This window comes from Phascolarctos cinereus, unplaced genomic scaffold, assembly GCF_003287225.1.
Source record: "Phascolarctos cinereus isolate Bilbo 61053 unplaced genomic scaffold, phaCin_HiC Scaffold_9;HRSCAF=440, whole genome shotgun sequence".
In the NCBI taxonomy this organism is placed as follows: Eukaryota; Metazoa; Chordata; class Mammalia; order Diprotodontia; family Phascolarctidae; genus Phascolarctos; species Phascolarctos cinereus.
The window spans coordinates 11,297,226-11,369,314 of record NW_027556402.1 but is presented as its reverse complement, the minus strand read 5'-3'; the positions used below and the strand labels follow the sequence as shown (position 1 = coordinate 11,369,314).

Genomic DNA, 72,089 nt, shown 5'->3' with positions numbered 1-72,089 from the left:
ATAAGTGACTCTGGCTGTGATTTTTCTCACAGTAAAAATATTGTAAATAATAATCCATGTCTTTTGATTCTATTGATAGTAACATGAATAATTAGTAACTTCAATATTTGTTTAGTATTAGGAAATTAGGGGCTTTGACACACACAGAGAGATGAGCAACTACTTATTGAGAAAGATACATCTCCAGCTTATTAAATGAGCAATTTTTAAAAAACTGAGATGAGGGATCTGAGCTTGATTGGATAATTAATGAGAAAAATGTTTTCATTCAGTAATTAATGATGAAATATCCAAATATCCCCCCAGATTATCCCGGATTTTGAGATAATAAGAATGAATACGGTGATAAGTCAAGTAGCAAAGTGAGTTTGGTAGATCCCTAAACTCAGTTTCATACCATAGAAATCTTTCTTGTCATCTAACTAATATATTCATTATGCCCTGATAATAGTATTTGTTTTAAAGTAATCAAGCTTTGACCACTGTATAAAAAAATGGAAAAAAGGCTCCTGCCGTAATTATGGTTTACAGATCACCCTTCTGAAATTGAAACAAATTTGTCATGAAAAAGCCTTCACCTAAGCCAGAGCATCTTTCAACTCAACTCAGTTCAGTACCATTCAGTAAACATTTAAAATGCTTAACTGTGTGTTGGGCATTACACTGATTGATAGATATTGCCCCAGGCAATGACTCGCCCCCCATCCTGACATTGTCTTTTCTAAACTGCCGTTCATCTATCTTCCTGGGGGAATTCATAGACTCAGAAGAGTAAAGGAGTTAGAGCTATGAGTCCTCAAAGGCTACCTAGTCTAACTGACTCGATGAACAGATGGGGAAACTGAGAATTTAAGTGATTCCCCCAGGCACTATAAAATAATACGAGGCAACATGCGACAATGTACAAGGTAATACGCAATAACATAAGTAACCAAGCCAGAAATTGAAACCATACCTTTTACCTCTAGATCTAGGGTCCTTTCCATAATATAATGATGTAAACTATCATACTGTGACTCAATGCAACCTGTGAACACATATTGAGAGTGTTGGTGTCCCAGATTACCAACAGATCCCCAAGGTAGTCTGATGGTGGTTCTAATCAACACTGAAGTCTTCTATACAAGTATAGGCAATGCAACAGTGTGAGCAGCACCATTAGAATGTGCCCATATTTGTTATTCTTATTCAGGAACATGATTCCATTTTTCCTGCTAACTTTCTCATGACCTGACTCTGGCTATCAGCAGGCACTGGTCATGGGAATCTAAAAGTCTGATTTATCCTACTCACCCTTCCCTCCGCTCTACTATATCTTTACAAAACATCTGGTTTTAGACATGCTGCAGAAAGAATGACTGATCAACATCCTGATTAAAGGTGTTATGATCACACAGCTCCTTGTTCAGAGACACTAAATCTCACAACCTCAGAGCTAAAAAGGAACCACAGAGGATTAGATGCATGATCTAGATCAGTAGTTCTCAAAGTTTGGTCCCAGTGATTCCTTATTGTCATTGTTGTCATTTCAATCATGTTTGACTCTTTGTGATACCATTTGGGGTCTTCTTGGCAAAGATACTGGAGTAGTCTGCCATCTCTTCATTTTACACATGAGGAAACTGAGGCAAACATGGTTAAGTGGCTTGCCCAGAGTCTCACAGCTAGGAGGTGTCTGAAGTCATATTTTAACTTAGGAAGAGAATTTTCCTGACTTTAGGCCTGGCCCTCTATCCACTGCACCATGCTGCCCCAGTGATCCTTAGAAAGCCTGAAGACCCTTTCAGAAGGTCCTAGAAGTCAAAATTATTTTCATAACAATACCCAGATGTTTTCATTTCTAATATGTTCACATGTATAAACAACATAAACTGAAGTCCTTTGGGAGAGGTCTTCAGTAATTTTAAAAGGAGTTCTGAGACCAAAAGGTTGAGAATCAGAGATCTAATTCTGCCACACCTGACTAAGAATCCCCTCAAAACTGTTCCCTAAACTTGATTGTTCAGTACTGTTTGAAGACCTTCAATGAGGGGCACACTCCCCCCCCAAGACGGTCTATATTTAATGCTTTTCCTGACATAAAACCTCAATCTTCCTCTCTGAAACTTCTGCATCATCTAGAAGCATTTATTAAGTGCCTATTATGTAGCAGGCACTGCGCTAAGCATTGTGGGAACAAAGAAAAACCAAAAAGAGTCTGTGCTCTCAAGCTCACAACCTTAATGGGAGGACAGTATGCAAACAAATGTGTGCAGATAAGATATAGACATAACAAATTGGAGGTAATCAATATGGTTGCTTCGAGTTGTATCTTCTAGGGCATAGCAGAACTCTCATCCCTTTTCCATGTGAGGACCCTTACTGATTCACAGATTTTCAGGCTTAACAATATCCCTAATGTAAACAATCCAAGCTCACATTGCCTCCTTTTAATCTCCCTTACCATTCTGGTTACCCTCTTTTGTACATGCTTCGGCTTGTCAATGCTCTCCTGAAATGTGACACTCATGACTGGATGCAATTCAGTTGTTGTTTTTCACCCTTCATTTTTGAAGAAGACCAATGACATCACGGGGTGATGTCTTGACTCATACATGAAGTAGATTTATGTGAGACAGAGTTGCAGTCAAAGCCTTACATTCTCTTGCAGAGTCATCAAAGTCCAGTGGTGAGACAAAAGTCAAGATGACTGATGATGGCCCAGGATGCAATGGATAACCATGGTGTCTTTGACGTCTGACCAAGCTCTAAGTGTCCCACAGTGTCAACTACCTTCATGGCCATTGGAATAAATTGTTCTTATCTATGCATTCCACCAGGGAAAATCTTTGCATGCTTGGAGTAGACATCGCCTAATTCACCAATGTAGACTGACCAAGGTAAAACACAGTCAAAATATCATCTCTGGGGTCTTGGTGGAATCTGAGATTCCTATTTTTAAATGTTATTATTTCTATGCCACATTGTTAACCAATACTTGGCTCACAGTGTACTAAGAATCCTTGATCTTTTTTTCCCTCTCCCCTCCCATGTACATGCAAAGTTGACTTTTTGAACTCAAGTGCAGAACTGCATTTTATAGCTAGTTTATTACATTTCCTCCAACTTCCTTGAGGCTATCACTTGAGCCTATTGATATCTCCTTGAGATCCTGACTGCCTTACAATATGCTTACTCTTCTTAGCTGTGACAATCACAGTATCTTTGGTCAATTTGTTCCCCAAAGTGTTAAATAACACAGAGCTAAGGAGAAATCACTGGGGCATTCCATGAGAGATGTCACTCCAAACTGACAGAAAAGCACTAAAAAGAAAGCTAAATGACTCATTGCATAAAGAAATGGACCTGGAGCCAGGAGGATCTAAATTCAAATCTTCTCTCAGATACTTCCTAATTGTGTGACTCTGGTCAAATCACTTAACCTCTGTCTGCCTCAATTTTCTCCTCTTTAAAATGGGAAAAATAATAACATCTAACCCCCAGGATTTTTGTGAGGATAAAATGAGATAATATTTATAAAGAGCTTTGTAAACCTTAAAGCATTACACAATTATTATTATTATTATTATTATTATTATTATTATTATTATTATTATTATTATTATTAATTCAGTCTGTGAGTCTAGTCATTCAGACCATTTTAAGTCCATCTCACTTGGTATCTACGTATGAATTAAATGAGTAGTTTTTCTTCCCACTGATATTTTACATGGATCACATTATCATCTAGGGATGACAAGTGACCATAAATTATACCTTATTTACTTGTTTAGTTTCTTCTAATTATTACTTACTCTTTCTGCAACCTTAGACAAATCATTTCACTCCTCAGATCCCTCATCTGTAAAATAAAAGGGTCAGAACTAGATGACTTTTAAGTTTCTTCTAATTCTAGCATTTTATGCTCATTATGACCCTATTATTTTCCCCCTCCCTAAAAGTGTGTTTGTGTTTGTGCCTGTGTTTACACATGAGGGAGGAGGAATGCATATGAAATCTCACTGATACAAAAACATCCTTAAATGATACAGATTGGAGATCATCCATATGACCTTGTTGGAGCACATCCCATATGACCCTTGCCCATGTCTTTCCACTTTCTCTTGATAAACCAAGGAGACCAGTGATATACACAAGTTTTCCAAAACTTATCCTTAGATCTTACCATATGACCATCCCATTTACTTGTTCTGTTATTCTTTTCTTTGATTACATTCTTTATTTTAGTAACGGATAGGACTTCTCATTTTCCAAGAATTATACTTTTAAGGTAGAATCTTTATGTCAGATACTTTTCAATCACAAGAAATCACAGTTGTCTCTGAATCATTAATAATAGAACAGGGAATGAAAGGAGTTTTCAATAACAGCAAAGATTGGGATCCTTCTCTGAAAGATACCTTTGTGGTGAGTAGGTACATTTAAATCTAAGGCTAGGACAACTAATGGAAAATATTCAAATAAAAAAAATCAATGAATCTCTCTTTTTTTTGTAAAGTCTTTGAAACATGATTGATTTTTATTCTTGGGAGATATTAGAGACATTCAGGGTATCTTGATATATTAAGTGATCTATTACATAGGACTTCAGGTTCACAGTATATAGAGCTAGAAAGGATCATAGATATCATCTAGTCCAGGAGCACACATGGAGGCAACATCAGCGGTAGGCCTGGGAAGTGAATACAACAGCAGCAACATTAGCTTCAGGAGTTTTCAAACCAGAGACGGAAAAAGGATCTTAAAACTAGTTATAAAGAGATTACATGGGACCCTAGGCTGGCACTGGGGATAGGACTGACTGCTATTTGACAACTTCCACACCCATTAGTAGTTCTGAATTGAAGTTCTAGGGCAGAGTAGAGCACTAGCACTAGTAGCTGCAGGGAACCAGAGACCTTTCCTGGGTAAAGACAGAGCACAGACCAGAAGAGTGATCCCACCTCTCCCACTGGAAGCACCAAAAACATACAGACCTCCAGAACTAACTCTGAAAACAATGGGGTAAAAAAGCCTGAAGCTTGGGATAGTGGCTCCACACCCAGACTGGGAAAAATGAGCAAACAAGCAAAGGAAGAAATTGACCATAAAAAGCTGTTATGGAGACAGAGAATATGAAGACACAAACTCAGGAGAAGACAATAACATGAAAATAGCTACAAGCAAAGCCTCAAAGAAAACTACAAATGGGACACAAGTCAAACAAAAATTCCTGGAAGAGCAAAAGAATGATAAGAATGGTAGAGGAAAAATTGGGAAAAGAAATGAGTGATGCAAGAAGATTATGAAAAGAGAATTGACACCTTGGTTAAAAAGGCACCAAAAATACTGAAGAAAATAATACCTTAAAAGAAAAAAAAATGGCCAAATGGTTAAAAAAAAAAGTACAAAATTTCACTGAAGAAAACAATTCCTTAAAAATTAAAATTGGTCAAGTGGAAGCTAATGACTCCATGAGACACAACAGAACAATAAAACAAAATCAAAGTTGTTTTTTTTTAATAGAAGAAAATGTGAACTATTTCATAAAAAAAAAGAATTGAACTGGAAAATAGAGTGAAGAGAGATAATTTAAGAATTATAGGACTACCATGATAGTTCATTATAAAACTATGGTAAAATTATGATAAAAACCATTATAAAAAATGTCTAGACATCATATTTCAAGAAATTATCACATAAAACTTTCTGATATCTGCAAATAGAGGGTAAAATAAAAATTGAAAAATCCGCTTGTCAACTTCTGAAAGAGATCCCAAAATGAAAACTCCCAGGAATATTATAGCCAAATTCCAGAGCTCCCAGGTCAAGTAGAAAATATTGCAAGCAGCCAGAAGGAAACCAAGTATAATTCTTCATGGGCAAAAACGGATATTTAATGAAATAGAGGTCATACAAGCATTCCTGATGACAAAACGAAAGCAGAACAGAAATTCTGATATTCAAATACAAGATCCAAGAGAAACATAAAAAGGTGAACATGAAATAAAAATCACAAGGGGCTTAACGAGGCTAAATCATTTACATTCCTAAATAGAAACATGGTACATGTAATCTCAAAGAACTTTATCATTATTAAGGCAGTGAGAAATAGTCTCCATAGATACAGGGCATGGATGTAAATCGATTGTCTTGAGAAGATCTAAAAAAAAATGGAGGGCTAAGAAAGAGGGATTCACCAGGAGAAAGGGCAAGAATGAAGGAAATCCCACATAAAAGGGGCACACAAGGAAGAGCTTTTACGGTGGAGGGGAAAATGAGGGGCCAGTGGCAGGCAATGTTTTAACCTCATTCTCATCTGAACTTGTTCAAAGAGGAAAGAATATGTGTGTGTGTGTGTGTTGTGTGTGTGTGTGTGTGTGTGTGCATATATACATATACACATACACAGATACAGGTAAACAAATCTATCTTACCCAACAGAAGAAGGAGTAAGAGAAAAGAGGGGGTGGTAACAAAAGATAGAAAAGAATAAGAGAATTTTGTGAATGAATGAATGAATCTTGGCCAAGACATTTAAGACTGTTTGCCTCAGTTTCCTCATCTGTAAAAATGAGCTGGAGAAGGAAATGGCAAATCACTTCAGTATCTCTACCAGGAAAATCTCAAAAAGAAGTTATGAAGAGTTAGACATGCCTGAAACAACTAAATAACAGCAGCAACAACAACACTGGGGCACAAAAACCTCACAATCAAAGGCATTAAAGCACAAATATTAAATGCACCTTTTTTGAACCACAATGCAGCAAAAATTATATTCATCTATTTAGATTAATTGAAAACTAAATAATTTAATCCTAGGCAATGAGTGAGACAAAAGAAAAAGCATTTAAAAAGTCAATCATTTCATTAAAAAGAATGACAATAATGAAACAACATACCAAAATTTGTAGGCTAGAGCAAAGCAGTAGTTAGGAAATTTCTCTTAATGCTTACATTAAGAAAAAAGAGAAACAGCAAATCAATGAATTGGAAATGCAATCAAAAAAACTAGAAAAAGAACAAATTAAAAATCCCTAATTAAACACCAAAATAGATATCCTGAAAATCAAATGAGAGGCTAATAAAATTGAAAATAAAAAAAAAAACATTGAACTAATAAATAAACTGGGAGCTGATTCTATGGGGAAAAAAATGAAATAGATAAACCATCAGTTAGTTTGATTTGAAGAAAGAAAAGAAAGAATATAACCAAATTACCAGAATCAAAAATAAAAAGTAAATTCACCACCAAGGATGATGAAATTAAAGCAATTATTAGAAGCTGTTTTGCCCAATTATATGCCAATAAATCTAATGGCCTAAGCAAAATGGATGAATATTTACAAAAATATAAATTTCCCTGGTTAACAGAAGAAGAAATAGAATACTTAAATAACTCCATCTAACAAAAAGAAATTGAACAAGGCATAAATGTACTCCCTAAGAAGAAAATCCCCAGAACCACATGGATTTACAAGCGAATTCCCCCAAACATTTAAAGAACATTTAATTCTAATACTATACAAACTATAAAAAAAATAGGCAAAGGAGTGTTACCAAATTCCTTCTATGACACAAATGTGGTGCTCATACCTACACCAGGAAGAACAAAAACAGAGAGAAACTAAACACCAATTTCCTAATGAATGTTGATGAAAATTTTTAAAATAAAATGCTAGCCATGAGATGACAGCAATCTATCACAAGGATCATCCATTATGACTAGATTGAATTGACACCAGGAACGCAGGGCTGGTTGGGGAAAATATCCACATAATTGACCAAATCCATGACAAAGCCAACACAAATCATGTGATTATCTCAATAGATACATAAAAAGCTTTTGACAAAATACACCACCTATTCTTATTAAAAACATTAGAAAGCATAGGAATAAATGGAGCTTTTCTTAAAATGATTAGTAGTAAAAATGGGATAAAGTAGAAGCCTTACCAGTAAGATCAGAGGTGAGACAAGGATACCTCCTATCACCATTATTATTCAATATCGTACTAGAAATGTTAGTTATAGCAATAACACAGGGAAAAGAAATTGAAGGAATAACAACGGCAACGAGGAAATAAAGCTATCATTCTTTATAGATGATGAGGTGGTATACTTAGAGAACCATAGAGAACCAACTAAAATATTACCTGAAACAACAAATTCAGCAAAGTTGCCAGATATAAAATAAACCCACATAAATCATTAGGATTTATATATACTTACATTTAATCTATATATCTATTATAAATAACTGCAAACCTTTTAAAAACTAGGGTGTCTACCTGACAAGACAAACCCAGAAACTATACGAACACAACTACAAAAAAATTGTTCACACAAATAAAGTTGGATCTAAATAATTGGAAAAATATCAGTTGCTCATGGGTAGGTTGAGCCAATATAATAAAAAAAAATGATTATTCTGCCTAAACTAGTTTACTTATTCAGTGCCATACCAATCAAGCTGCCAATGAATTATTTTATAGAGCCAAAAAAAATTTAATCTGGAAGAACAAAAGGTCAAGAATATCAAGGGAATCAACAACAGCAAAAACAAAAAATATGAAGGAAGGTGGCTTAGTAGTACCAGATTTTAAACTATATTACAAAGCAATCTGAAACTGGCTAAGAAATAGAGTGGTATATTAGGGGAATAGATTTAAGTACAAATATATAGTAGCAAATTACCACAGTGATTTGGTTTTTGATAAAAACCAAAGTTCCAAGTTTGATAGGCAAGAACTCAGCGTTTGACAAAAATTATTGAAAACGCTGAAAAGCAGTTTGGCAGATGCTAAACATAGACCAACATCTCACACCACAGACCAAGATAAGGTCAAAACTGGTAGATGATTTAGACATAAAGGGTGATATCATAAGCAATTTAGTGGAGTATGGAAAATTTTACCTATCAGATCTATGGATAAGGGAAGAGTTTATGACCAAACAAGAGATAGAGAGAATTGTGGTAAATAAAATGGATAATTTTGATTACATTAAATTAAAAGGGTTTTGCATAAACAAAACTAATGCGGCCAAAATTAGAAGGATATCAGGAAACTGGGGGGAATTTTTTATAGCAAAGTTTCTCTAATAAAGGCCTCATTTTTCAAATAGATCATAAACTGAACCAAATTTATAAAAAAAAAAGAGCCATTCCTCAATTGATAATTGGTCAAAGGATATTTGTAGCAGCTCTTTTTAATGTTGTCAAAGAATTAAAAATTGAGGGGGTGCTTATCAATGAACAAACAAGGGGAACAAATGAACAAACTGTGGCATGTGACTATAAAGGAATACTGTTGTGCTATGAGAAACAACAAAGTAGTTCAGAAAAATCTGGGAATAAATATACATATACATACACATACACATATACATATACATATACATATACATATACATATACATATACATATACATATACATATACATATACATATACATATACATATACATATACATACACATACACATACACATACACATACACATGCACATGCACATGCACACGCATACGCATATGCATACGCATGTGCATGTGCATGTACATGTGCATGTACATGTACACGTACACGTACATATACATATACATGTGCAGAGTGTCGTAGGCAAAACCAGGAGATTATTGTACATAGTAACAGCAATATTGTAATGATGATAAATTGTGAAAGACATAGCTACTGTAATCAAGATGATGATCCAAGACAATTCCAAAGGACACACAATGACAACTGGTAGACACCTCCAGAGAGTGTGTGTGTGCATATACAATGTATGTATATGTATACATACACATACATATATACACACATATACATATATACATACATATATAATCTTTATTTTTTCTTGCTTTTTTGCAGCATGGCTAATATAGAAATGTATTTGGCATCATTTCACATGCATAATTAATATCATTCCATTCTCAATGCAAGGAGAAGGGGCTACAGGAAGGGAGCAAATTTAGAACTCAAATTTTTCCTTTAAAATGCTAAAAAATAAATATCCTTTTAAAAAGTTTTTATTTTAAAAAGTAAGAAATCATCTAGTCCAATCTTCATTTTAGAGCTGAGGAAATTGAGCCTACAAGAAATTAAATGTCTTGATAAATGCCAAATGAAGAATAAGTAACAGAACCAGTTTTCAACCCCAGTCCGTCTGACTCCATATCAACTGTTCTTTCTACCATGCAACACTACCTCCCAGGGGATGTTGAAATGCTTTAACAAAGAAGGGTTCTTTGTTTCCATCCCTCAGCCAGGCATGACCACTATTTCTATCAGGAATAAAAGCTAATTCTGCTGATATGGTCGCTATTATATTAGAAGAATAGATGTCACTGCTAGGCAGTTAGGTTGCATATTGATAAGGCATTGGATTGGAGTCAGGAAGACATGAGTTTGAATGCTGCTTCAGACATATAACTAGCTATGTGACCCTGGTGTAATAATCCAAGACTGACCAGGTCAGACTGAGTTTGAGACTGGAATGAAATGAGACACTCTTTTGTCTCTCTGACAGTTAGCAAAAGGAAGGTTACATAGTCATAGCAGGGAATGAACCTTCAGAGGAGGGAAACGATTTTCAGCTGAGGATGCAATGTTAATTCAATTGATTTAATTCTCTGCATCAAATTTAAATCTTCATCCCTATAGCTTCTGTGTTTCATAGTTTTGTACTTTTGAGACCAAGCAGAGCAAACCTCTGCCCTTTCAGGGCAGTTAGGTAGCACAGTAGATAGTTCGCCAAGCTGGAATCAAGAAGACTTATTTTCCTGGGCTCAAATCTGGTCTCAGATGCTTACTAGCTGTGTGACCCTGGGAAAGTCACTTAACCCTCTTTGCCTTGGTTTCCACATCTGTAAAATGAGCTAGAAGAGGAAATGGCAAACCATTCCAGTATCTTTGCCAAGAAAACCCAAAACAGTCACAAAGAGTCAGACATGATAGAAATGACTGAACAACAAAGAGCTAATCTCTCTCCCTCAGGACAGCTCTCTATATCCTTGAAAACAGCTTCTCTGCCTCTGTGGTAACTATAATGGACCTTCGGTCAAGCTTTAGGTCCCAATTGGAACTCTTCAGGGATTTTTGTACTTAGGCTGCCAGGAAACCACATCAGTCATCCGACCTTTGGTCTTCTTTGTCAATTAGTTTTTTTTTAATTTTATTTTAAAATTTTAGAAATGTAGAAAAGAGTTGCTATAAATGTGCTTGTGTGTATGGATTTTTTCCTTTATTTTCTTTGATCCCTTTGGATCACGATGCGGTGGTGGTATGGCTGGATCAAGGGTATGCACAGCTTAATGACTTTAGGGACATGATTCCAGAAAGGCTGGAACCAGCGAGGACTCAAGGACAATTTCAATGCAGTTTAAGGAGAAGAGCTAGCCAATCCTTGATGGAGACCATTCCTACTACCACACCTAGGCAAGTCATCTAATCTCTCAGCCTTGGTTTCTTCACGTGTAAAACCGTGATAATGATGGTGTCTCTGCTAGGAAGATCAAATGAGATAATATGTAAAGTGTACTGCAGCCTTAAAGCATTCTAGCTTTAAGCATTCTATGCGCATGTATAGATGTTCTATACATACACAGCCCAACTAGTTTGATGATGATGACAATAATAATTATTATTATTAATCACTTTCTATCTATTTGATGTTGGGCAAATCAAGTCACTTCCTCTTTTTGAACCACTGTAAAAGTGGAAAGGAGGGTTTAAATGATCTCTATTGGGCAGTTCAAATGAGAAAAAGGAAAGAACAAGTCACACCCAATCTTTATCTTTGTGACACAGAAAGTGGATTTCTATGGTGTCCTGTGTGCATGCATATGTGTGCAACGGGTGCGTGTGTGCACATATATGTGGTGTGTACATGAATGTGAACATGTGTGTCCACATATGTGCCACACATGTGGTATGTGTACGTGCATGAGGTATGTGCGCTGTGCATGTATGTGCACTCACAATGCATGTGTGTGTGCGTGTGCATGTGCGCATGAGTGTATGTGTGTGTTTCCCCCACCGAACACCATGAACAACAATCTCTTCCCACCATGGAGCAGAGATACAGTTGAACACCCAAATAATCACCAAACACAAAATCAGTGATTTTAGATTCTTTCCAGCCTGCTTGAACTAAGTGTGTCTCCTTCCATTGAGTAATTCATTCCTCATCAATGATTATCAGCCCTCATATATGGAAGGCTTTATAGTTTACGGTGAATGTTTTGCTCAGGGCGTTTCCTTCCATAGCTCAGAAGTCCTAGCATCAAGCCAAGCCAGTCTGACAGGCTCTGCAGGCTGCAGGTAGCCCTGCTTCTCCCTGTGGCCATAGACAATAAACACTCCTAACAAACCCATGGGCGCTCCTTCCTTCAATGACCGCTTTCTGAGAAATGCTGTCAACAAAGCAGTGGCTGGTCTCCAAAGTATTCCAAGCAAGTAACTAAATAATACTGAAATAATACTTAGCAAAGCTTGCTTCTTACCGCTGCTGATCTTGGATTAACTTACTCCAGAGAATTTTGCTTATCTTACTTTGAGGAAGAAAACCCCCATCTAACATAGTCCAAATAAGAAGGAAAGTATTATGAAGAGGTCGTGTTTTGGTTTCGGAAATGGTAGATCTTGGCAAAAACAGGAGAGAAGTTCCTACCAGCAAGTTAAATAAAATATATTGATAGTCTGAGAGGCCGTACAAAGAGCATTATTTTAATGCATATTCAAGAATAGAATTTACTTCTAAAGGAAATATGAGCATGTCCATTCTAGTTAGTTTCTCACAAGCTTATAGAAATCTAAACAGTTGCCACTTTAAGGAAAGCTAATAATAACTGACACATGGCATTTAATGTACAATGAGATATGGCAGAGTGGGATAGAGAGCAGGGCTTAGAGCCAGGAAGATTTGGATTGAGTCCCACTCCTACACATAGCAGTTGGATGACCCTTGGCAGTTCTACACACAACTCCAAAATTGCAGAGAAGATGCTGAACTGAATGGGTAGAGGGAATTTCTTCATCCAGAAGTTCTCTCTACCAATTAAATCACAGATCCTGTCATTATGGAAAATTTGTAAAGAACCTTATGGGCATTATTGCCTCATTTGAGCCTCACAACATTCTTCTGTGGTAGATAGCATGTAGGTATGATTATACCAACTTTACAGATGGGAGCACCAGAGCTCAGAAATGGTCACACAGACAGTAAGTGTCAGAGGAAAGATTTCATCAAGGTCTTCTGACTCCAAGTGCCATGTTCAATCTACTTCCCTCTCAGTGAAGAAAAATGTCTACTTCCATACCAAAAAGTATGAGTTTTAAGAGGCTGGTGTGAACAGTAGAAATAGTGCTGGACTTAGAAACAAGCTATATCTGGGTTTAGATCCCAGCATCCATTTCCCCTGTGTGATCCTGAGCAAGACAATTGACCCATCTGAGGATCAGTTTCCCTCTCTGTAAAATAGTAATAATCCTCACACACCTTACAAGATTGCTGTGAAGAATGTGTTTTGTAAGTCACAGGCATGAGTACTATTTTGTTCTTTATGTTTGAGAACATCTTAGGTATATCCTCCCAGGCTCTTTCTGATAGCATGAAAGAAGCCCATGAGCATTGCAAGAGAGAAACACTCATTCCATTTTCTGGACTTAGAAGTATGAGAGGAATCCCAACATGAAGTAACAAAATGAGAAGTAGGATAGCTTCTGAATAAGGAGAGATGCCTGCCATGCCACAGGGAGCCATGAGCACTGGTTGGCATGTGAGTCTTTTAACAAGCTTAGAAAACTAAGCAGATATGTCACGCAAGGCTGGAGAAGCAGGGGAGACACTGTTTAAGGTGAATGTGCTTTGGTCAGCCAATGCAAATGAGAGATTTGCCTGATTGTCTCTGCAGGGATGCTTTACCATAATAGTCAACACAAGAATCTGGTGTTTATTCAAGACTATTATAGACACAATTGAAAATCTTGAATCAAATCTTGCACATAGTTGAGAACATGTGAGCTTTTCCAGTTACCACATATCCTGGTGATCATTTGTTTTTTTTGGCTAGGCAATGGGGTTGAGTGACTTGCCCAGGGTCACACAGCTAGTAAGTGTTATGTGTCTGAGGTCGGATTTGAACTCAGGTCCTCATGAATTCAGGGCTGGTGCTCTATCCACTGTGCCACCTAGCTGCCCCTGTGATGGTCACTTTTAGAACAATCACATGTAGGCATGATTGGGTAAGAAATGTATGTGGAATGCAATGTGATAGCTAGAGGGCTCAAGCTTCCAGGTTCTAATCAATTACCACTTAGGTGTAGTTGGTGGGAATTAGGATAAGGCTCTTGTCCTTAGCCTGATGAAAGAGGCTATAATCACAGATAAGTTGACAAGATGCTTTCTCAACCATTCAGCTGCCCATGGTTTAGCATCAGATTATGTCACAGAATAAATGGATGTATAGCCCATAGAAATCTTAGATGCCCTGTAACCCAATACTCTTTCTGTGGATGAGAAAATTGAGGTCCAAGGGGTTATGGCTCGACCAAGGCCACACCAAGGTAAAGAGGAAGAGTAAAGTAAAGAGGTTATAAGCGAAGGGGCTGAGGCTTTTGGCTCGCAGGCTAGTGTTCTTTCTTTAGCTATTTTGACAACGCTGAGACCATAGCAGTGTAGGTGCTAAGGACCCCCCACTGCATAGTGTTCATATAATATAGTGGGGTGGGGCAGGATCCCATCATTAATGTTAGGCATTGTTATTCTAGTCATTATTCTAGTCCAGTTACTCTATCACCATCATCAAGTGTCAAAATTGCTCCCTACCAGAAAAACAAGAAGAAAAATGAAGTTCAATGACATACCAGAAGGAAAAGTTGAAAGAGTTTGAAGAATGAGTGAAGCCATTTATAAAGTTCTACTAACACTCCATGAAATCAAATTATTGGGAGCAGCATGGTACAGGGTGAGTGGAGGGTATGGAGTCAGAAAATCTGGGTTCTAATCCTGCCTTTGACTCTTATTACTTGGGGAACCTCTGGCAAGTCTTTTAACTTCCTTAGGTCTCAGTTCCCTCACTTTTAAAATGCAGGGGTGGGGGTGAACTATATGGTCTTGTGGTCCCTTCCACTATGGATGGATCCACTGCTTAATGATCCAATGAACTTTCAGTGTTAAAAAACAATCCGCTTTGAATTTGATCAGAATTATAAGCAGGGCATATCTATATGTGAACCCTGTCTTTTCCCTTCCTCCCTTCCTGATGCTCCAAATAACAGCTCCTAGGGGCACAGAGTGAACTTGCCACTCCAGTACTTAACCCTCACTTAACTAAATGCCTTACATCCCTTTCAAAAACAATGCTGATTCCTTTCTGTATCAATAGACAAAGGGGAGTATTATTCAGGGAAGGAGTCTGAGCTGTTGAATGGCAGAAACTGTCCAGTTCCCTGGTGTTTTTGTGAAACTGAAGCAGACTAGCACTATAGATAACATTTCTGGGTGCCAAGGTGACTGTTGAAATAGACTGTGTTTTTCTCTTTTTCTGTAGAAATGAAAATTGCTTGCCAAAATACTACTGAAAGCTCTACATAGTGTAACGATGGGTTATTCTCAGCTGAACAGTAGTGGAAGCTATATGAAAGACAGACTGGGAGAGACAATGGAAAGACAGAGAGTACAGAAGGAAGGGTTTGGATGTCTGTTAGAGGAAGTCAGAGGGTTAAGAGCCCGAATATACCTGAGAGGTCATAAAACCAAACTTCTTCATCTTATAGATGAGAAAACAGGTGAAGAGAATGAAGTGGCTTCCTTAGGGCCACACAGCAAAGTAACTGAGAACCTCACTGAACTGGAGGTTGGAAAGGAACTAACTGGCCTGTAAAGTAACTTCAGAAACTGTCTACTCCAACTGAAGCTGACTCCAAATCTTGTCCCAACATGGGGTCATCTGAATCTCTTCTTGACTGCCTTGAGTGAGAAGCAACTCAGTGCTTCCTTTCATTTTAAATAGCTCTAATGATTATGAGGCTTTTCCCTGCCTCAAGATCTTCCTCTCATGCCATACTGACAAATCTTCACTATTTTCAGAATAAACTCTGTACATAGTCATGCATCAGATTGTAAGCTGCCTAAGGACAGGGACCATTTTTGCCTCTTATTTGTATCCCAGCACTCAGAATAATGCCTGGCATGTAGTAGGTGTTTAATAAATGCTAGATGTCTTGACCTGACTAGGGCACGAAAAAGTAGGGGCACTCACTGCCATGGAAAGCTGCCTATGAATTCCTATGTTTGTCAGGAAAGGCCTCTCCAAACGAATGATTATATGGCAACTCAGCATCTCCACTAGAGACGGAGAAAAAGAAGACATTCATATGCAAAATCCCTATGTCCTAAAGAAATCGCTGAAAGGACATTCTGTACAACTGAGAAAGGCCACAGGGGGACTGGAGATGGAAAGGCTGTGGGTCTCCAAATCGGGATCCACATTGGAGTGGTGGTATGGCCAAAGACGGCTTCTCAGTTTTCCTTTTTTGTATAGAAGAAGTCCCATCTACTATGTGTTACAGTTGATCCCTTCTTTCGGGGTTCTAGGATGGTAACTTGTGGGGAGTGAGGTGCTATCTTTTGTCTTCACCTTAATATCTAGGCTGTGAGATCTTCAAGAGCAGTAGCTAGCTGAGAAGAGGTGTGACTATGGGATCGGAATGCTGCCCACTTACTTCCTGCCAGCGAACAAGGGTCAAGTTGAGGATCTTTTCTATGTTGGTATATGAGCTATTTGGGAAGTGTAATCATTTTGATGTGGTTTCATTTTGTGACAGCGGTGGTCATGTGTATGAGTAATACTGGGCCAACTCACAACACCCAGCCTTGGCTAGAACTGATTCACCCTTCTTTAGTTAGATCTATGGCAGGTTGGGCAGCTAGGTGGCACAGTGGATAGAGCATTGGCCCTGGATTCAGGAGGACCTGAGTTCAAATGTGGCCTCAGACATACAACACTTACTAGCTGTGTGACCTTGGCCAAGTCACTTAACCTCATTGCCTAGGGCCCCCCCCCAAAAAAAAAAGAATAGATCTATGCCAGGTGCATGTTAGGTTTTGTGCCATGCACACATTTCAGTTCTCTCTCTTTTGCTGCAGTTTTAATTTTGCATATTTTTATGAAAGAATGAATATTACTCCAAGAAAATATGTAAGAATTGTAGCTTTTAAACAGCACATTTAAAGATATTGCAGCAGCTGTTGGTGTGAGGAAATCTAGTGTTTCAAGGATCATCTAAGCCCGCAATGAAGCAAGATCAGTCACAGCCAAATACAAAGTACAATTGAAAACAAACAGAAAAATAAAAAAATGACAAACTATTATGATGAAACAGCCTAATGAAGCTTGAGAAAGAAAGGAAAGACTTCAGAGAGACTGGGGAGCTGGAAGAGCCTTTGATTCCTCCACAGTGGTATTCCATGGGCTTCTTAAAGTTAGAAGAGCAGGAAGAAACCCAGTAAAAATCAAAACAGTTTCCAGTCAATGCTGTTGTAATCCCTGGCTCAGAGGGCCAATTGCAGAGGGCTCTCTCCTCATTGGTGGGGACTGACTACTCCATATCTTGAACCTGCATAAGGAGTGGACAGAGTTGGAGCGAGTAGGAGAGAAAAGCAAAGAGGACCCTTTGTGCTCTTCTGGCTTCTAACATGGAGACAGAAGATAGCAAGCCTTTTCAGGTCACCGAAGGGAGAAAATGACTCGGGGAAGAAGCCAACATGAGAAAGTTAGCAGTCTCTATTATGTCCCTATTCCTAACTTGCTATACTAGAGACCAAGGAATTTCCCCTGGGAAAACTTATCAGTTGAGCTGAGTTATCAAGCTCCCAAAGGGAGATCTCATTCAGTCTGTGTCATCTAATATCTCTGTGTACACACACACACACACACACACACATACACACACACATACACGCACACGTGTATATATACATACATGCACACCTGTGTATATTACTGTATATACACATATACATATTTGTTTCAGATTTATGTTTTGCCATTAACTTGGATAAATGGGTTTATTTGCTATTTGCTATGTGTTTTTATTGTGGAACTATCTTTTGGTGAGAAGGGGTCAAACCTTGGATACAGGGCTTGGGGAAGCTTCTCTGTTAAGAAATAGCAATCAGGATTAGCTCAAGCCTAAAAACTACATCTCCTATACAAATAATATTTAAGGGAACAGATAGATATAATTCTAGCCCAGTACCTCTGCTTTCTGAGGAGAATAGAAATTCTGGACTCTGGCCTCTGGCCTCAATCTCCTCCTTCCCCTCCTGGCGGAAATCAGTCTCCCTTGGACAAGGGTCTAAAGAGAAGAGGCTAGAAATGGCTGTTCTTGCCTCCCTGGGAGTCCCATTTAGACAACACCATATGGACATACATAATCAATATGGCCAAACACTAGTAATATGCAAAACAATACAAAGACTATCTTACCAAAGGTTAGAAAATGTAATTTTTATTGATAAAACTTCCTTTTTTCATATATGACCAATGATAGTCAGAAGTTCATGCAAATGTGTAAGATTTTTTTTTAAATCAGATTATAAAACCCTCAAAAAAGAAGTCTTACATTTGTTGAAGGGATAATGAACTTTCACCAATGTTGATATACTGAAAAACATGTTTTTCCTAGAACTATAGAATTTCCCAAATGTAGATTGAATACTGTAATAGTCATTTTCAGTTATGTCTGACTCTTACTGACCCCATTTCAGTTTTTCTTGGCAGAAATAATGGAGGAGTTTGTCATTTCCCCTTCTGGCTCATTTTACAGATGAGGAAACTGAGGCAAACAAGGTTAGGTGACTTTCCCAGGGTTACAGAACTAGTGTCTGAAGCTGTATTTGAACTCAGGAAGATGAGTCTACCTGCTCTAAGTCAGGTATTCAATCTGCTTTGCCATCTAGCTGCCCCACAATATGACCTTACACTATGCCAAATATGATGAAAGATTAAGAAATTTATCCAAGAGATGTAAATAAGCATGTTCCAATGGTCTAGGAACTCACTTGAATGAAAACCCATTGAAAAATCTACGTATGGGTTTAGGTTGTTAATGTTTTTGAATGTTAATGTCTTCAAAAGTAAGCTTATCATCTCTAAATTCAGTACAAGTACTCTGAGGACTCCTCTATTAGAAGACCGGATGATGGATAGGAAGCACAGCTCAGCCTGTCACCATGTGCTATTTATTTCCTCTGCTCACTCTCTCTATTTTGAAAGTTTATTTTTTTTCCAGGTAGCTTAGAAATTATGAGTATTTGGGATGGTGACATCTCCAAAAAACACTGTTAAGTTTTTATGCATTAATGTTGTGTCCAAGAGGTTGTAGGCAACAATTTTGTCTGAGAGAACGGCCTAGTTCCAGTAGTTGCTGAATACTCAAGGAAATTTTGGAGTATATATTTATAGAATAGGATTTGTCCTGTCCATGAAAGAAAAGAGGCTTCTGGTATATGAATTTACTGCAATTATTATATTGGGATTATCATTATTACTGAAATTACTATTATTTTATTGTTATTATCATTAAAACTGAACAAGACAACCAAATTTTAAAAAAAAAACTATAGTCTATAATCAATACTAAACTTAGAAAAAATGGACTATTTGTCAAGGATATGCTTAATGTGTATAATATGATGTATAGTTTTATAATAAAGAATTTAAATTCCTAAATTAAAATTCTTTAAAAGTCATATGTCAAAATCTTGTGAAGTTGGTGCCAAATTGTGTAAAGTAAGGGACTTCAACCAAAGAAGAGCATGTTCCATGTTGTAAAGATGTAAAAACTTTAAAAGTTTATTGTGTAAATCAATACATTTAGTTTCTTCTGTCCCAGTTGATTCATACACCTCTCTATGTTTCCAGATGCTTTGAGAAACCTTGAGCCCAGGTGGACACTTATCCATTAAATCATAATTGGAAAACAGGGGAATCAGGACTTTTAGGCTGGTTTTAGAGAAGGGGAAATAAAAGCAAGTCAATGAAAGCCAGGTAGGCATATCATATATGGATGGTTAATTTGGCATGAGCCTTCCCAGGAAGTTCATCTTCTCAATTGCCTGCCCAGTGCCAGGAAGGGGACCTCAGAGTAAGAATCAAAGGCTCTGTTTTGCATGTACTTAAAGCTTTTCCCCTCGGACTTCTCCATGCGATGGTTAATTCAGATTCTATAGGAGAAGAGAATTTAACTTCCAAGGCCCAAAAACCCTAAGAAGGGAAGAAAGGCCTTAATAATTGATACAGCCATGTGTATTTGTGTATATTTTTTTTTAACAAGTAAAGCCTTTGCATTCCCCAGAAGGAAGATATTCGAAGTTATACAACTGTAAGCAGCAAACCTATCATTACACAAATTGTAACAAAGGTCAGAGAAACCACAAACCAAACACTCTGCAGTGAATCAGAGCATTCATAATTTAGCAGCCCCTACAACACATGATCCATAGAGGCTGGGTCCAGAGCAGTATCAGCCGAAAGGTATAATTAAATCAAATTTCCTTCAGTTACTTGATACTATTATTTACAAAAAAACAAAACAAAACAAAACTATAGGATGCACACTCTCTACTTCATAATATTTTTATACTTTAACATATTCGTGGAGACGGTTGTCTCTCCCTTCCTCCCCTCAAAAAGAAAGCATCACAAGGTCATAACTTGGACTTATAAAGGATCTTAGAGGCCATGAGATCCAAAACTCATTTCACAGACAAGAAAAATGGGGGCTGGAAAGGTTAAATGATTAGCCTGAAGTCACCCAAGTAGTAAGTGGCAAAGCCAAGATCTGAACTCAGTTCCCCGATATCAAACCTAGTGCCCTTAGTTAAAAGAAAAGAAATCTTTCTCTGTGAACAAGAAATCCTAGTGTTCACCCTGCAGCTAACTGCCATTTCCATTTAACCAGCCAATGCAGATTAGCTTTTGTAAAAGCTGTTTACTTCGAAGTTATAGCGAGAGGAGAAAATATAAATATCCCCTCTCCAGATGGGGGCACACTATCTCCTCTAGCACCTCAGCCTCTGGGATGAGTAGGGTCAGTTGCCGCACAGCATTGGACCCCAAAGTTCACATCCAAATGCTCCATCATTGATGACTACTCTAGGGCTGGGCTGGGTCCTAAAGATCGTGCCTCTTCTTGGGATTTAAAATTGGACTTTCTCTCATGGACCTCCTGGTGGCTCACTTGCCTGACCTTTCAAAGCTTACAGGGTCTTAACTTTCAATATCCTTCACCTAAAATGAAAAGAAAAAAAAAACTAAAACAGCAAAACCAAAACCTTTATAAATGGACCACAGACAGGAAATACATGAGGTCTCTCCTCTCATAGCTTTGTCTCTTTTCTCTCCTTAAAGCACCACCGCGCAGCAAAAAGTCAAAACAGAGAAGAGCCAGGCTCTGGACGATTAATGCCTTTTGAATGTCCCACCCAGTTCCAGCTATATCAGCAATCAAAGAGGCTCCTATTCACCACATGCTTAGCAGACAAGAAGCAGCTCCAGAATTTCTACTGTGCTTCAAAATCCACAGGATAATCGCTTCAGCCAAGCTCTCTGTACGTGCTCTTAAATATGGGCCTCATTGGCCAATCCCCCTTTATACTCACCATGTATTCTTGGCTTCCTGTCAGCTCAGGGTGACTGGAGACCAGTGTCTAGTTACAAACATATGTACAGATTAAGAAGGGAAGGGAATAAAGTATATAGAGAAAATAAACAAGTACTATACCTTTAAAAATTCCCACAGTTATGGGCCAAGAGAAGGGAGAGGAGTCAATAAAGAAAGCAAAGAAGACTTTGACAGTGTAGAAGAATTAGGAAAGAGTTGTACCATGAAAGTAAGGGAAGAACTAGTTTCAGGAAGGATGGAGTGGTCATCGTATGTTTCTGACTCATTTTTCAGTCATATCCAACTTGTCATAATCCCATTTGGGCTTTTCTCAGCAAAAAAAAAAAAAAAACAAAACAAAACCTAGAGTGGTTTGCTATTTCCTTCTCCAATTCATTTTGCAGATGAAGAAACTGAGACAAACAGGGTTAAGTGACTTGCCCAGGGTCACACAGCTAGTAAGTATCTGAGGCCAGATTTGAACTCACAAAGATAAGTCTTCCTGACCCTAGGCCCCTGCTGTATGCACTGTGATACCTAGGTGTCCTCTGTGCCACCTAGCTGCCATATGGGTTAATCAGTTGAGTCAAATACAAGAGAGAGGAAAGAGAATGATAAGTGAGGAAAAGGCTATGGACTTTGGAAGTAAAAAAAAACCACTGATGACCTTCAAGAGAAAAAATTCAGTAACAATGTGGTAGAAGTCAAACCACAAAAGCAAATTAAGAATAGGATAGAAAGGTAGTAGACAAAAGAAAAGAGAGAAGAGGACAGTAGCTGGAGGAGGTGATCCAGTCAGGTAATAATTTATTTGCTTTTTTTTTTTTGCAACAAGTCTTTATTAAATGCTTTATTACAGGGTGCAGAGCACTATGCTAAGGGCAAGACAAAATACAAAGTTTAGACACCCAATCTTGGCCCTGCCCACATGGAGCTCATAATTTAGTAGGAAGATCGGACATCCATACAGATGACTAAAATGTACACAATTACATGATAAGTACATTAAAAAGTTCAAACCAAGTGATGTATGACATTGAAGAAGACAGGTTTCCCTAACTAGCAGAATGAGAGAAAGGTTTATGCCTTTGAGTTACCCTTTCTGTGTTCCAGCTAACTATTTACCATCTTGTGGAGAAGAAAGTTGAAACAAAAATAATCTAAGTGTTTTACTGAAGACATTAGGTTTGGTTGATACTAGAGAATGGGATTTACTGGACTATTTCTTGGAAGTGATAGAGAAAGGAGGTGTTTAGCCACAGAGTGACCAGAAGGATCTCATAACTCTGAGATTCTTAGAGACAGACTTCTGTTGAGGTTAAAAAAAATGCTCAATGTGAAAGAAATTAAACTGAGGACCTCTAAAATGTCTTTAATGACCAGGTGACGCAAGGCTTTTGCTCACTTAATTACAGGTTGAAATGTTTATGGGGTGTCTGTGGGAAAGCAGAAATGCACATCAGCATTCAGAAAGTATGCAGATTCTGCAGGTAAATTCCATACTGAGGAAATGTGGCTCCCATTAAAAAGATATCATCTCACCCGGTCTGGGACTCCATACTTGGACGTCATTTACTACATCATTCATTATTATCAAGGGGTCATCTTGGTGCAGTAGGGAGAAAGGACTAGATCTTCAGTCAAAGTACCTGGCTGGCTGAAATCTTATCTCTCCTGCTTACTGCCTGTGTGAGCTTGGGGTGAATGATTTAATCTCCCTAGATTCTCAGTTTACTCCATAAAAGGAGTCTGTACCATTTGGCTCCTGAGGTCCCTTCCAGTTCTAAATTTGTTATGATCTGGGCTCCTCTTGGATCTCTTTGAGATGCTCTATGATCATATGTGAAGGCCATTTAAACTTTCAGTCCCTCCCACAGCCTCAGGAGCTTATGACTGCCACTGACTCACTGGACAGCAGAGTCAAACCTGAAACCAGATAGAAAGACTTTGTGGAGCTCATTTTGCCCACAAGAAGTGTGGGAGAGTTTGATCTTGACGGATCGTAGAGAGCGGCATCCCATACAATGATGTGCTGTAGCTCAACCACTCCCTTCAACTGAGAGCTTCCTAGACTTCCATCTGAAGCAGGAGCTCCCAATTGTCATTAGTTCCGTGACCCTGGGCTTTTAGTTAACTACCTGAACCCCTTCTTCTGTGTGAAGGACAACAAAATTTAGAGTTTACAGGATATTGGCACATAGTAATAAAAGACTAGGATAATAAGATAGTACAGTTATTAAATAGTCCCTGTAACTCCTTGACAAATGTTCCTCAGGTTGGGAAGCTTTCTTCTAGATCAGTACATCTCACACTTTGTGATCTTTGGACCCTTTTACACTCTTGAACAATTATTGAGGATGCCAAAGAGCTTTTTTTTTTAATGTAGGTTATATGTATTGAAATTTACTGGATTTGAAATTAAAATGTGTTAGTATTATTAGGAAATAGTTTTCATCTTGAGGATCCCCTGAAAACATCTTGGAAACCAAGGTTCTAGAAGAAAGAAGGAGAAAGGACATTTCCTTTGAAGATTATTGCAGTGCAAAGGAGTTTCCAACTGTTACCAACATAAGTATTTACTTAGACTGGGCGATATTGTTACCTACTGCTTATTCTTGTGGAGATATTTTATTGAAAAACAGTCAGTTGCTACAGGGAAATCTGATTGGGCATTCATCAGGTTTGTCTTAGAAAGCACTGTCATCACATAGGACTGCTTAGCCAAACAAATGAAATGGATAGCTTCCCATTATTACAATGTCCCAAGGAACAGAAGAAGGGAAGGCCCTAGGAGGCCCATGTTCTTTCCAAGAGCTATTTTAGCATCTGCAGAAATAACTTCAAGAGTTCTTTAGATGTCTCAGTTGCAAGCCAAATTACACATACTCACTCACCCACTTCCACACAAATAGAAAATATAACTTGTGATTCTACTCAAGGGAAAGTGGAATTCCAAGGGAATCGTTTGGTTTAGAAGCAATGTCAGGAAAACCAACCTCACCATCAGAGATATCAGAAAGGGGAATGAGCTGCCTCAGGAGGCAATGGACTCCTCCTCACTGAAGTCATCAGGTACAAGTTTGATGATCACTTGTGGGGAATTGTAGAGAATATTCTAACTCAAGTGGGGATTGAATGTAATGGAAATGAGGTGTCTTCTTCCTCTGAGATTCTTGTGAGGAAGGCAAAACACAAATAAATCTAAAAACAAAGAAATAAAAAATAGAATCCTGTAAGTAAACCCAAATCTTGTTGACTTCATGAGTAAAGTAGAGAGGGAGGTGAGAGGGAGAGAGGGAGGGAGAGAGGGAGAGAGGGAGGGAGAGAGAAGGAGAGAGAGAGAGAGAGAGAGAGAGAGAGAGAGAGAGAGAGAGAGAGAGAGAGAGAGAGAGAGAGAGAGAGAGAGAGAGAGAGAGATTACTGTGATTCCACTTAAGGAAAAGTGAAATTTCCAGTGTTTTGCTGAATTCAATCTATTATGTTTTTCCATACAGCTTAAGCATGAACGCATCTCGAAAAAACAAAAGTCCAAGCAAACCCACTCCTTATCAGAATATTTTGTTCTCTAAATTCCAGGATTGTGATTCACAGCACTTAAGAGTTGCTTTCTCCCTCCCTAGTACAATTTAATTTTCATTCGGTGGCAATCCTTTTGAATTTCTGAAACAGCTAGAAGAAAAGGAATGATCTGGCACTGTTTGCTTAAACTGCAGATGTACAAGGGAAGCAGGAAGGGAAGACGAAGAGTTAATTTTCCCCCAGAAACTTGTGAAAATGGTTCTGTTGAAATCATTCTCATATTCAACACATTCATGACATCTTACTATTTTGTCTTTCTAATCCTACTGCTAACAGTAAACTATAAATATTGTAATTTGCTGCTCTGAGGGTGCCCTGCTGGGGAAGGATAGAAACAGGGGCCTTGTGAGTTCCAGAAGTCAAGTTAAATAAGAACAGGTGTGCAGACAGGTGAACAAGCAGGCAGGGAAGGAAGTAGGCAGGGTGGTAGACAGACAGGCATATAGTAATCAGGTAGGCATTGAGGCAAACGGACAGACAGACAGGAAAGAAGGACGATAAAGATGGAAGAATGGGGAAAAGAGCATGTTAAAGGTTGTGGAGACGACAACAATCTCTCCAGAAATACTGCACTATAAGCCATTCTGTAAACCTTGTTACATAACACCGAGCCAAGGACAGCCTCTTGACTAGTGCTCTTGGTCCCCACTCTTTCCATCTACTTGGGACTTGAATCCTCCATCCCTTCTCACTTTCTAGTCTTCAATTTGTTCTTACCTAATGGCTTTTTTCTCACTGCCTACAAACATGCCAATGGCCCCAATACTAAAAATGAAATGAAAATATAAAAACCCCCATTCATTTGACTGTTCTTTTCTCGTGCTAAAATCCGATTTCTCTTCTCTCTTTCTCAGTCAAACTCTTCCAAGGGCCATCCAAACTCAATGTTGCCATTTCTTGGACTCCCATTTCTCAGCGCCTTGCCGTCAGTCTTCCAACTCAACTGAAAGTGCTCTCTCCAGGTATTAGGGATGGTCCCTTATGGCCCTTTCTCACCCAGCCACCTCCTTGATTTTTTCTGAAATTGTTGACATACCCCCCCCAAAAAAAAAAACTTCTCCTGAGTACATTCTCCTTCCTTGGCTTATGTGATGATGCTCTCACCAGGATCTCTTCTTACCTATTTTACCACACCACCTGTCCCATCCCCCCCACCTCCCCGACCATGACTGCTCCTCGAAGCTCTATCCTGGCCTGTCTCTTCACACTCTCTCTACAATCTACCCTTGGTGGTCTACAGAGTTCCCATGAGTTCAATTGTTTCCATAACTACCAGATCTATATATCTAGCATTTGACTCTCTCCTACCACTGGTGTATAGGGTGTTCAGGGAGGATTAGCACCTCTGATATGAGGGCTTACTTTTTTCAGGGCTGCTCACCTGCCTTCGGTGTCTACCTTTACCCAACTATTCCCTGTGACTCCAAGAAGCCATAGCACGTACAGTGGCCACACCCCAGTAAACTGTCTCTCCATAGAAGGTTAAACTAGGTTGAGGGTAACTGACAAGCCTTACATCTGTCAGTAAATTAGGGGGATGTCTACCTTGAGAATGTGAAGACTTCTTCCCCAGGGAATGGGCCAATGAGAACCATTTGTTCCAACAGCCATGGAAGGGGCTGAAGCAGGTTCTGTAGAGCACTTAGAGCTGGGTCAGGCATTGAAGCTATAAGATCATCCACTGCATCCCATCACCAGTCATCCTGAACTTTGTCTTACCACTGGACTTAGGTGACTCAGGAAGAAAGAATAAGGCTGACAACTTTGCACAACTCTGCCTCATTGAAATCCAATTAGGAGCCAGTCAAGACATCATTTGTGATGTCGTTGGTCCTTTTCAAAAGTGAAGGATGAACAAGAACTCTCTCCTGAATTCTACTCCACCATCACTGACATTTCTACCTGAATATTCTATAGGCATCTCAAATTCTCTAAATATCCCTGCTTTTGTGAGGACATCAAGATTCTTCCAGTCACTCTGGTTTGCAACCTTGCAGCCATGTTCAATTTTTACTGCTCCTTCACTGCCATCAGGTACCAAATTTTTTTTATACTTTCACAACATTTATTTTTCTATACAATAACTATGACTCACCTCCTTTTAAAAAAAATTGGATAAGAAGGAAATGCCAGTCAAGTCATGACCAACTTCACTGGGCATTTAGTGTTTATGGCTGCCTTCTTGCTTTCTATTATGATGTTTTATTGGCTACTTTCTTCCAGAGCATCTTTCAACACAATTGTCACTTTAGGTTTTTCTACCACAAGTCTCCCAGACCCTCAGTGGAGGTTGTGCACAATTTTTATTTCCTTAACATTAGCCTCAGGAAGCTCTCCTAGAGCTTTGCCTAGAATTCTCTAACTCTGTTTTTAAGTCCTTTTCATTTTTCTACTGTGATATTCCTCCCTAAATTTCGGTTAGGAATCATTTCATGGCAAGAAATGTTACACATAATCCCCAAACTGTATAATCTTTCTTTTTCAGTTTTATGTGGCTTTTACCCTTTCTCCCACCTCCAAAAAAAATTATTTGCTCTTCACTTAATTTGGCAACTGAGGCATCAGATCTGTAGTTGCCAGATTACCAAGGAAGAGTTAGGACCATTTTCATTTTTCTTAACCCATCTTGTTATCTTATTTAAGTGTAAATTTGAGCCTTTCCTGTCCAGAGTGGTAGCTCTTTCTCTCCCTATTTCTAATTCATTCAATCAACAAACATTTATTGAGCATTAAGTATCAGACACTGTGCTTGACTCTAGGAATGTAGTAGTAGCAGTAATACTAATGGTGGTGGTGATAGTAGTAGTAGCGATGGTGGTGGTGGTGGTGGTGGTGGTAGCAGGAATAGCAGCTGATATTGATATAGTGCTTTAAGGTTTGTAAAAAAAAAAATTTATAAATATAATCTCATTTCATCCTCACAGCAGCCCTGGGAGGTAGGTGCTATGATCATCAGATAAGGAAAGTGACTTACATAGTGTCTCACAGCTAATAAGTAAGTATCTGAGGCCAGATTCTAAGTCCAAACTCTATTCACTTTACCATTTACTAGCTGTGTGACCAGGGTAAGTCAGTTAATGTCTCTGAACCTCAGTCTCTTCATCTATAAAACTGGGGTCATAATCATACTTCACATACCTACCCTACAGGGTTGCTGTGAGAATCAAAGAAAGAAATGTATGTAAAGTGCATTTATAAATGTCAATTACACCTTCGTGAAACCTGTTTTCTCACCCTTCTCGATTTTCTTTGTAGTATAATACTTACCTTCATATCTGTTGTGTGCCCCCAGTAGAGTGGTAGTTCCTTGAGGGCAGGAACTGTTCTCATTTTTTTCTTTGCATCCTCTCTTTAATACAGGATCTGGCATGGAGTAGCTATTTAATACATGCTTGTTGAATTGAGTTCACTATATATAATGTGTCTATCAATATTACCTATAATTACAAAATAAGTGTGAATATATTGAGTTGAGAAATGCGATAATAAAAACAATTGACTTTTTTTAGTCAAATAAAATACCACTTTCTGAAGTTCAGCAACATGCCCAGAAGACAATTGTCTCCATATTTTTCTGTCTTAGACAAAAGATCATAACTCTTCCTATTTAAATTATCCCATAATTTTCCTGGAAATAGCTGGGTCAATAGGCCATTATTCTTCCTACCCTTCTCTCTCTCTGTCTCTCTGTCTCTCTCTCTCTGTCTCTCTCTCTCTCTCTCTCTCTCTCTCTCTCTCTCTCTCTCTCTCTCTCTCTCTCCCTCTCTCCCTCTCCCTCTCCCTCTCCTGCATCCAGTTAGAATTAAAAGCCAAGCTGTCTTTCTTTTTTCTCAATATGCTTCTTTGCTACTCAGCAGAAATGGGCAGCCCATAAAAGGAAGAGGGAAAGAATAATAAAAGTCCCAAGTTCCAGTCTTTTGCTTTGAGAAGAGGAGTATTTATAGGGAAATTGCATCACCTCCTCCTTCTCCAGGAAACATGAATGTGAATGTTCAGGCTATATTTGGAACCATCCATAAAAAAAAAATCTTCAGTTGGAGTCTTCCTTTGACTTAAATCACTACTTAACCAACAAACAAGTGTATCATGTACATTAAAACCCATGAGTGTCCTGTCATACTCATCTTCTAGGATTGTCAGTTGCCTGAATGAATACACAAGGAGAGTCCTGTCTTCAAAGTGAAGGTCATCTGCTTATAGTAACAGGGTTAGGGGATGGATCAGTGGGGTCATTTCCTATTCACTAAATGAAAAAATCCTTTGGATTTAAAGTGGGAATTCTCAATCTTTCTGTGTGTCAGGAGACCCCACAGCAGTCTGGTGAAGACCAGGGATACTTTCTCAGAATAATAATTTTAAATGAAAAAACTAAAAGACACAGGATTATAAAGGAAATCAATTACATTGAAATTAAAGATTTATTTTTCCCCCATCCAACTTGATAGATTACCCTGAAATTAATAAGAATGCTTAATATGGAGGGAATTCCTTCCAGTATCTGAGAAAAGTAGTGCCTTAAAAAACAACCCTCCCCAGGAACCATCTCCACTAAACAGAGATCCCAGTCAATTTCCATGTAATCCTTCCCAGTGACTGATTGAGGCAGATGCTTTCTCTGGTCCCTTTCTCTTCTATTCTGGGTATTCTGTACGTAATGATAGAAAGGATAGCACTAAAGAGCTTTGTAAATCATTTGTACCAAGGAATGAGCTTATTCTCAAAAAAAAAAAAAGCCTTGGAGTTTTCACCCAGTCTAAAAGTAACCTCTGGCTGAGCCCAAAGGAAATTTCATTCCAGTCTCCTTACAACTATGTTAAGAATAATAACTAGCTATAGCACTGCAGGGTTTTCAAAGTGCCTTCCTACCCACACTGTAAGCAGGGAAATGTTGCCATTTGTATTTCACAAATGAAGAAACTACAATATAGTGAGGACAAGGGATTTACTCAAGGTCACACAGCTAAGAAATGTCCATGACAGGACTCAAACCTAGTAAGGCTTTTGAATACAGTGTGGTGTTTTTTTTGTTTGTTTATATGGTTTTTTTTTAATATTATGCCACCATGAGGAAGCTACTTACTCCCAGGTGGAACAGTTTAGCACTCCCTTGCATACTCCTCTACTCCAGGAACTAATTCTACTACTAGCTCCTATGCCCTTGAACTCCCTTAAGCTATAGCCTAGCACTCAAGTCTCAAGAGCTCCAGGGTCTACAGGTTGTCTGTCTTATGTACAGTTTGGCCCTGCAGATATTATCTAGAAGAGCAAATTTTGTGGAGAAGAGGCATGTCATCACCACCATCTCCACCTCAGGCAACTACTATTGAAGGGCAGGTAAGCCCAGAAGCCACAATGAATAGTAGCACCACGCAGGCCACTGGCCCTGCTTGCAGATGTCCCCTCCCCCAAGCCATCATCCAAGGGGGCAAAAGGGAACACCATCCTGACTGCACCAAATATCAATCAGCTGCCACTGCCTGCGCAAATAAGCCCCCTGTCTAAAGATATAGGAGGCAGCATACGCCATGTTCTTCAAACCACTGACACCACCTTGACTACCACCCGCCCTCAAACCTTCATAAAAACAGTCCAGGACCCAGAGTCAAAGAGCCCTGGGAATGGCAGACCACTGTCTTACTTCCAGACTAACCCAAATCACCATCATTAGGACAAGCAAGATCTTTTGAGATGGGAGTTGCTATTCCAACCACCACCAATACTAATCGTTCACCGACTACCACAAACAAGTAGATAAGCCCGAGCCCCCAAAATAATAATGCCCCCTAAAAAACCAGCCCTGCTCCCAAATTGGCTCCTACAGTCATTGTCTATGGAAATAAAGCTTATGGAGGTGTGTCCTGTGAACTGATTCTGCAGGCACCCTGAGAAACAAGAGCTACTGAAGATCCAGAAAAGAAAATTCTCACTACCAGGAACCCTAGCACTGTGAAATGGTTCAACTCTAGGAAAAACATATGGTTTTATCAATGGAAATGACACTAAAGAAGATAAATTATTATCTGCTTTGCCATTAAACCCTAAGGACCATTGGGCTTTTCCATCTGCTTTGCAGAAGAACTACATGTGTTGTGTTTCCCATTAGAATGTGAGAGCAGGGATTATTTTGCTTTTCTATTTGTATCTCTAGCTTTTAGCATAATGCTTGGCACACAGTAAGTGCTTCATAAATGTTTTTTTTTAATTTATTCATTTATAAGCAAGAGAACAAAAAACTCATAAAACTCATAGGATCATAGATGTAAAATTAGAAAGTAACTTAAAAGTCATATAGTTCAGTCATTTAATTTTATTGTTGAGGAAACTGAAACATAGAAGCTTAAAAATGACTTATGCAGGGTCTCATATGTATTAATTGGCAGAGATAGGATTTGAACCCTGGTTCTTAGATTCCAAATCCAGCATCCTTTCTAGTGCACCACAGCTATCAGGTTATGGCATCAAACTTCTTTTGCTCTTGGCCTATTCTGATTTTGTACCTTGGGTCTAAAAAGAGAACCCTTGATTAGGCCACTGTGAGCAAATAACTTCCTCTTCATCATCCTATACTCCAGTTCCAATACCTTCACTTTTCTTCTATTCCCCCATTCTGGAGTTCCCAGCATGGTAGTCTCATCCAATGGATGGATTCTTCCAAAAGTGGGGCCAAAATTTGCTTGAACCAATATTCCTATAAGAAAGTGGAGAGAAGGATGACATGAGGATCACAAAGACATCGGGGCTCTGTGGTACCAGGCACATGAGTTGCCTTGGCCAAATGTGTTTTTCATATGTGTAACCTCATTTCCAATGTATTCTAGGTTTGTGCCCAATCAACAAAAGGATGTTCTTTGTATTTTGGGGACAGTGTGTCCGAGGCCTAAGGTTAGAAATGTATTATAGCCATTGATTTACTATGTAAGTAAATGCCTTTGTTTTGAGCTTATTGTATCTAGTAGCTGATTACAAAAGCATGCTCACCAGTTGGGGCTCATGAGCTCTATTTTTTAGGAATTCTGTCTCAAATTACTCATTGAACCTGTGAAATTAGCTACCATTTGGAGAATCTGACCTTGGATAAGAGTGAGGAATTAGACTAGATGACATGTAAAGGTCCCTTCTGATGAAAATCTATGATCTATCCTTTCAGAATCAGCTACTTAGAAAAAAGCTATCTACACTCTGCTTTGTTATCTCTTACTTCCTTCAAAAACTGGATCCTTTGTAAGCTCATGCATGCATATAAAGCTGTGCCTCTGCGCTTCTGCCTTATAGAAACCCAAACTTCCTTTGAAGCACAACTTGGGTAGTTACTACCACCTCCATGAAAACTTTCTGGTCCCCTCAGTTGTTAGTGCCCTCCCCCCTTGACATCCTGAAAGCTGGTAACTGTTTTTGTTACCAGCAGCAGCAGCAGGAAATGGAAAAATCCTCTTGGTTTCCCCACTAGTGGGGTCATCCAAGAACCCACTTGGAATGGTTGGGCAGAAAGAACATCACCACTTGGGGTGCCTTCACCCCTTGCCTAAACTGTTCTCCTGTTCAAAAGTTTGGATGAAGTGGTAGCCAACAATTCCTTTTTCTCTGATGAAATGGAAGAGGACCAAGTTTTACCATATGCCTTTTTGTCATCTTCAATGGTCCTCCAGGCCCCCCATCTTCCCTATCTCTATACCCTGCAATCCCCTGGTACTATCATCTTTGCTGAGCCTTTCTAGAATTGATGGCAATGATTAATTTCATTATTGTTCTAGGACTTGAAAGGGGAGGGGACTTACAAGGTGTCTAGCAAGATGATGGCCAGAGAGCTGAGTGAAGCATGCTTGGACCCACCCAAAGTAGACTTTAGATGACACATCAATCAGACTCTTGGGGATTGAGGGGTGAAAAAGTTATGTCCTCAGGGCATAATTTCTGGTCCTGGAGTCACACAGTTGGTGCCCTAGGAGGAGATCACCAGTCAAATCAGCAGGACCACAGGGTGGGAGTTCTGAAGATGAAAGGTCTCTTAATGGACAATAATGATAATAATAATAATAACTATTAATGTTTATATAGCACTTTAAGGTTTACAAAACACCTTACAGATATTATCTCATTTTATCCTTACGACACCCCCGTGAGGTAGGTGCTATTCTCATCCTTATTTTAGAGAAGACAAAACTGAGGTGGGGGAAATTACACAGCTAGTAAGTGCTTGAGGCTGAATTTGAACTCATGTCTTCTTTACTTTAGGTCTAGCACTCTATCCATCATGCCACCTAGATGTCTACTAGAGAACAGAGAAGTTGGGATCTGCATTGCTGGAGGCAGTACCTGTATGAATGAAATCATGGAGACTTGAAGTACTGTTCTATTTCTCTCCTCCAAATTTCCTTCCCTCTAAAAGCTTTCCCCTGTCAGGTTTAGACACAAGATGGTCTTGACGTATTACCGCTGGGATCTTGAAATTGATCAACTAAAAGTCTTCCCAAAATAGTTCCCCCATCCTTCTATTGTTTATACTTCACTTAGGGTGTGTTTTCTTAGCTTCAAGCTTTTAAGTAGAAGCTTTCAAACAGTCTTTATTAACACAATTCTTAATTCTCCTGGAAACCTTCTAATTCACTCTTAATTCATCCAATTTCCTTCTATGCTATCTTTCCTCATGTACTGTTTTAGGCTAACACATTAAGTCACTTTTTCAGTTGCTTGCAATTAGAGCCAGTCAGCTTGAGTAATAAGGAACTATACAAATGTTCACTCTCATTTTAGAATTTCCATTTTTATCTGAAACCTCCAGGTGACTCTCCTTCAAGTCCAAGAACGTGGTAACCTGCAGTTCTCTTGGTGAAACTTTCAGGAATATTTTCAAGTGAATATAAATAATAGTTGCAAATATTTATTAAAATCTGTAATTTTCTTAAGGTCGGTCTTTTTAGTATGTCTTCTTGACCAAATAATTTTCTAATGTCATTGTAGGTGTCTGTAAATTTCTCTTCAATTCAACTTAGCAAAATTTTATTAAATATCTGTTTTATACAGTGTGAGCGCGTGCATGCGTGTGCGTGTGTGTGTGTGTGTGTGTGTGTGTGTGTGTAAAACTATGCTAGGTACTAAAGATGCAAATTTTAAAATGAGGTAGCCTCTGCCCTCAAAGGGCTTGCATTCTTCCAATAGGGATATAACTTGTACACAAGTCATGTGGTAAAGATAGAACCAATTTTTCAGTCAGGAAGACCTGGGTTCCAATTCTACTCAAGACACCAATTAGCTATGTGATCCTGGAAAAGTCACTTAACCTCTCTTGCCCTCAGTTTACTCACAGGTAAAAATGAAGGAATTGAACTGAATATCTAATCCCTTCCAGCCCCAAGGCTATGATCCCAAAATACAAAGTGCATATAAAAGTAATTTGTAAAAGAAAGGGAAGCTAATAATTGGAGGATTAGGACAGGTCTAGACTAGGAAGAAGCATCTGACTTGTGATTTGAAGGAAGGTGGTGATTCTACCCATCAGAAGGGAGGAAAAAGGGCTTTCCAAGTTTGGGGCTACCATTGTGCAAAGACATGGAGATGATAGATGGAACGTCATGTACAGGAATTAAAATGAGTGGTAGGAAGAGAAAGAGAGTTATTGTATTTATAGTGGAAATAGGATAGGATTAAGGATAAGGATAGGGACTAGTACTGTGTTTTTGGAAGCATAGGGTACTCCCAAAGAAGAAATTCCTCTATGGAAACAGGTTGGCCCCTTCTCTGAAACTTGTCATCTTAGAGTATTTACCTGAGCCACTAAGAGGTTGTAACTTGTTCCAGGTCATACACTTTTATGTAGTTCTCCCTGCTTCTGAACCTAGTTCTCTATCCATGAGTCCATACTGCCTTGCTTATTGTAGACATTTTCTCGTTGGGAGAAAATTCCCCATTTGCACAATATTTCAAGTCTCTAGCATCTATCTAGCACCCATTGTGCCTTGTTGACTGTGATACTGACAATTGCTCTTACACTTTTTGGTCACTTTCAATTTTATCGATGTTTTGTTTTTACATTATAACTTACACGTTAATATATTTATCTATTATTCTTGGTTTATGAGAGATCTCTTGTAACAAAATTAAGTAAAGCTAATAATAACAATGGCCTCATCTGAATGTGCATCCAATATTCTACATCTGTAAGACACCCCCCACTTCTTTTTATTTTTTTTTAGTGAACAGAAATCTATTTTCTCTCCCTCCCTCCCTCTCCTCCCACCCCATTGGAAAAAAAAATACAGAAAAAAACCCCAAAAAAATTAATAAGTACTCCCAGTCAGGTAAAACAAATTTCTCTAATAGGTAAACATGTGTGTATGTGTGTATATATGTGTATGTACATATATACACATGTATGCATGTAAGTATATATGTATATGAGTGTATGAATACACATATGCATTTCATTCTACCCTTAAATCTATCACTTCTTTGTCATGCATAACACATTTCTTTGTTGATTTTCTAGAATCATGAATGATCATCACACTGCTCACAGTTCCTATCCCTCTCAGTTGTTGGTTTTTACAGCATTGTTGTTATTATATAAATTATTCTCCTGTTTCTTCTCACTTTACTCTGAATCAGTTCACATAAGTCTTTCCATACTTTTTTTTAATCATCACTTTCCTCACTTTTTGCAGCATAATAAGACTTTGTCACATTCATATACCACACTTTATTGACCCATTCCTCAATTGTTGGATAGTTTCCAGGGTCTTGCCACCCTTAAAAGAGCTGCTATAAATGTTTTTGTCCATAAAGGACCTTTTCCTCTCTCTTTGCCCTCTTTTGAGTATAGACCCATCATTGGTATAGCTAAGTCTAAGGAGATATATTGTTCAGTAACTTTTTATGTAATTCCAAATTGCTTTCCAGAACTGTTATAATCATCCTCAAGTCCACCCACCATGCATTACTCTGCCTGTTTTCTCAGAGCCCCTCTAACATTTCTCATTTTCCATTTTTTGTCATCTTTGTCACTGTCATGGTTGTAAAATGGAGCTGATTTGTTTTAATTTCCATTTCTGAAGTTATTAGAGATGTGGAACAATTTTTAATATGGTTATAGATAAACTACATTTTTCCTGTTAAGAACTGTCTGTTCATATCTGTAGACAATTATCAACTTGGTAATTGTGGGGTTTTTTGTTTTAATTTGAATCAGTTCCATATATACCTTAGAAATGAGACTTTTATCAGAGAATGTTGTTGCAAACCCCTCCCAGTTAATTGCTCCATTTTTAATATTAGCTTTATTAGATTTGTTTGTACAAAAACTTTTGTTTTAATTTAATCAAAATTATCTGTTTTGTCATCTGTGATCCTGTCTACCCCTTGTGTGGTCTTGAACTTTTCATCTCCTTCTTCGTTTCCTCTTTGCTTTTACATAGACTAAGCCATGGCTTAAGATGCCTTTTTTATTTTTTTACCTCTACTTGTTGTAAACCCTAGCTTCCTTTTCAAGGCTCACGCAGCTCTAGTGCCCTCTCTTACAAGAGACCTTTTCTGACCCCTCCCCAGTGGTCACTGCTGTATACAGTTATCCTTTCTACCTTGTGACTTTGAATATATCGAGGTTTAGATATATTGTGGGTAGACATAAGAAGTTACATGGGAATTTGGGGGGAGTTCTGCAGAAACCACAGATGACATGCTAAGGCCAGCTGATGACACAGAAAAAGTTTAGAAACTCAGAAATGCATAAAATATATGTATAGTAGTGTAAATACCCCATAAAAGAAAAATTCACACTTCTTCTCTGGTAAAAAGGGAGGGCCAAAAAATTTCAACCAATTTTCCAGATCCTGGGGATATCATGCCCCTAACTCCTGTGATGTGGAAGGGATAATCATACATAGTTTTTGTTTTGTTTTGTTTTGTTTTGCACAAATGTATCATTGATAGTGCTGTGTTACTCCCTCCCAAGAAAATGCAAACTTCTTGAGGGTAAGAACTGTTTGATTTATGTCTTTGTGTCTGTGGCTCATCATACAATGGCTGGTACTAGGAAGCCCTACTTGCCCAGGGCAGCCAAGTGACACTGCAGTGAACGGAGTGCTGGGCCTGGAGTCAGGAGGACCTGCGTTCAAATCTATCCTCAGATGCTTATAAGCTATGTGTCCCTGGGCAAGCCACTTCACCCTGTTTACCTCAGTATCCTCATCTGTAAAATGAGCTGGAGAAAGAAATGTCAAACCACTCCAGTGTCTTTGCCAAGCAAACCGCAAGTGGGATCACAAAGAGCTGGAAATAACACAACAACAATAAATATTTCTTACATTGCTTTAAACAGGGGCAATCTCCTAAAATTTTTCTCTGGAAGTAAAAAAAAATAATAGTTCATTGCCAAATGATAAAAAATTTATACTTAGAGTGAAAAAAATTTTCAATTTCATTGCACTTGAGCTCAAAAGAAAATTGTCAGGGGTGGAGCCAAGATGGCTGAGTGAAAGCAGTGACTTGCTTGAGCTCTCCCCCAAACCCCTCCAAATGCTCATAACAAATGGCTCCAAACAAATTCTGAAGCAGCAGAACCGACAAAAAGACAGAGTGTAACAAATTTCCAGCCCAAGACAACCTGGATGATTGATCAGAAAGGTGTATCGCACCTGGCTGGGCACGCAGGCCGCAGCAAACCTGGAGCAGGCCTCAGAGGACTGAATCACATGGCAGCTGTGGCAGTGTCCAGACTCCTCAATCTATGAACACCAAAGACAACTTAGAAGGTCAGTGGGAAAAGTCTGTTTCTGTCGGTGCTGAGAGAGGAAGGCAGGGTCTCAGCTCCATTCCCCAAGAGCCTGGCCCTGGTCGGGGGGGGGGGGGGCAGCTACTTCCCGAGCTTCTGGCCCACAGACTGAGGGGAATCCAGTGGCTGATCAGAGATGGACTGCAAGGATCTCTTTGCCAGTGCTGAGGCAGGAATATCTTGCTTTGCCCGTGTGTGGATCTGGGTCACAGTTCTGGGCGGCAGTGCTGGGGTAAGGAGGAGCTCTGGCATGGTGGAGCTTCTAGTGGCTGTGCAGAGGAACCCCTCCTCACACTTACAGGACAGAAAGGAGTACTTGTGGTCACAGGCCAGGAAAGGAGTAAACACCTCGCCCCTTATCATACCACCTTGCAAGAACTGAAAATTTACAGGTCCCTAAAAGTATCTCTGAAAACAGCTACACAAACCCCTGAAGCTTAGGACAGTACACTCTCCATATTGGAAGCAGACTCTTATCTTAACAAGGTGTTTAAAACTCAAGTAACTGGCTGGGATCGTGAGCAAGCAGCGCAAAAAGAGTCAGACTATATTATCTTACTTTGGTGAAAAAGAAGATCAAAATATACAACCAGAAGACAACAAAATCAAAGCTCCTACATCCAAAGCCTCCAAGAAAAATATGAATCAGTCCCAGGCCTTGGAAGAGCTCAAAAGGGATTTTGAGAAGCAAGTAAGGGAAGTAGAGGAAAAACTGGGAAGAGAAATGAGAGTGATGCAAGAAAATCATGAAAAACAAGTCAACAGCTTGCTAAGGAGACCCAAAAAAATACTGAAGAAAATAACACTTTAAAAAACAGCCTAACCCAAATGGCAAAAGAGGTCCAAAAAGCCAATGAGGAGAAAAATGCCCTAAAAAGAAAAATTGGCCAAATGGAAAAGGAAGTCCAAAAGATTACTGAAGAAAATGCTTCCTTAAAAATTAGGATAGAGCAATTGGAAGACAGTGACTTTATGAGAAATCAAGACACTGTAAAACAAATCCAAAAGAACGAAAAATTAGAAAACAATGTGAAATATCTCATTGGAAAAACAACTGACCTGGAAAATAGATCCAGGAGAGAGAATTTAAAAATTATTGGACTATCTGAAAGCCATGATCAAAAAAAGAGCCTAGACATCATCTTTCAAGAAATTATCAAGGAAAACTGCCCTGATATTTAGAACCAGAGGGCAAAATAGAAATTGAAAGAATCCACAGATCTCCTCCTGAAAGAGATCCCCAAAGGAAAACTCCTAGGAATATTGTAGCCAAATTCCAGAGTTCCCAGGTCAAGGAGAAAATATTACAAGCTGCCAGAAGGAAACAATTCAAGTACTGTGGAAACACAATCAGGATAACACAAGATTTAGCAGCTTCTACATTAAAGGACCGCAGGGCATGGAATATAATATTCTGGAGGGCAAAGGAGATAGGATTACAACCAAGAATCACCTACCCAGCAAAACTGAGTATAATCCTTCAGGGGAAAAAATGGTCATTCAGTGAAATAGAGGACTTTCAAGCATTCCTGATGAAAAGACCAGAGCTAAACAGAAAATTTGACTTTCAAATACAGGACTCCAGTGGAACATGAAGAGGTAAACAGGAAAGAGAAATCATAAGAGACTTATTAAGATTGAACTGTTTACATTCCTGCATGGAAAGATGATATTTGTAACTCATGAGAACTTTGTCAGTATTAGGGTAGTTGAAGGAAAAAAATTGTATGTATGTATATATAGATAGATAGAGGGCACAGGGTGAGTTGAAGATTAAGGGGTCATATCTGGAGAATAAAATTAAGGGATGAGAAGGATGATACTCGGAGAAGAAAGGGAGAGGTAGAATGGGGTAAATTATCTCACAAAAAAAAAACAGAAAAGTCTCTCACAGTGGAGGGGAAACAGGGGAAGGTGAGAGGGAATGAGGGAATCTTATTCTCATAGGATTTGGCTTAAGGAGAGAATAACATACACATTCAATTGGGTATGGAAATCTGTCTTACCCTACAGGAAAATAGGGGGAGAAGGGGACAAGAGAGCAGGGGGTGATATAGAGGAGGGCAGATTGGGAAAGAGGGTAATCAGAAGCAAATACTTCTGAGGAGGGACAGGGTCAAAAGAAAGAATAGAATAAATGGGAGGGCAGGATAGGATTAAGGGAAATAGAGTTAGTTTTTCACAACATGTCTACTAAGGAAGTGTTTTGCATAACTGCACATGTACAACCTATATTGAGTTGCTTGCCTTTTCAATGAGGGGGGGGGGGAGGAAGGGAGAAAATTTGGAACTCAAAGTTTTAAAAACACATTTTTAAAAAAAATGTTTTCACATGCAACTGGGAAATAAGAAATACAGGAAATGGGGTACAGAAGTCTATCCTGCTCTACAGGAAAATAGAAGGGGAAGGGGATAAGAGAAGGGAGGGGGAAGAGATAGAAGAGAAGGCAGACCAGAGGAGGGGGTATTCAGAATGCATCCCATCTTGGAGTGGGGGGGGTGAGAAATTTGGAACTCAAAAAGTTGTGGAAGTGAATATTGAAAACTAAAAATAAATAAATTTATATTAAAAAAGCAAAAAAAATGGTCATTTAATCTGATGTTTTCTATGCTGCATAGAACGCCAAAAATTATACATCAACTCTACATTTGTATATCTGAATTACGATTTTCCACTGGAATAAGCTTGTAAAAATGAGCTTGCAAGATATGTCAAAACTTAGGAGATGAAAGGCAGGCAGCCTGGTCCAATCTTTTGAGCACAGGAGGACCAAACATAATTGAAAAACAAATATGCTAGTGGATTTCATGTAGGCCCTTAATAAACATTTGTTAAGTGGAAAAGGGTTTTAGCAAATTATGTGCTGCTTTGATCATTGCACTCCTGATCTATATTACATAGTGAAGAAGGTCAATAAAATGTCACAGAATACTTTAATTAGAACGAGCCAGTAGCTAGAGTCCTTTGCATCTGGCTTAATAGTCAGTTTATAAAGGGGTGGGGCAGCTAAGTGATGCTGCAGTAGATGGAATGCTAGGCCTGGAGTCAGGAAGACCTGAGTTCAAATCCATCCTCAGACAACTTACTAGCTATGTGACCCTGGGCAAGTCACTTAACCCTGTTTGCCTCAGTTCCTCATTTGTAAAATGAGCTGGAGAAGAAAATGGCCAACCACTCCAGTATCTTTGCCAAGAAAACTCCTAGTGGGGTCAGGAAGAGTCAGACACAACTAAAAATGAGTGAAAAACAACAACAAATTTGTTAACTGCTGACCATGGACCAGATATGTGCTAAGCACTGGTAATACAAATAAAAGCCGAAAGAACCTCAGCGCCTTGCCCTCAAGGAGCTCACATTCTAATGAAGACCACATGTAAAGAACTAGGTATATGCAAGACACCTAACAGAGTACATGGAAGGTAAACTGAGAGAGGAAGCAAGTAGCAACTGGGGGACCGGGAATGACTTCCTGCATAAGACAGGATTTGAGTTGAGCTTTAAAGAAGGTTTAAGGTAGAAAGAAGCTTGTTAGTTGTTTTAAGCAATATTGTTTTAAGAACAGCTTTGATCAACTAAGTCATTTTGACTATTATAAATGCCCAAATTGACTGCAAAAGACATATGAAGGCAGAGGGTATCTGCATCCAGGGAAAGAACTGATGAAGGATTTGACATATATGTGTGTGTGTGTGTGTGTGTGTGTGTCTGTGAGTGTACCTCACAAGAGGAAGAGAATGACGGAGAAGAGCTAAGCAGCTGGTGGAAGGTAAGTGATGACAGCCAGAGCCCAAGACTTCAGAAGCTGATCTTCTTCTTCAAGACTGAAGACCAGGGCAACCACTAGGGTGACAACTTTAATCTTACAGAGGGTGGACTTCATTCTCCAGTGTTTGTATGATGCTAAGGATGTTTCTGGGTGTCTTTGGGTCTCTCTATCTCTGTCTCTGGGTCAGTGCAGACAGTAATCGAAGCACAGGTTCCCTCCTGGGATGTTTTTTTTTTCTCCACATTCTCCTATGATACCTCCAAAAGCATCCCCCCAAGGTTCTGGTGTCTCAGCAGTTCAGAGGGTATACATTTGTTACCCTTCACTGTCATTGAAGTTGTATATCAAGTTAATAACCATGAAGTTGTATCAATTGGCTAGCTTACTTCATAACTTGAATGAACAACCAGCCTTCTGTTTGGTCTTTCTGCCTCAAGTCAATCCCCACTCCTGTCCATCTTCCACTCAGCTATCAACTTAATCTTCCTAAAATATGTCTGGCCATAAAACATCCCCCTGCCCCAATAAAATAAAATTCAATAAAATCTAGTGGATCCCTATTACCCCCAGGATCAAATAGAAAACACTCTAGCTTTTAAGGGCCTTTTGAAGAGCTACCTGCCTTCCTTTCTATTCTTCTTTCCCCTTCTTCTCTTCCATTCACTCTGAGCTCCTTACTGTTTCTCACACAAGATGCTCCATCCCCTAATTCTGGCCATTCTCCTTGGTTGTCCCTCCTGCCTGCAATTCTCTCAGCTACATCTCCTGGCTTCCCTGGCTTCATTCAGGTCCCAACTAAAGTCTCACTTTCTACAAGAAGAATTTCCTGACCTCTTAAGGCTAGAGCCTTCCCTCAGAGATGATTTCTAACACATATATGTGATAGATATATATATATATATATATATATATATATATATATATATAGATATATAGATATATACATAGAGAGAGAGAGATCATATATATCTATATATAGATGTATGTATATATAGAGACAGAGAAAGATACATGTATGTGTGCACACACTCATACATATACAATGTGTGCATGTAGATGTGTGTATACACACAGTATACACATAGTTTGCTTGTGTGCATTTGCTTACAGATTGTCTTCCCCATTTGATTGAGCTCTTTGAGATCAGAGAGTGTTTTTGTTGCATTTCTTTGTTTATCTCCCATACTTAGCACAGAGTCCGGCACATAGTAAGAGTAGAATAAATGCTTTATTCGACTTGTTGACTTGACTAATTGTGAATAGATATTGATTAGGGCAACTTTATGTAGGACATATCTGAACTTGGACTCATTAAAACTGCTTTTACCACAGAGCTCCAGCCATCCGATGGGGATCTTTCTTACTCTCTACTGATATCCCAAGGATCTCAGTGGAGTACCCAGTCACATATGTTACTGCTGATCTTTCTCATTTATACACTTTTTCAATAATATCCTTTACTCTTTTGGGGGGTGGGGGAAGCAATCGAGACTAAGTGACCTGCCCAAGTCACACAGCTAACAAGTGTCTGAGGTCACATTTGAACTCAGGTCCTCCTGTCTCCAAGGCTGGTACTCTATCCACTGCACTGCCTAGCTGCCCCTGATAACATCCTTTTCATCCCTTCTTAGTGATTACTTAACTGTAATGCAATGCAAACTGTTCACAATGAACATGAACTTTTCTACTGCCCTTTGTCTCATTTTAAAGCAACAATGTGGTATGGCATAAAGAATAAAGCACTGGATATGAAGTCAGGAAGAACCGAGTTCAAATCCTGTGTCAAAGAATTTAACTACGTGACCCTGGGCAAGTCACCTAACATCTCTCAACTGCAGTTTCTTCTTCTATACAATGATGATAATGACATAAACAGAATCAAATGACACTTTAAAAAGTGATTTGCAAATCTTAAAGCTCTCTATAAATATGCTACTTTTTCCACTTTAATTCCTGGGAGATTACAATGGCGTTCCTTGACGCGTGGTCACACAATGTCACTTAAAGAGGGAGACAGACAGGCATCACAAAGGATGGCAGATATGTCTGCTTTGGAGTTGGAGAGAGTGTCTTGATCCACGAAATCCTGTCTCTGTTTTACAACTGGAGAAAAAAATCCTTTCAAAATTGGAGAAGGCAGGAAATCTAAAACTCCAATGCTGATGCCACCAACTAACAGCTCAAATGATCCACTCCATGTTCTCATACGTTCAGAGGGTGTTGCTTATCAAAGACTGCACAGCTTCCTTGATTGCTACACGGCACACAGTAAAACTCCACTTGCCAATGTCATCTTTTCAAAGTGTATGCATAGGCAATCCTCATTAGGCTGTGCTCAACACTTTGCATTATACCACATTGTGCTTTCTGCCTGGGCTGATTAAGGATGACTGGCATTCACCACTCAGCCCCCAAATTGCTGCAATTATTGAAAATCATTATGATTTCCACACAAGTGTAGTGGACTTTTTCATCTTCTTCCCCCATCCCATCTCCTCACCTTAGACCACTGTAGGCACGTCCCTCAGAGGAGAAAAGGGATATAATTTGCTTTCTCTGTCCTAAAATGAAAGCAGCCATATTTAGTTCCTGGTGACGTGAAAGGAATGTCATTTGCTCATTATATCATGACTTCAGATGCCATCAGGAGATATGCATTCACCAAACATTTTCCTTTTCCTCTTTTTCTATTTCAAATTAAACATTTCAGCTTTTGGGCAAACAACTGCTAATTTTGAAAATCTGACATTAAAAGAAGAAATAAAGTGATTTATCTGTCAATCTCCTTTTGTGAAAAGGACAAACCTTTACTCACATTTCTAAAAGGGTTTTTGTTTGTTTTAGATGAAGGAAAGGTTATACTTAGATCATGAGACTGTGGAAGTAAGAGGATGCTAAGGGAGTGATTGGCCCTGTCACATCTGTCCAGGACTTTCTAAGGAATAATTCTTTTTATCAGGGCATCCTAACAAATATTCTTTGGAAATCAGTTGGCATGTAGAGTCATAATTAAAAAGATGATATTCGCAACATACTAAGCTTTGTTAATAAAGATTTGCATGTTATTATTTCATATGACATACCAAATGTGTAGCAGCAAACACGTAAGTTATTCCTTTCAGAAGTCTCCTTTTATCTCACAGGACAGTGAGGCTTGTGGTCCTTGCTAGCCAGTGTGGTGCTCTCATTGGAAGAAGAGGATGCAACGTCAAGCAAAGACCATAGAAGGGCCGGGGAGATGCTACCAAACTCAACTGAGCATGCCGTCACTACAGCTGCCATCCTACAATCTATCATTGAATATGTCAAACAGATCTGCACGGTTATTTTGGAGACTACCTTGTACCAACTGGTTCAGTTCTCCAGTCATCCTTGCAGGTGGTCGGGCTATACCATTCAAGGACAGTACACCATTTCACAGACAGGTTGACCAAGCTATACCAGTTGGCAATGCAACAGTCTCATTTTCCCATGATGCATGGCACCACTAGATTCAGTGCGGGTTTGGATACATCTGCTCTGACTACTTCTCATGAACTAACCATTCCAAATGACTTAAATAGCTACATAATTGGGCATCAAGGCACCAAAATCAATGAGACTCATGAGATAGCTGGAGTTCAGATCAGAATTGTCAATCTAGTGGGAGGATGTACCAATGGGCAGGTTACCAGCACTGGATGTGAGGCCAGCATTAGCCTCGTCTATTATCTAATCAATGTCAGTTTGGAAAGTGCTAATTTCTCCTCTTAGGCAACCTTCATCATTATCTCTGATCACCTCAGCATCAGGCTCTATCGATTAATTCTCTACCCCTTCTTCTTCCTCCTCTTCCAATACCACTCCCTCACTCACCACAGTTAGGACCTCTGATGCACCTGCTAGCCTCTCTAACCCTCTTTCCACCACCCCTTATGTCTCCATTCTGCTTGGCATGAAACTCATCTTTCTCCTTGCTCTAAATGCTATGTCTGCTGCTAAGAGTAGGGCTTTGGCTACCACCACCTAAACTGTGCCATGTGTAACCAACAAATAAAGTTGAGAAACCAAATTTCTCTCTAATGATTACAGATGTCTGGATTTTGTGTGTGTGTGTGTGTGTGTGTGCGTGTGTGTTAACATTGATGAGGCCCAAATAACTATGAGTTTTCAACCTTCTTTGGTGCTTTTGTGGGGAAGGAGGAGAGGAAAGATCCTTGCTGAGGTCAAGGATGGTGGAGCTGAGTATTTGCCTGTTTCGGAGTCTGTGATTTGTTAAATTCCTTATCTAGAGGTATAGCTGCTGCTGCTTCCCCCTTCTCTCTCCCACTCTTCCCCTTTCCACCCTCCCCACTTTTTATGGCTTTTTTTGCCTTCCAAAACGGCATTAGGCTCTGTGTTTAGTGAATAAAGATCATTCTATTTAAAAAATAAAAGGAAGCCAATGGACACCTTGGGCAGGAGACTGGGATGTGCTTTTGATGGTACCTTGTCTCATAACATATAAACTGATTTTATAGTTATAACCATCTTCCCCTAAATTATGGTAAATAAAGATATTAGGCAGAACAACAGGGTGTCTGAGCTACACTTTTCAGTTCTATCATTTCTTTAGCTTATACAACATTGAGTAGAAGAGGCAAAACAGGAGGTCTCTGACAGTTCTTTTCTACCATTGAGAAGTTGGCTTACATGGTCCCTGGGATCTCTCCCAGGTCTAAAATTCTGTGATGCAATGAACATGCAGAAAGGAAGATAATGTAGGTGCTGATCTATTAATCACATGAGAATGTTTATTTTCAAGCTGGTATAGCCTTTAATGCCGGGTGTCCCAAAAGTCTTAGTGGAGTTTAAAGCTATTTTTATATATTATTTTGTGTAAGACTTCATTATATTCTCTTGATATTTGTTATTTTTATAACACACACACACACACACACACACACATATATGTATGTATAATTATGACTATTAAGCTATTATACCTTAAAACTATGCTAAGACTTTTGCTATAGACTGTCCATTGCTATTTTCTCAATGTAAATATTAGGCCTCTCAGAGTTCAGAGGATCACAAATCGAGAGCTGGAAGAGACATTAGAAGTGTAGTCCAACCAACTGTTTTGCAGGGGAGAAAACAGAGGCTGAGAGAAGGTCAATGAATTGCATAATAGAAATAGGATCTTGATCGTGATATTCCTGCCTCCAGATCCAGCATTCTACCCATTACACCATACTGCCTCTCAACCTTTTGTAGGGCATTAATTTCATTTGAAGGAGCTGCCAAAAACAATATAAACAAAAAACAAATTGCAATGACCACGTTTAGTGACCTATTTGGCAAAATTCAGCATTTTTGGCTCCAAGAGTCTGCAACACCCCAGTGGTCTTTGGGCCATGGAGCCCAATCAGCCATATGCTGGTCCCAGACATCATTCATTTCCCCTCTTCCTAGTTGACAGGGGTTTGTTCCTCAGTGAATTTGAAGAAAGCCTGAGGACTATGTGGGCCCTCAGTGCCAAGACACATTTGCATTTCTGAGAAACATCTGGACACCAAAGCCAGTGTGGGGTTTTTTTCAAGAAAAAAGGGAGTTGGGGGTTGGAGTTGGGAGGATGGAAGGCAGAGTGTGAGATGGGGGGCATCATTGTCACTTTTAGCACACAATAAAAAAACTTGGAGTTCATCTATGGCTGTGGCATAGCCAATCTGTCCAATGTAACACACAAAACAAAATTGTAAATGAGTTTGCACAAAGGGCTGAGTGGGAGTGAAATCTTACTTAGAAGATAGGATTCTTAAATACGTTGCCTTTCTAAACTTTAAAAATCACAGCTGGGGCACAGCAGCTATCCTCTGTAGTATATCAGACTCTCTAGGGTACCTTAGCACAGGCTGATTGGATGTATTGTGTAAGCGTGAATAATTCCTGATTGTACATAGTTGCTATAGAATGGCTTTTTGGCTACCATTGGCTTTCTTTACATACCCTGAAAGGGATTCACAAATCAGAGAGCATTCTTTATCATATGGCGTTCTTTAGAATTAACTAATTAATATGCATAGTCCCTGCCTTCTCATAATTTTCCTTTTTTGTGTGGTAATCAGGGAAGGCAACTTGGGAGATGAAATAAGACTGGTTTGACTCTAGCTGTAGTATTAGGTGCTGTCCCAGTTGGTAACTGGATGGATTTCAGCCCCTGTTAATAAGCCTCTACCTGGAGAGTATGTAGTCCTGGCTTTTCCTAATAATTGTGCCACTGTCACCTCTGGTTCCAAAAAGCTATAGCGTGCTCAACAGCCACACCCCAGTAAACCATCTCAGCAGATGGACTGAACCAGGTTGAGGATAATCAACAGGCCACAAACACATCAAGTGAGGTAGGGGGATGTCTACCCCAACACGTGAAGACTTCCCCCTGCAGAATGGGTAGAGGAGAACAATTTGTTCCAATGGCCATGAAGGTGGCTGAAGCAGGTGCTGTGGAGCACTTAGAGCTTGGTCAGACATTGAAGAGGCTAAGGTCATCCATTGCATTCCAGGCCATTGCTGGTGGTCCTAACCTTTGTCCTGACACTTGACTTTGATGACTCTGGAAGAGAAAGTGAGCCTGATGATTTTGCCCAATCTGCCTCACTTACATCCAGTTCACAAATGGGTCAAGACATCATCCCATAATGTCATTGGTCCTCTTGGAAAATGAAGAAGAAGCAACAACAAAGCATCATTGAGTTAGAGTGGGAAAGCAACTTCAAAGCCATCTGGTCCAACCCCCTCATTTCCACATAAGGATGCAACTTTTTTGGGGGGGAGGGGGGAGGGTTGAGGTTGTCAAAGTCACACAGCCAGTAAACGTATGAGGCTGGATTTGAACTCAGGTCCTCCTGACTCCAGGGCCAGTGCTCTATCCACTGTGCCACCTAGCTGCCCCAAGGACACAGCTTTTGTAAGTGTCAGAGCTTGGATTCAAACCCAAGTTTTCCTGACTCCAATTCACAGAATCCCATATTTGGAGGTAGAAGGGATGTTAAAACCATCAAGTCCAAGCCTTTCTTTAGACAAGCCCAGCCCTTTTCCCACTGGACCCTGCATAAGGTCTATCTTCGAGGAGTCAATATCCCAGTGGAGGTGGGAAGAGGAAGAGGGTATGGCCCATAAAACTGACAAGAATAAGATGAGAAGAAAAACAGGACATGGTCCCAGAGGGATTCAAGGAGACATGGTTCTCAGGGTATTTCTTTGCTGATGCTTCTGTAAGCATGTTGAGAAACTTGTAGCTTTGTTGCATCAATAAAAAGTTAAGGTTATTTTATGTCATCCATAGAACACATGGACCAGCCATGGAGGGACCCCAAGAGAGTCTGCATTAGGCCATTAGATCCCACAAGTCTTTATGTGGATTGAAATTTATACTTGATTCAGAGGCACCTTTAAGGTCTGTTCTAGCTCTGACATCTTTTAGCTGCCCCTAATTCTATCTGGAGCCCTTGACCTGGAATCATGAAGACCTCAGTCCAAGTCCAAACTCAGACATTCTTACCTTTGTGACCCTGGGAAAGTCATCAAACCTCTGACTGCCTGAATTTCCTCAACTGTAAAGGACAGAGCCCTGGACTGGCAGCCAGGAAGTTCTGCATTCAAATCCGGCCTCACCCTTTCCTGACTATGGGACCCTGGGCAAGCCCCTGTGGCTTTCTCAGCATTAATTTCCGCATCTATAAAATGAAATGGTCAGAGGCTGGGGGGTTGGAGGGAAGGGGAACCTGAGGCCCTCTAGGTCCTCAAGGGCAGCCCTTTGATAGAATCCAAACTTCACAGAACAAATCCCCTTAATAAAAGGATTTGTTCTGTAAAACTTGGACTCAGTCAAAAGGCCACAACCAAGGACCTAGAAGGCCACATGTGGCCTCAAGGTTGCAGGTTCCCCACAACTGAGTCATACTCTATGGCCTTTGAGGTCCTTTCTACATCTAAATTTATGATGTCATTATCCACTTATTATTCGTTCATTTCTAAGACATTATCCAGTGTGCATGTGTGTGTGTGTGTGCATGCATCTGTGTGTTTGTCTCTGTGTATGTGTACATGCATGCGTGCATGTGTGTGTTTGTGTGTGTGTGATGCCATGTTTGAACTCAGGCCTTCCTGACTCCAGGCCCAGCATCCAGTGAGCCACCCAGCTACCTCTGTTTACTCTCCTATAAAATAAGAGGATTGACTACATGAATTTTAAAATCTCTTCTGGCTCTGATATCTTTTAGCTGTCCTAATTCTACCTGGAGCCCTTGACCTGGAGTCATGAAGACCTCAGTCCAAGTACAAGCTCAGACATTCTTATACCTGTGTGACCCTGGGAAAGTCATCAAACTTCTGATTGCCTGAACTTCGTCAACTGTAAAATGGAGGAAATAACAACACCTACCTCACAGGGTGGTTGTGAAGATAAAATGAGATAATATTTTGAAGTGCTTAGCATAGTGCCTGGCACACAGTAGGTACACACAAATGTTTATTCTCTTTCCTCGCCCCCACCCCCAACATGAACCCTCCACATTCTAGAAGCCTCTTTTTTGATAGAATAACCATTGTACCTTCTCCCGTTATACACACATCTACTCAGCCAATCGGTTAATAAACATTTAAGTGCCTACCACGTGCCATGTGCTAAGTGCTAGAGAGATCATGAAAGGCAAAAGACAGTCTCTGCTCTCAAGGGGTTTACTGTCTGATGGGGAAAACATGTCAAGGATTATGGACACACAAGATACACGGAGAATACATAGGAGAGCAAAGGCACTAATGATAATGGGATTAGGAAAGGGCTTCACTAGAAGATGGGGTTTTAGCTGGGCCTTGAAGGAAGCCAGGAGGCAGAAATAGAGGGAGCGAATTCCAGGCGTGGGGGACAGCTAGTGAAAATGGCCAGGGTCTGGAGATGGTTCATCCTTCCAAGGGCACAGCAAGGAGGCCAGCAGAGTACATGGCGGGAGGGTGAGGGAGGGTGTAAAAAGACTGGAAAGGTGTGGGGAGGGAGGAGGCAGGTTATGAAGAGCTTTAAAAGCCAAGAAGAGGATTTTATATGTAATCTTGGAGGCGATAAGGAGCCATTCCAGTTTGTTGAATAGAGAGGTGATAGGTTCAGATCTATATTGTAAGAAGATAACTTTGGCAGCTGAGTAGAAGACAGAGTAGGAAGAGACACACGGCAAGGAGACCAACCAGCAGGCTGTTGTAATGGTCTAGGAACAAGGTGATAAAGGCCTGCACCAGGTGGCGGCAGAGTCAGAGGACAGAAAGAGGTATGTGCAAGAGATGTTAGGAAGGTGAAATGAATGGACCTTGGCAGCAGATTGGATATGGGGACTAGGGGAGCCGAGAGATGGTGAAAGGTCAAGAAATGAAATCTAGATCGCAAGCCCGGATGGTTGGGAGGATAGTGGTACCCTCAAAGTAATAGGAAAGTTAGGAGGAGGGGCATATTTGAGGGAAAGAAAGGAGTTTATGGATATTTGGGCGTATGGAGTTTAAGATATCTATAAGATGTAGGTTAAGCAATAGGAGAGCAAGGAAGTGGATAGAAAGAAGTAAAGTAGAGGAGTCAGGAGGGATAGGAAATAAGAGATATGTACAAACATAAAAACAAAGATTAGGAGTAGTTTCTGTTAGGGAAAGTATATGGTTATGTATGTATGTACGTGTATATGTGTATACATGTATGGATATATTTAAATCTCTATATAACTATAACCACACTGAACCGTAGCCTGCGGGGAGGGGAGAAGGGGGAAAGAAGCAGGACAAAGAGCAAAGTAAAAAGTATACAGCAGAGAACAAGAGAAAACCTACAAGGAAGCAAAGATGTACAGCTCTAAACACAACATATAGTTTTTAATATATAGGCTTTCTTGAAATGGAAATTCATTGCTCTGTATTTTGAATTCTCTCATATTCTGCTGTGCCCATGATACATTTTTTCTTTGCTTATTTTATATTTGTTTTAATATATAAGTTTATAATATGTTTCTTTTTCTTTTCTCATTATGCATTTAGTTTTAACAAAAAATAATTTTAAAGATAACTGTAAGATATCTGGTTTAAGATGTTCAGTAGAGAAGTGTGCAGCAGAGAGATTAGGGCTGGATTAGTGGATCTGAGAATCATTAACATAGAGATGATAATTGAATCCATGAGAGGTGATGAGATCATCCAGTGAAATAATGTAGGAGAAGAGAAGAGGGCATGTACAGAGCCCAATGGGACACTCACAGTTAATATATGCAACCTGGGTGAAGATGCATTAGAGGAGACTGAGAAGGAGCAATCAGAAGGCTTGGAGGAGAATCAGGAGAAGAGATTATCAAGGAGAAGAGGATGACCAGCAATGTCAGAGGTGGTAGAGAGGCCAAGGATGAGGACTGAGAAAAGGCCATTGGATTTGGCAACTGTGCCATAGAAGCTTGGTAAAGTTCCCCACTTATTTCAAGGAGCGTCTTCCTCTTCCTGATGTCTTCTTTATCTTCTCTGGCCAGTACTTCTTACTTCTCTCTGCCTCCTATTCTATCGCCCAGCATTTTTCATATATGTTAACTATGCTTAGTGTGTGTATGTCTATGTATACATACATATATGTGTGTGTATTATACATATATAGAAAGAGAGCTTAGTATATATATATATATATATGTATATATATATAATTATTAATATATATTATATTACATAAATGGCTTTTACCAGCTGCTTCTTGCAATCTATTCAATTGTTCATCTACCTTACCATTTCATCCTGTATTAGAAGACCTTTCTTTCATCTATCTCTGTCTCTGTTTCTGTCTCTTTGCCTCTTTCTCTTTTTTGTTCTCTCTGCCTGTATCTGTCTCCATCTCTCTCTCTCATTCTCATTCTTTTCTTTACTCACTCACTCTTTTTCTTCTTCTTTCTATTTCTCTCTCTCTGTCTGTCTCTCTGTTTCTCTCTCTCTCTGTCTCTCTCTCTCATCATTCCTATCACACTCTCACCCCATCAAAACACTTTAAATAAAATTTAGACAGACAAGAACTGTACCATATCTCATACTTGGCATCCTATCCTAGCCTTCCTTGGTGCCTTTCCCTAAGACAATGCTGCTGAATGCACTGATGTGTTCAAAATACTAAATTATAATAGGATCTGATTAGATTTTCTGCTGGAGGCTTTTGGAAATTATTTGGGCTATGATATGGGAGAGGAAAGGAGGCTTAGCTAATTTACCCAAGGGGAACATTATATATTGGACAAGTAGAAAACATGTAAAGGGAATGTCAGTTGATCAGGACACCATTGGTCAATTGATTTTTCCCCAGACCAACTGATGAAAACATAAAGTATGTAGGGGCAGCTAGGTGGCACAGTGGATAGAATGCTAGTTCTTATCTTCCTAAGTACAAATCCATCTCAGACACCTACTAGCTGTATGACCCTGGGTAAGTCATTTAACCCTTTTTGCCTCAATTTCCTCATCTATAAAATGAGCTGGAGAAGAAAATGGCAAACCACTCCAGTATCTTTGCCAAGAAAACCCCAAAGGGAGTCACAAGGGGTCAGACATGACTGAAATGATGGAACAACAACAAAAAGGTGTAGGCAACAGAAATGATGAAGTGTTAAAGATGCTAAATGAAGTACAAAGATATATCTACTCTCCTCCCCCCCCTTTTTGAGATGTGATAGAAGTTCAAAGAACTGGTGGTGTACCTGGTGGCTCTTTAAAAAGCAAGACACATTCTTATGGAGTCAGTTGAAGCAGGAGACAACTGTAAGAAGTGTGACATCAGGCATCTGAGACAAGAGTCAACCATGGATGAAGCTATGGAAGAAGAATGGAAGAGCTTCTACTTTGTGAGATTGAAAAGGGAATTTCTCCTCTTTACCCCCACATTGACCATAGCATCTATTATACTTGTATTTAGCATTTACAGAGTACTTTAAGGTTTGCAAAATACTTTACAAATGTTATCTCGTTTTATTCTCACAACTACCCAAAAAGCTAAGTGCTGTTATTACTCTTCATTTTTACAGATGAGAAAACTGAGGCAGAGATTAAGAGACTTGCCAATGATTACATAGCTAGTAAAAGTTCAAGACAGGATTTGAACGCAGGTCTTCCTGCCTCCAGATCCAAAGCTCTAAGCACTGTTCTAGGTAGCTACCTCTATCCATCTGGGAGTGGAGCTACTTGCCCAGTAGGAGATATTGCACCAAGCAAAGTGAAAGACCATAGTGTTTAGTAGAGTAACAGATCTGCAAACATGTTGTGTACAAGGTGAGCAGCTTGAGAACACTATCAGAAGAGAAATGACATTGGAGCACTGGAGGAGTGAGTTGCCTAGGCCAAATGTGTTTCCTAAATGTGTGTCTCTCTTTCTCGTTCTCTAAGTGTCTGTCTGCATGTTCCCACTCTTCCCATAAACACTGTATGATTTTGTGAGGGGACTGTACCCCAGATCTATAGAGTAAATACTTAGTAATTTGCTACAGAGTAAATACTTGGTAGCTACTGAATTTATGGTGCATTCTCAGTAAATATCTTTTATTTGAGCTGATTTTGTCTACTATCACACTATTAAAAATAAGGGCACCAGTTGGGGGTTATGAATTATAATTTTAGAATGTGAACCCAAAGAGTACTTTGAACCTAAAGGAAGCTGCCCTATTGGAGACCCAATTTATGAGTGTAAATTGAGGATAGGCAATAGTATATAAGGGCAGCTATATGACTCAATGGATAGAGCATTGGGCCTGGAGTCAGGAAGACCTGAGTTCAAATCCAGCCTCAGACACTTCACAGCTTTGTAATTCTGAGAAAGTCACTTAACCTCTGTTTTCCTTAATCCGCTGGAGAAGGAAATGGGAAATCACTCCAATATCTGCCAAGAAAACCCCATGGACAGTAGAGTCCACAGAGACACAAAGAGCTGGGTGTGGATGAATGACTGGACAATGACAATGACAACAACAGCCTAGAGTTAAGAGTATTTGGTTTCGTTGGTCAGTAAGTGGATGAGCATTAAGGCTTATTATGTTCCATGCTCTACGCTAAGCACTAGGAGCGCACAAAAACCTAAGAATAGTCCCTGCCCCTAAGAAGCTCGTGTTCTGATGGGGGAGAGAAAATGTAAGCGACATACAGGATATATATAGAGTAGATGGAAGGTAGCTAGCAGCAGCTGGGGGAATCAGGCTAGGACTCCCAAAGGAGGGAGGATTTGAACTGAGTGGCAAAGCTAGAGCAACTGAGGCAGAGGTGAGGAGGGAGAGCACTTCAGGCCAGGACCACAGACTATTCATGAAGACAACAGATAGAGTGTCTTAGGCAAGCAATATTAAGCCAATGCAACTAGATCCCGGAGTTCAGGGATTTATAAGAAAGGTAAAAAGGGGCCGATTTTTAAAGGCCCATCAGAAGATCTTACATTTGATCCTGAAGGTAATAGGAAGCCCGAGAAGCTTATCGTGTGCGGGGGTGGGGTTAACATGATCAGAATGATGCTTTAGAAAATTCATCTTGGCAACTGCATGGAGAAGTAGGGAGAGATTTGAAGATGAGAGACCAAAGCAAAGGATATTTCCATGTGTCCCAGTGAGAAGTGAGAAGAATCTGAATTCGGGTGGTAGCTAGGTGAGTGGAAAGAAAGGAACGCTTAGGAGAGATGTTGGGATGGTATAAAAAACAAGATCTGGCAACAGATTTGGATAGGTTCATAGGAGTTAGAGCTGCAGCAAACCTTAAAAGTTACCTACTCCAATGCCCATATTTTACAAAGAAGGAAACTGAGATCCAGGAAGATTAAGTGGTTTCCTAAAGGTTGCCAAGGAGGTAAATAAATGAACTCAAATCTTGGTGCTCTGACTCCAAATTCCCACCCTGCCTCCTCATTTTGTTTATTATTCTTTAGTGAGAGCACAAAAGAATGTGACAAGACCAAAAAAATCGGAGGGGGGGGCAGTCAGCTTCACTAGTCCTGTCATTCTTTTATTTATTCAACAAATATTTGTGGAACTCCTTCAGTCTATTACACTATCCTGGAAAAACAAAAGACTCCAGTCACCATCCAGGATTGCCAGCTGACTGTGGCTAGGACAAAGTCATTCTGTGTTCCTTCCTCATACCTAGGTCACTGAGATATTGGGGAAAACCACCACCCCATCGGGCTTGGGAGAGTCTACACAGACTTGTACATTGAACAATAAATGTCAGTAGGAGACAGAATGGGACCATTATTTCTAAAATAACTCACATTCCTATGGTTCCTTAAGGTTTAATTTTTTTTCCTCACAACAACTTGGTGAATTAGGCACAGTAAATATTATTATCCCCACTTTATAGAAGGCAAAATTGACTCAAAAAGACTGGAATTTAGTGTTCACACAGCTAGACAGCGTCTGGGGCAGGATTCAAATCCAGGTCTTCTGTTTCCATGTGTAATGCTCTATTGTCCATTGCATAGCACCATGGTTCAGTTCCCCTATTGTTGTTAGGTCAGTTTCAGTCACATCTGACTCTCCACGTCCCCATTTTGGGAGTTTTCTTGGCAAAGATACTGGAGTAGTCTGCCACTTCCTTCTCCAGCTACTAGCTGAATAACCCTAGGCAAAGCACTTAACTGTTTTCTGCCTCAGTTTCCTCATGTGTAAAATGGGGGTAACAATGGTACCTATCTCACAAGATTGCTGTGAGGATTACATGAGTTCACATATGTAAAACACTTTGTGAATCTTAATAGTTATTATTATCATTATCATTCAGTTCAATGGACCCTTTTGGTATGCAGGTTTTGGGCGTTTGGTTTTTTTTGGTTTTGGTTTTTTGGGGTTTTTTGGCAAGGCAACTGGGGTTAAGTGACTTGCCCAGGGTCACATAGCTAGTAAGAATCAAGTGTTTGGTCTGAGACTAGATTTTAATTCAGATCCTCCTGATTCCAAGGCTGGTGCTCTATCCACTGTGCCACCTAGCTGCCCCCAACAGACTCTTTCGGCATTCTGGTAAATTCTATGGGCCCTTTATTAGAAACATTTTTAAATACATAAAGTAAAATAGATAGGATTGCAAAGGAAATTAATTACATTGAAATGCAGATATCAAAATAGTAAAAAGATAAAAACAAGTTCTTGGACCCAAGTTAAGAAGCCCTAGTATAGCCCAAGAAAAAAATATAAGAGATTGTTCTAAGTGCTAGGGATACAAAGACAGAACCTCTCCAGTAGCTTAGGTTCTCTTGGGATGTAGAGTACTACATATAAGATCAGCTGAGGAGGGCAGGATCTCAAAGAATGAGGGCATCAGGAAAGCCTTCGGGTGGCCTTTTGGGGTCTAGAACAACCCTGAAGGAAGGTGAGGCTGCGGAGGAGCAGAAGGGAAAAGGAAACATGTGAGTGAGTGTAACGGACAATCTGGGCGGAGTTGAAGAGGCAAAAGGTGGAATGCCAAGTTAGGGGAGCAGCCATCAAGCCATTTTGACAAAACTGCTACATACGTGATAGGGATTTGAAATCCAAAATCTAGGCCAGATGTTAAAGGGCATTACTTAGCAAACTGAGATGTTCATATTTTATTCCCGAGGTAATAAAAAGGGGACTCTTGGGCAGGGAGTAACATGGTCAGACACGCCTGTGGACTGGCTGATTAACATATGCATGCTGACAGACTGACAGCTGAACCATGACTCATTGATGGAGGCATGTTCCCCAACGGTAAAGGCTGCAATGAGCAGCTCTATCTCATCTTGTGTGAACCCCCTGTGTCCTTCTAAAAACCCTCCACCCTATCCACTGAGGACTGTCCTCCACTCTCGACACTATGGATTCCACTGGAGTAGATGAACTGGTTACCTCCTTTTCCCATTATTCATCCCTCTCTCTCTCTCTCTCTTTTTTATATTAAATTACATTTTATTTTCAGAGCTATACTGTCTCCCTCCTAACTCCCCCTCTTACCAATGGAGAAAGCAAGAAAAACAAAACCCCTGTTACAAACACACACACACCACACACACAGAGCCAAGCAAAACAAATTCCTACATTGGCCTTGCCCCTTCCCCCGCAAAACAGTATCAATCTGTACTCTCTCTCTCTCTTTTTTTTTTTTGGGTGAGGCAATCAGGGCTAAGTGACTTGCCCAGGGTCACACAGCTAGTTGAAGTTGATGTGAACTTGGGTCCTCCTGATTCCAAGGCCAGAGCTCTATCTACTTCACCACCTAGCTGCCCCCTTGATCATTTCTTAAAGCACAATACTGTTAAAACCTTCCACATCACAGGAATTAGGAGTGTAGTGCCCCTGTATTCTGGAAAATCCGCATAAAACTTCTGGACCCTCTGTACCAGAGAAGGAGTCTGAATTATTGTGGTATTAAAAGATAAAATATGTTAATATTACACAATACTATACATATATTTTATGCATTTCTGAGTTTCTAAACTTTTTCTACATCATCCACTAGCCTTTGCATATCATTTGTGGCTTCTGCAAAACTCAAAGATTCCCATTTAATTTCTTATGATGACCCACGACATATTAAAACTGTGATGGGGAAAGTTGTCATATGGAAGAGATAACTGTAGTATTCTATCACATTCATAGGCCATAAATTGTTCAGCCATTAGTCAGCTGAGGGGCATTCCCTCAGTTTCCATTTCTTTGCCACCATAAGAAAGAGTGGCTATAAATATTTTTTGTTCTTTGGGTCCTTTTCCTTTTTCTTTGACCTCTCCAGGGGATGAGCCTAGTAGTGGTGTTGCCAAGCCAAAGGGTAGGCACAGTTTAGTTGTCAGACCATAGTTCCCAAGATCTTTCCAGAATGGCTAGACCAGCTCACAGCTCCACTAACATGGACCTGCATGTTTTTCCATGGCAATGTGCAGCCGACCCCTCACATTTGCTTCTCTCCTTTCCACTTCAGGTTATGAGAGTAAATGTCCAGAAGGTTTCAAACAAGATGGACTAAAAGATTCATATGTGACAAGGTGTCTGACACCCCTCAACACATACCATTTTGTGGGCAGAGGGTAGTTTGGGTGATTTCATTTCTTGGGAGAAATAGTTTAAACTCTCACTGAAGATTATGAGACTTAGGTGTTTTGCCCAACTTCCTAACCAAGAAATAATCACTAGCCTTGGACTGAATTATGTAAAATTATGCAACACCTCAATAAGCTTAAACCAGGAGAGTATAGGTGGTATTGAGGGGTGCTGATGATGGACCCTTAAAAGGCCCTGGACTTTCTCAAGTAGCCCAGGTCCACTTTATTGGCCTGGGTCACCTGGCCCTTCCCAGTTAATGATCCTTTCATCTGTAGCTTTGACCCTGCCCCAATTTTCAATTCTCAGTTACCTGTAACCCAGCCCAATCCTCATTGTCTGCACCTGGCCCCACCCTAGACCACCACCCCTTAATTCCATCTAGACCCCTTCCATGTGGCTCAGGTCCCTGGCATTCGTCTGGGGCACCCAGCCTTTCCGGGCCCTTCCCTATAACCTCCCAGTTACCCCAGACTACTTGGACACTCCTTGACCAGATCCAGATCATCACACAGTCTTTCAGTATATAAGGTCCATCTCTCCCCAATTAAATCTCTCAGATTCCTTAAGAGTCTGCCCAGTTTTACTGGCATCACAAAGACTCTGTCTGGCTTATCAATACAAGTGTAACAAATACTCAGATTGTTAAAATCTTGCCCACCTCTATCAGTGTTTTAATAAACCTTGTCTCTGACTGAAAGGAGGTTTGCATTGAATCCATTCAATGCAGAATCCGGGTCATTTGTCCTTGAATTTTGGGATTCCCAGCACCCCTAGACCTCAACATTTTTTTGGGGGGAGGTGCAGCTTGGGGGTTTGGGATGGAGCAGCCACAGCTGGGAGTCACCATGATGAACTGTGTGGTCAGTGACAGCTGTACCTAGGGTGGGGGGATGAAGAGAGACAGACAGAGATAGGCAGCCAGGCCAGAGACACAGTCTCAGAAAGAGCCACAGAGCTGGGAGAAACAGGGAGAGGCAGGAGATTGCTTCAGTCATTAGGATTTACCCAGAACTTACCTTACCATTATTATTAGACTAAGATAGCAGCTCCCGGTAAAGAGCTTCAGCCTCCTACTTTGAGAGTATCCAGTGGTTTTCCAGATGCTCCCAACCCTTAGTGAGAACCCTGAGGACATACGAAGCTTTATCTCTCAAAGTCCCCTCACTCATTCGCTGCTTGTTGACCAGCATCTATTACACTTGGTTCTTTTGTTATGACCTAATTGTTTTTATTATTCTGATCTTGTTTTCTTTACATATTAAAGCTAATGTGCATTTCCTTGTGGATATTCAGATCACCGTCAGAAGAAGCTACTAGGAGAACAGCTCAGTTTGTTCTAACTCCCTAGAAGGAACCTTGGTGAGAAAGATTTCTTCCTGACTTAGGGCAGAGATCCCTGACTATGACGGATGCTTAAAGGAGAGAGATCTTTTCTCTTTCCTGAGGGAAAATGAACAAGGTTAGTTTGGCTCATGTAATTTATTTAATGTGATATTTTGTGTAGATCTTCCCCAGGAGCTCTGCTGACTCACCTCCATAGGATTTTGTCTACCATGCTGTTAAAAAACCCCTTTGCCTTGGAAATTCACTCCATTCCTGAACTATTTCTCACACTGAAAGCACCCCCATCCCTGCAGCTTCTCCTTCTGTTTCATTGGTTACTCCTAGTGCCTCCAATTTAAGGACTCTGGGCCTACCTCATCTTCATTTTTCTCCAGGTTTCAATACTAACTCATTTCTACCTCTTTCCAGGTACCTTCCCCCACCCTTCCAACTCTTCCTTTTGCCTTTTATGGAGTGGAGAACCACAGCATCTGTCTTCCTTAATTAAAATGTAAATTTCTTGTGGTCAGGGACTATCTTTCTGCTAGTAATTTGTATTTCCAGTGCTTAGCCTTGCATCTGGTATGTAATAAGACCTCAATAAAGGCTTTTTTGACTTGCTGAGACTTTTTATTTTATTATCCTTTATTTATTATCCTTTAAACTACCCAAAGAGCAAAGAGAGACTTCCCCTATCATCCCTCTATATAAACGAGACTACTGGGTATAGCTGATAAAATCTCTAACCTCAATTCCAATGAGAGATGAAGAGACAGCTAGATAGAGACAGAAACCAAGAGACAAAAAAGTAGATAGGGATAAAGAGACAGAAAGAAATAACAAGAAAGAGAGGAGAGAAAAGGAGGGGGAAGGGAAGGAGAGGGAGAGACAGAGAGACAGAGAGATACAGAGCATCTGGGGAGAGTCTGATGCACAGCCCCTGTGAAAACAAGTTTTGTACCCCTGATGGCAAATGGGGAGGGGACATGAAAACAGAGAGTAACAGACAAAAGGGAAAGTCTGGCTCTGAGGAGGATGCCACCACAGCCAGATATGAGGGAAGGCTGGTGCATGAGAAACCAGAACAACATTCTAAGCTCATTATTTTCATCTTTCTTTGGTTCAGTCCCTGGCATGTAGTAGATGCTTAATAAATACTTGAGGGTGTGAATATCATAGAATCCTACTGGTTTGGCTTGAATATTAAGTGCATTGAGGGAAATAGTGTGAAATAAGGCTAGAAATATGGACTGCATGCTTAAATATCAAAGGAATGAAATAATCCTGCAACGTGCTGCAAATACTGCGAAATGACCCCCCCCACCAAGCCTCTGGTGCATCCTTTCTACATGCCTCCAAGTGAAAGCTGTATTTATCCATCAGCCTGGCACTCCAAGAGAGCCCCAATAAAAAGCAATGAGGGACAGCCTTGTTCAATGAAGGTGAATCAAGAGGAACCACCACTGAAGCATTCAAACACTATATCATTTGGCTTCAGTTCAATTGCCTGGGCAAGAGCATTAGAACATTCTCTTCATTCTTCATCCTGCCCCAAATGGCAACATTTAAGAGGGATAAAATGTACAAGCATTCATTAGCTTCAGACTTCTCATGCTATGGAAGGGAATCTGTGGCTAGATTGCTTCTAAAATATTTTTACAAATCACTAAAGGTCCAAAACATGAAGGAACGGAGTAAACTCCCAATGGGGCTATCATAGAGAGGATATATTCTGGTTGGCTAGGCATTCATTACGAAGGGCCTGGCTCTTCAAATCTAGGTCATTTCCTTCATCTGTGTGGGTCATAAAAGAGAATGAATGCAAGGGGAAAACAGGCCAATGACTATTTAGCATTGGTTTTCCCCAGAGCGTCCATCCTTACAAGCCCTTTGCTGTCCCTAAGTAACTAGGAGGTAGAGGGCTAGACCTGGAGTAAAGAAAACCTGAGTTCAAACCGTTCCTTGGATATTTACCAGCTGTGAGACCTCGGGCAAGTCACTTATCCTCCACCTATCTCAAGCATTTTGTCTATAAAATATGGATAAGAATAGTAACTTCTCCCCACAATTCTTGTGAGGATAAAATAATATTTGTATAAAGTGCCATATAAATGCTAGATATTTTCAAGTCCTTGGTCTATTTCCCCCCAATTTTTTAGGATGGTATAAGAAAGAAGGAAAGACTTTCCTGCTTACATGACATATGTGCAAAACTCTACATCCTATATAAGTACACAGATACTTAGCTAACAAAATAGGGAGAGGGATCGGGGATGCTGAGACACATTTTCCTCTTCACTGTGATGCCAGATTCCTTTCTTTCCCCAATCTCTTTCATCTCTGTAGAAGTGAAAGACAAACTTGATCTTATTGTGAGTATAATATTAATGAGTATGATATGAATTAATAATATATTAATCAGTTAAGCAGCACAGCATAATTGGTCCTCAGAGTCAGAAAAAAATTGAATTCCAATTTTGATTTGATGAAAACTAGCTGGGTAAGTCACAACCTCTGAGCATCCCAAATAACTCTGTAAGATTGTAAATGGAAGGATAGACTCTAATCTGAGTTGGAAGAGGAAATTTCCTGCAGTGAATTCCTTATAATTAATCACAACTCCAGAGCAAATAAAATTAGTTATAATTAATAATAACTAATAACTTGCATTTATACAACACTGAGTCTACTTGACAACTGAAATATAGGTATCTGTATCATCTCCTCCTATCAGAATGTTAACTCCTTGAGAGTAGAGCCTGTCTGGTTTTTGTTTATTGATGAGCAATCAGCCAATGTGCCCAGCACTTTGGACATGCAAAGAAAGACAAAAGACAAAAGAAAAAAGACAGTCCCTGTTCTCAAAAAATCTCACAGTCTAATGGGGAAGACAATATGCAAATGATATTCATCCTTCATTTTGGAAGAGGACCAATGACATCATGATGTTGGGGTCAGGATGGGGTCAGGATGGGGTCAGTGTGTTGGCTGTGGCTCATCAGTCCAATACCAGTCAGGTAGTCTCTACGGCAGGTTGGACACAAGTGTCTTTTAAAACACTCAGAATGGAGATGTCTCTAGACTTGCACAGCTCACGTTTTCTTTGTGCTACTGCGATTCTGCTTTGACAACATTCTTATCATTAATATCAAATAGGCTGTAAAACAGGGAGATGTATGCTCACCAAATGTGTCTGTCATTGCGATAGAGGATGGCTGGTATAGCTTCTAAACAGATGAAGGGTTTCAAGTACATGGCGACATCCTCCAAAAATAGCACAGTGTAATGCTGTGGCTGGTCAAACAGACTCTATCTGCACTTTTAAAATGAGGAGGTTGAGGGACTTACACTTCCTGGAGCCAAAATGGTGGAGTAAAAAGGTAGTTGCTCTCACTCTCCCCTATTAACCTCTGAAAACCCAGAAAATATCACCCCAGAAAAAAAAAACCTGGAACAGCTGAACTAGAAGAAAGATGGGGAACAGTAGTGCAGAAGCCCAGCAAATGGGTCTCCCAGTGCCTCAGCAAAAATAAGGGAAGCAGAACTACCTAGGGCCCCAGGTGGACATCTGAAAGGAGCTGAAGAAAGCAATATAGAGTCTTTCTAAAGTCCCAGTCTTGCTGATTCCAACCCAACACCAGGTAACTGTCAACCAGGAGGAGATCCTGAAGCCCAGGTGGTAGAGCAGGCAAACACCAACACCTGGACCTCCGAGCGCCTTAGTGAGGGTGGGGGAACAAGTGGAAACCAGCTCAGAAAATCACCGGGGGCCTTGGCACTGTACCTCAAAGGAATCTCCCAGTGCATTAGCAGAAACAAGGGAGGCAGCATTGCAAGGGGCCCCAGGCAGATAAACGCCATGCAGCACCCATCTAAAAGGAGCTGAAGAAAGCTAAAGGAAAGGAAAAGCAGGCAACCTAGGATTGCCTGAAAGTTCCAGCCTTGCTGATTCCAGCCCAACATGAGGTAAGCTGCCAGAACCCTATACTCTCCAATTGCCAACATAAGAGGCCTCAGCACACAAAGCCAGTGACTAAGACTTAGGCTCCCAACACAAGAAGCTTGGGTCAGTGTCTTCTGTTCCCAGAAGGAGAGCTCAATCTCTTTAAAGGCTAGGGAATAAAGAAACCATGAATAAAAAGAAATGTACCATAGATTCATATTATGAGAAGAGTGAAGATCAAGACAGAAATTCTAAAGAAGACAACATTGCAACAAACATCTGCAACATCAAAAGGGAATATGAACTGGTCTGAATGCCAAGAAGCCTTAGAAGAGCTCAAGAAGGATTTTAAAAGTCTAATGAGAGAGGTAGAAGAGTCCTTAAAAAAATACAATTCGCCAATTGGAAAAAAAGTACACTGAAGAAAACAAGTCCCTAAAAAACACAATTGGCAAACTGGAAAAAAAGTCACTGAAAAAAAAATCCTTAAAAATACAATTGGCCAATTGAAGAAGGAAGTACAAAAACTAACAGAAGAAAACAATCTGTTAAAAACTAGAATTGGACAAATGGAAACTAATGACTCTATGAGAAAGCAAGAATCAGTGAAACAGAAACAAAAAAATGAAAAAATAGATGAAAACATAAAATACCTCATCAGTAAAACAACCAACCTGGAAAATCGATCCAGGAGAGACAATTTAAAAATCATTGGACTACCTGAAAATCATGATGAAAAAAGAGTCCTGACAAGTATCTTTCAGGAAATCATAAAAGAAAACTGCCTGGAAGTCCTAGAACCTGAAGGTAAAATAGCCATAGTAAGAATATATCGCTCACCACCTGAAAGAGATCCCAAATTGACAACACCAAGGAATATAATAGCAAAATTACAAAATTACCAGATGAAGGAGAAGGTGCTGCAAGCAGCCAGAAAGAAACAATTTAAATACCATGGAACCACAGTAGGATTACACAGGACCTTGCAGCTTCTACATTAAAAGACTGCAGGGTGTGAAACATGATATTCCATAAGCAAAGGAGCCTGGATTGCAGCCAAGGATCAACTACCCTGCAAAAATGAGCATGATTTTTCAAGGGAGGAGATGGGTATTCAATGAAATAGGGGACTTCCAAACCTTCCTCATAAAAAGACCAGAGCTCAACAAAAAAATTTGATCTTCAAGTACAAGATTCACGAAAGACATAAAAAGGAAAATGGGACAGAAAGATACAAAATGTTAATAAGGGCTGACTGTTTACATCTCTACAAGGGAAGATGACACACTTGCAACTCTTGAGAACTATATTGTTATTTCACCATGTTAAAGGACTATACACAAAGGGGGTGGATATTAATTGATTTTGATGTAGTGATAAAAAAAATCTAATCAAGTGGGTTAAATGGATCCAAGTAAATGGATTAGTCTGATCTTAGAAAATGTACTGAGAAAGAAGGAGGCAGACAAGGGTAGATTACACTACAGGAAAAGACAGAAAATCCTATTACAGCAGAGGGAAAGAAGAGAGGGGGGTGAGCATTGTTTGAACCTTACTCTCATCAGATTTGGCTCCAGAAGGGAATAACATAATCAGTTAGCTATAGAAATCTAACTTGCCCTATAGGCAATAGGAGGGAAAAGGGGAAAGAAAAGGGAGGGCGGATAGAAGAGAGGGAAGAAGCAGTAAGGGCAAAGGGGAAGAAAAGGGAAAGGGATAATAGGAGGGAAGAGAGACTGAAGGAGGTGGTGATCAAAAGCAAAACACTAGTGAGGGGGAGGAGAAAGAAAAGCATAAACAGGAGGGAAAAAGGATGGAGAAAAAGACAGATAGTAATCATAACTGTGAAAGTTGTATCGCTATCTTTTTTTTCTCTTCTGTTGAGTTTTGTTTTCTCTTCCTAATGGTTCCTCCTATTGGTTTTAACTTTTACTTACAATTTCACTAATGTGAAAATATGTTTAACAGGAATGTAAATGTGTAGCCTATATCAGATTGTGTGCCTTCTTGGGGAGGGTGGTGGGGAGGAAGGGGGAGAAAAATTTTAAACTCAAAAGCATATGGAAGTAAGTGTTGATAAATTAAAATAAATTAATAAAATAGCCTGGAAAAAAAATGAAGAGGGAGTAATAGAAGGGAGCATAGATTGGAGGAAGGGGTGAGGGAGGGATGTGATAGGGTGAAAATTTGGAACTCAAAATCTTGTGGAAATGAATGTTGAAAATGAAAAATAAATAAATGAATTTTTAAAATGAAATAAAATAAAATAAAATGAGGAGGTTGAAATACGCAATCTCTAAAGTTTCTTCCAGTTCTAAATCTAAGATACTTTTATAATAAGATGGCCATTCCATGTACAAAGCTTACTTCCTACATTAAGTGAAATCTGCCCCCTGTCACATGAATTCTAGACAAAATTCTGTTTTAAAATGAATTCTAGCTAAGAGCAATCATAATATAAACACCATTAACAATGAAATTGTTTTGAACTGTGTAGGTTAATAGAAACACTTACAAGTCATATCCTCTCATTCCCCTTCATCATGCTGGTGACCTCTCCATTTCCAATAGTAAGTGTCACTTAGAAACTAACACAGGACAAAATTTACATCCACAGAACATTAAAAACAAAACACTTTCTTGCAATATCTTTGTGAGTCTTTTTACAATGAAGATTAAAAAACAAATTTCACACATCCTTGATCTATGTCCAGATTTGTTTTCTCATTTATAAGTTCAAATAAGAGAAGGAAGAAATATCCAAAATCTCAATAGAAACAACACTATAATTATTTCATTTTATTTTATTTTATTGTATCTTATTTTAGTTCCTCCTACCTGGACATGGCACACTGGAAGCACACTCTGCCCCTGTGGAATCTTCCTCTGATTGGCTGGTTCTTCCCAGGATCTCCATTATAAAGAAAGCTTCCAGGCCAACCATGCCTTCATTCCTGGTCAGCCTTTACTCCAGACCTTTCCTTCCCTCTTTCCAGTTCCCTTTTAAGTATTGCCTTCCCCAGTTAGAATGTAAGCTCCTTGACGACAAGAGCCATGTTTCTTTCTCTTCTGCTTCCATTACTGTCCCTGCCCTGCTCTCCTACCTTCACTTCTCACTCCAAGCTCATGCTCGGCACATAGTAAGTACTTAATAAACGCTGACTTGAGGAAGAGGATGAGCTATTGCTGCAGTGGATAGAGAACTGGACTCAGTATTAGGAACACCTGGGTTCAAGCCCTAACTCTGACCCCATATTTGTTATGTGACCCTGGATAAATTACTTAACCTCTGAATTATCTAGGTAACTAGGTTTCCAAGACTATCTAAATTGCAGGAAAGGGGATATCCAGAAGTGGTAGGGTTCCTGGAGTTCCCAGAGTGAGGAAATATTGACGGATTTATTTTCAAAGAATCAATTGCTAAACATTTACCAGCATACTATCTTGGTTAAAAAGGGAAACAACAATCTTAGTTAAAAAGGGAAACGACAATATTCTCCCCCAATGTTTTCTTGTGTGGACGACTCTGAAGGGTCTCAAAGTGTAATGAAACCACAGGTCTAGTCCTCATCCCTAAGAGGAGGAAAATATAAGAATTTTTTTTTTTACCGTAGTTAGCAGTCACAATATGTTCAATTATTCCTCCCCACTGATCCCAAAGTTTACCCTCACATATTCAAACACATCTATGTCACTTTGTATCCAGGCAAGTTAATTTTAATTAATACAAAAAGACCAAGTAAATGCAATAAAAAATAGATCTTCTTTTCCACAAAAAAATTTGCAATTCATCCAAGTTATATCACCAGGAACTGCACTATACTGTTACTGACAATACACTGATCCTCCAATGCATGTACATGTATGTGTGTGACACTCACACACATTACATATATACACAGACATATGTATTCTCTTCATTTAAAAAAAATTTAATAGTCATGTATTAATAATCATCTACTGTGTACTCCTTCTGTGCTAGACGCTCAGAGAGCTACAAAGGTGTAACCATTATCCCACTAATTAATATCCATCTCTATTTACACCTAGGTCTTGATTAGTTTGAATAATGAATCCCATAAAGTAGTCACATGCAGTATAATTGGCACTATTCAAAATCCTAATTATGTAAAACATGGTAATTGGTTCTAGTCCAGTGGAAATATTCTATGAAAATTTGAATAATGCCACCACTTCAGGGGGTTTGCTATATGCACTAATCAGGTTGATGCTGTCATTTTCAGTTGTGTCCAACTCTTTGGGATCCCATTTGGGGTTTTCTTGGCAAAGATACTGGAGTGGTTTGCATTTCCTTCTCTGGCTCACTTCACAGATGAGGAAACTGAAGCAAACAGGGTCAAATGACTTGCCCAGGATCACACAGCTAGTAATTGTCTGAGGCTGGATTTGAATTAAGGTTTCCTGATCCCAGGCCTAGTGCTCTATCCACTACATTGACAGCTATTTCCTATTCCATTTCTAGTGTACTGTATTCCATTTTGAGTGTGATAGGATGCTAGTCATAGTAATGTTGTTCTTTTTACTTTTTATTACTAAGTTACTGGGGGGCTTTGTGTTATAGTCAATCAATAAACATGTATGAGATGCCTTCTCTGTGCCAGGCACTGTGCTAAACACTGAAGCTACAAAGGAAGGTGAAAGAGTTTCTGTTCTCAAGGAGCTCACAATTTAATGGAGGACACAACAGGTGAATAATTGTGTATAAACATCCAAAATAGAGTATGAATTGGGAAAAATCAACAGAGGAATTAAGAGGGATAAGGAAAGGCTTCCTGTAGATAGTGGGATTTTAGCTAAAACTCGAAAAAAGCCAGATAAAGGAAAGGGCAAAGATGAGCAAAAAAAGTATCCTTGGATTTAAAGGCAGAGAGCTTGGTTTGCCCAACTTCACTTATATGATAAGTAACAGGACCAGGATTTGAACCCTGGTCCACTGACTCAAGATCCAGCAAGATGTCCACTATACTAGAGGGATCAGAAAAGCACAGAATATGACAACTAATGCATTTTTGTTCTGATGCATTTTTAAGTTCCATCAACTGCATCACCATTTTCACCATCACTTTCTTAAATCGAGACAATCAATAAAAGATCAAGCTCTGACATACAGCCTTTGCCAGTTCCTGAAGTGTAAATCCCCATGCTGAAAACTTAAGAATCAGTTTTCTAGAACCAGTAGAAGCTGGCCCCAGCCCACACCTGAAGATAATCTAAAATTATAACAGTTAAGAAAAAAGTTAGACCTGAGGTACACAACGTATAACAACACCACTTCTTAACTTCCACAGCCTGTAAATAGAACTTTGCTGATCCATCACCTCCTCAGATTGCAATTTGATTCTCATACCTACACACCTACTCTCTCAAGAAGAGAACATTCTGTTGGAAATGGTAGCAAATAATTTTCATTGTCCTTCCCTACACTTTCAGATTTATCTCAGACACTCTATGTTGGAGCCAGGTTGTCCTATTTGCTATTCCCAAGAACTTGACTTTCCATATTCTGCCTCTATGCTTTTGTAAAGGTATCCCACATGCCCAGAATCCATTTCCCCTCACCTGTGCCTCCTTGAATACTTAGCTTCTTTCAAGACTTAGCCAAGAGCTACCTCCTTTCTTGATGCTCTCAACTGTGAGAATTTTCTCCCACTTCTGCTTATGTACTCAAGTAAGCACATGGGTATGAACAATCATAGAGCATTTGGCTGACTGATGCCTAGAGACACTTAGCCAGGAGACAAATTTCAAGTGGCAGCCAGATGATACTTTGGCTATTAGCAAAGACTAGAGGACAATCTGAGAATATGGTCAAAGTAAAAGACATAAATAAATCACTTCGCTATAGTTGAGAGTAACCAACAGGCTTTAAATCCATGTATGAGTTAAGGGGATGTCTACCCCAAACATGTGAATACTTCCCTTGGCTGAATTAATTTTGTTATTTGTTATTCATTCCAATGGCATGAAGGTGGCTGAAGGACTTGCTGTGGAGTACCTACAGCTCAGTCAGGTATCAGAGATGCCAAGGTCATCCACTGCCTTCACTAGTCATCTTGACTTTTGTCCTGCCACTGGACTTTGATGACTCTGGAAGAGAGAGTGAGGGTGAGGACTTTGTGCAACTCTGCCTCACTTAAATCCAACTCAGGCACAAGGCAATATATCACCCATGAAGTCATTAGAACCTCTTTGAAAATGAAGTATTATCCATCAGTACCACTACTAGGTCTATATCCCAAAAAGATCATAGGGAAAAGGACCTACATATGCAAAAATATTTATAGCAGCCCTTTTCATAGTGGGTGGCAAAATATTGGAAATTGAGGGGATGCCTATCAATTGGGGAATGGGTGAACAAGCCATGGTATATGAATGTAATGGAATGCTATTGGGCAATAAGAAATGATGAACAGGTAGATTTCAGAAAAACATGGGAAGACTTGTACAAACTGATGCAAAGTGAAATGGGCAGAACTGGAAAACATTGCATACAGTATCAGCAACACTGTGTGATGACCAACTATGAAAGACTCAGCTCTTCTCAGCAACACAATGATCCAAGACAAGTACAAAGGACTCACGAAGGAAAAAAACTGTCCACATCTAGATAAAGAACCGATGGACTCTGAATGCAGATGGAAGCATATTGTTTTACATACTTCATTCTTTTTCATTTTTTTTCCTTTTGATCTGTTTCTACATTCACAACTGTGACTAATATGGAAATATGTTTTACAAGATAGCACATGTAGAACCTATATCAAATTCCTTATCACTTTCAGAAGGGGGGGGAAAGGAGGGAGGGAAATATTTTTGGAACTCAAAATCTAGTAAAAATGAATGATAAAAATTGTCTTGGCACGTAATTAAGGAAAAGAAGCCAATTCTGTGTTCTATCAGCTTCAGCCCCAAACATTTTAAAGGAACTGTCCCTCAATAGTATACTGACCTTTTAATACTTCTAGACTTATTCCTGTTAATATAAAAGGAAGCCTAGCAGCCACCTCACCTTAGCCAATAGAATAGGGTGATGGAGAGGATACTTTGGAAAGCTTAAAGAAAGAGAGCTTGGAGTAGCTACTATGGGTTTCTCATAAAGAAACTGCTGCTATTAGTTTAAGACATCTTTATTGGTTTGGTTGGGTTCAGCTTTTTTGTAGATTTCATATGTTATTAATTTTCGTTAAAAATTTCCCAATTGCATGTAAAAATTTTAATACACTTTTTTTTAAATTTTGAGTTACGAATTCTGTCCCTCCTCTCCTGTACCCCTTGAGAATGCAAGGAATATTATATTGATAACACATGTGAAATCATGCCAAACATATCTCCATGTTATCCATGTTGCAAAAGAAAATAAACACAAGAAAAATAAAGGAAGTAAAACATTACATATGCTTCAATCTGCTCTCAAAATTCATCAATTCTCTCACTGGAGATGGATAGAATTTTTCATCATGGGTCCTTTGCAATTGTCTTGATCACAGTAGCTAAGTCTTTCAGGGGTGATCATTGTTACAATGTTTCTGTTACTATGTATAATGTTCTCCTGTTTCTGCTCATTTCACTCTGTATCAGTTCATGTAAGGCTTCCCAGGTTTTTCTTAAACCTTACTGCTCATCATTTCTTATACTATTATAGTATTCCACCACAACTATTTAGCACAACTTGTTCAGCCATTCCCCAATTGATAGACATCCCTTTAATTTCCAATTCTTTGACAACATAAAATGAGCTGCTATAAATATTTTTGTAGATATAGATCCTTTCCCCATTTTCTTTGATCTCTTTGGGATACGGACCTAAGAGTGGTATTGCTAGGTCAAATGGTATGCACAGTTTTGTACTCTTTGGGGCATAGTTTCAAATTGTTCTCCAGAGAGGTTGGATCAGTTCACAACTCCAATAGTGCATTAATATCCCATTTTTTCCACATCCCCTCCAGAATTTGTCATTTTCTTTTTCTGTCATGTTAGCCAATCTAATAGGTGAGGTGGTATCTC

General features: G+C 39.5%; 1 pseudogene; it reads left to right on the top strand.

Annotated features, from left to right (window-relative positions):
- The first annotated feature begins 15,586 nt into the window (after nucleotides 1–15,586).
- LOC110222997 (poly(rC)-binding protein 2-like) lies at nucleotides 15,587–45,798 on the top strand (annotated as a pseudogene).
- Nucleotides 45,799–72,089: the final 26,291 nt, after the last annotated feature.